Below are 67,835 nucleotides of genomic sequence, written 5' to 3'. Positions count from 1 at the left end.
TAGTTTTCCCAAATGCCGAAACCTCTTCTCCCATAAAGCCACACTTGACGTCATGGTTGTTACTCAAGGTCAAGTGTTGTGGTAAAACATGTGTGACCTGGTAAAGCCCATTACGAATAAAATCAACGAATATTTCGTACAATATTTTCGAAAAATCAAGTTTACACCTGAAAAGTAAATTTCCTAAAATAATAGCCGAATTTCGACGCTAGATGTGGCCAGGTAGCATATTTTTAACGCGATACAAAATGCTCGTTTTTTATGTGAATTTCCGGGGACGATATCCGAACATAGGCTTCGGGTAGCTTCGGAAGCACGACGTAGAGCTCGTGAATACGAATTCCGAAGCTGCCCGAAGCCAGTCGCATTTTGTGTCGCATTAAATCTATGTTGCCAAACCACATCTGGCGTTACAAGTTTGGCAAATGCTACAACGAGCACTAACTGATTTTGTAAGAGCCAACTTAATTTTACTAAATATTATAAGAAATAATCGTTGATTGAAAGTATTTATGTTTCTTTAAAACAAAGTACTTAAGTGATATTTATTATGACTCTTGATTTCTTTTTTCATATGTTAGTTAAATGATGCGTCGAACCTCACAATGTGCTCAGACTTAATCACTAGCATACACGTGTAAAATAACAATTAACCCCATAGAATTGTTATTCAAATAAAGAAGAACTCAAAAGAGAATTTAAATTTGATTAAATGGCAATCTCTATACTCAGTTGTTTAGTATGCACGCTACCAATAGAATAACAACTTTCCGTGGCACGATGAATTAAAGTTAGTACAAATATCAACAACATTCCTACTTGTTCACACGATTTAAAAATGAGCATCATTAACCACATATAATTGTACTGCAAATATACGCGCATTATTTTACCTTTATCATAAATAACAACATTAAGACTAAATTAAACATTTTTGCACTAGTTCCATTATTTGTGTAATGTACATCATATCACTTCATAATGTCTAGAAGGTAAACAGCTTAGAATGAATACCACAGTATATGTTAAGAGAGCACTGTGTAGGAATTAATTATTTTGAATGCTAGGATAAGAGGTTTACACAATGACGTTTGTGAAGTTAGCCTATTTAGCCTATTTAGCCTATTTAGTACATAGGTTGAAACCAACATTCTATTTAGCCTATTTAGCCAATTTAACAGCCTCTTCAGTCTGTTAAGCCTATTTTAGCCTATTAAGTATATTTAGTAAATAGGTTGAAACAGTCATCCTATTTTGTCTATTAGCCAATTTGACAGCCTCTTCAGCCTGTTTAGCCTATTTAAGCCTATTTAGCCTATTTAGTTAATAGGTTGAAACATACATCCTATTAAGCCTTTTTAGCCAATTTAACAGCCTCTACAGCCTTTTTAGCCTATAAAGTAAAAAGGTATACGTCCTATTAAGCCTATTTAGCCTATTTAACAGCATTGTCATTCTATTTAGCCTATTTAGTACAAGCGTTGAAACATACATCCTATTTAGCCTATTTAGCATATTAAACAGCCTATTTAGAAAGTTTAGTACATAGGTTGAAACATACATTGAATTTAGCTTATTTGGCCTATTTAACAGCCTTTTCAGCCTATTTAGCACATGCCTATTTAGCCTATTAAGTCAATTTTACAGCCTCTTCAGCCTTTTTAGCCTATTTTAGACTATTTAGCCTATTTAGTAAAAAGGTTCAAACATACACCCTATTTAGTCTATTTAGCCTATTTAGTGCATTACTTGAAACATACATCCTATTTAGCATAATTAGCCCATTTAACATCCTATTCAGCCCTTTTTAGCCTATTCAGTAATAAGGTTGAAACATACATCCTATTTAGCCTATTTAGCCTATTTAAAAGCATTTTCAGCCTATTTAGCCTATTTAGTACATTAGTTGAAACAAACATCCTATTTAGCCTACTTAGCATATTTAACAGCCTATTTAGAAAGTTTAGTATAAAGGTTGAAGCATACATTGTATTAAGCCTATTTAGACTATTCAACAGCCTTTTCAGCCTATTTAGCACATGCCTATTTAGCCTATGTAACATCCTTTTCAGCCTATTTAGCCTTTTAAGCCAATTTAGCAGCCTCTTCAGCCTTTTTAGCCTATTTAGTAAATAGGTTGAAATATACGTTCTATTAAGCCTATTAAGCCTATTTAACAGCATTGTCATTCTATTTAGCCTATTTAGTACATACGTTGAAACATACATCCTATTTAGCCGATTTAGCATATTAAACAGCCTTTTTAGAAAGTTTAGTACAAAGGTTGAAACATACATTGTATTTAGCCTACTTAGCCTATTTAACAGCCTTTTCAGCCTATTTAGCATATTTAAAACATAGGTTGAAACAATCATATTTAGCCTATTTTGCCAATTTCACAGCCTCTTCAGCCTTTTTAGTCAATTTTAGACTATTTAGCCTATTTAGTAAATAGGTTGAAACATACATCCTATGTAGCCTATTTAGCCTATTTAATAGTATTTTTAGCCTATTTAGTGCATTACTTGAAACATACATCCTATTTAGCATAATTAGCCAATTTAACAGCCTCTTCAGCCCTTTTTAGCCTATTTAGTAAAAAGGTTGAAACATACATCCTATTAGCCTTTTTAGCATATTCAAAAGCATTTTCAGCCTATATAGCCTATTTAGTACATAAGTTGAAACAAACATCCTATTTAGCCAACTTAGCATATTTAACAGCCTATTTAGAAAGTTTAGTACAAAGGTTGATACTAACATTGTTATTAAGCCTATTTAGCCTATTTAACAGCCTTTTCAGCCTATTTAGCATATTTAGAACATAGGTTGAAACAAACATCCTATTTAGCCGATGAAGCCTTTTTACAGCCTCTTCAGCCGTTTTAGCCTATTTTAGACTATTAAGCCTATTTAGTAAAAAGGTTGAAACATACATCATGTTTAGCCTATTAAGCCTATTTAACAGCATTTTCAGCCTATTTAGCCTATTAAGTACATGAGTTGGAACATAAATCCTATTTAGCATATTGAGCCAATTTAACTGTCTCTTCAGCGTTTTTAGCCTATTTAGCCTTATATAGCCTATTTAGTAAATAGGTTGAAACATACATCCTATTAAGCCTATTTAGCCAATTTAACAGCATTGTAAGCATGTTTAGCCTATTTAGTACATAAGTTGAAACATACATGCTTTTAGCCTATTTAGCATATTTTACAGCCTTTTCAGCCTATTTAGCCTTTTTAGAAAGTTTAGTACCTAGGTTGAAACATACATCCTCTTTAGCCTATTTAGTCTATTTAACTGCATTTTCAACCTATTCAGCCTATTTAGCCAATTTACTACATAGTTAACAGCATTTACAACCTATTTAGCCTATTAAGCCTGTTTAGTACATAGGTTGAAACATACATCCTATTTCGCCTATTTAGCCTATTTAACAGCCTTTTCAGCCTATTTAGAAAGTTAAAAACACAGGTTGAAACATACATCATATTTAGCCTGTTTAGCCTATTTAACAGCCTTTTTAGCCTATTTAGCCATTTAGTACATAGATTGAAACATACATCCTATTTAGCATATGTAAAAAGATTAGTACATGGGTTGAAACAAACATCATAGTAAGCCTATTTAAAAACCTTTTCAGGCTATTTAGCCCATTTAGCAAGTTTTATACATTTCTATTTAGCCTATTTATAAGCCTTTTCAGCCTACATGTATTCAACATGTAGCAAGTTTAGTACATTTCTATTTAGCCTATTCAATAGCCTTTTCAGCCTATTTAGCATGATCAGTAAGTGGGTGGAAATATACATGCTATTGAGCCAGTAAGCCTATTAAGCATCCATTTGATCCCCTTTTTGCCTATTTAATAAAAATATTTAATAGGCAGAAATATACGTGCTATTTAGCCATTTTAGCAAGTATATCAAATGAAACCTGAAACAAACATCTCGTTTAGCATATTTAGTACCATATTCAATCTTTTTAGCCTACTTAGCAAGTTTATTAAATAGGATGAAACATTTTCCAGCGAGTGAGTATGCACCTTAAGGGCCCTTTTCGGACAAACAAGGATTATCCACCGAAAGTGATATAGTGCACGCTGACCAGCCGTCGACTGCCTGTCGGGCTGACCTAGTTTCGGCCTGGACTTTTAATTATGATCGGCCACGTGCATGTAGCCTATTAAGTCATCATCTCGTATGCGTCATTTCCCAGTGAGTGGGTATGCCCCTTTAAGGGCCCCTTTCGGACGAACAAGAGTTATCCCCCAGAAGAGACCTAGTGCACGCTGACCAGCCGTCGACTGCCTGTCGGGCTGAACTAGTTACGGCCGGGACTTTTATTAGGATCGGCCCCGTGCATGCAGCCTTTTTAGCCTTCATCTCGTATGCGTCATTTCCCAGTGAGCGGGTATGCCCCTTTAAGGGCTCCTTTCGGACGAACAAGAGTTATTCCCCGGAAGAGACCTAGTGCACACTGACCAGCCGTCGACTGCCAGTCGGGATGACCTAGTTTCGGCCGGGACTTTTAATTACGGTCGGAGCCAGGTGCAACCTATTTAGCGTATTACGCGACATTTTTGCCTGTGAGTGGGTATGCCCCTTTAAGGGCCCCTTTCGGACGAACAAGAGTTATCTCCCGGAAAAGACCTATTGCACGCTGACCAGCCGTCGACTGCCTATTTGGCTGACCTAGTCTCGGCCGGGAGTTTTAATTAGAATCGGAGCCAAGCTCAGCCTATTAAGCCTATTACGCGCCATTTTTGCCTCTGAGTGGGTATGCCCCTTTAAGGGCCCCTTTTGGACGAACAAGAGTTATCCCCCGGAAGAGACCTAGTGCACGCTGACCATCCGTCGACTGCCTATCGGGCTGAACTAGTTTCGGCCGGGAGTTTTAATTACGGTCGGCCCCGTGCATGCAGCCAATTAGGCCTGTTTCTCGTATGCGTCATTTCCCAGTGAGCGGGTATGCCCCTTTAAGGGCCCCTTTCGGTAGAACAAGAGTTATCCCCCGGAAGAGACCTAGTGCACGCTGAGTTTCGGCCGGGAGTTTTAATTAGGATCGGAGCCAGGTGCATCCTATTTAGCCTATTACGCGCCATTTTTACCTGTGAGTGGGTTTGACCCTTTAAGGGCCCCTTTCGGACGAACAAGAGTTATACCCCGTAAGAGACCTAGTGCACGCTGACCAGCCGTCGACTGACTATCGGGCTGAACTAGTTTCGGCCGGGAGTTTTAATTACGGTCGGCCCCGTGCATGCAGCCTATTTAGCCTATTTCTCGTATGCTTCATTTCCAAGTGAGCGGGTATGCCCCTTTAAGGGCCCCTTTCGGACGAACAAGAGTTATTCCCCGGAAGAGAGCTAGTGCACGCTGACTAGCCGTCGACTGCCTATTGGGCTGAACTAGTTTCGGCCGGGAGTTTTAATTACTGTCGGCTGCGTGCATGCATCCTATTTAGCCTATTTCTCGTATGCGTCATTTTCCAGTGAACGGGTTTGCCCCTTCAGGGCCCCTTTCGGACGAACAATTGCTATCCCCCGGAAGAGAACTAGTGCACGCTGACCAGCCGTCGTCTGCCAGTCGGGCTGACCTAGTTTCGGCTGGGAGATTTAATAAGAATCGGAGCCAGGTGCAACCTATTTAGCCTATTACGCGCCATTTTTGCCTGTGAGTGGGTATGCCCCTTTATGGGCCGCTTTCGGACGAACAAGATTAATCCCCCGGGAGACCTAGTGCACCCTGACCAGCCGTCGACTGCCTATCGGGCTGAACTATTTTCGGACGGGAGTTTTAATTACGGTCGGCCCCGTGCATGCAGCCTATAAGCCTATATCTCGTATGCGTCATTTCCCAGTGAGCGGGTATGCCCCTTTAAAGTCCCCTTTCGGACGAACAAGAGTTATCCCTCTATAAGAAAAGTGTTAAGACTGAGGTTGAAAACTACAGACCGGTTTCGATCTTAAGTATCATTTCAAAGATCCTTGAAAGAGTAATTTATGACCAAGTTGAAGGTTACTTGAATGACAAAAAGCTTCTGTATAGCTATCAATCAGGATTTAGGCGTGGCTATTCTACAGACACCTGCCTTACCCATATATCTGATTATATTCGTTTTAAGATGGATAAAGGTAAGATGGTTGGTATGATATTGTTAGACCTACAGAAGGCCTTCGATACCGTCAATCATAGTATTTTAATCATGAAACTTGAGGCTATTGGTCTCCATAGTGACGCAGTCAGGTGGTTTACCTCCTATCTCTCCGATCGCCATCAGGTTGTTGACGTATCAGGTACTATGTCCTTCGAGGCCTCCATCTCATGTGGTGTTCCTCAGGGCTCCATTTTAGGTCCCCTTTTATTTTTAATTTATGTGAATGATATGGCCGCTGTGGTAAGAAATAAAATTTTACTTTATGCTGATGATACTGGCATCCTGGTAGCTGGTAAACACATTTCAGAAATTGAATCCATTCTTTCTAGCGATCTCGTTCTTATAAGTGAGTGGTTAGTGGACAATAAACTTTCCCTACATCTTGGTAAAACAGAATCTATATTGTTTTGCTCAAAGCCCAAACTAAGGTCAAATTCTCAGTTAAATGTCTCTTGCAATGATGTGTCAATTACTCCATCAAGTTCTGTTAAGTACCTAGGTGCTGTATTGGACCAGTTCCTGTCTGGTAAAACAATTGCTAGATCAATTATTACAAAGGCAAACTCAAGGTTAAAGTTCCTATACAGAAATAGTAAGTTCTTAACATTGCACACCAGAAAACTCCTTGTCATGTCTCTTATACAGTGCCACTTTGACTATGCCTGCTCTTTTTGGTACCCTGGTCTTATTCAGTCACTTAAAAATAGGCTTCAAACTACACAAAACAAGATGATTAGGTTTGTTCTGAATATGGATAACAGATCACATGTTGGTCAAGAACAGTTTTCACATTTAGGTTGGCTGCCTGTTTCAAAAAGAGTAGAACAGATCATACTTTGTCATGTACATAAGATTAAAAATGGCCTTGCACCAGAGTATATGGGTGAGAATTTTAAGCCAGTGTCTGGCGTACATAATCGTTGTACTAGGTCTAATATGGTAGCTCAGCCAGAATCTGATCATTTTGCTGAAAATTTTACATTTGAAGACTCTGGTCGTTTTTCCAAACCAAGAGTAGGAAGTTTTGGTTCTAAAACATTTACATATAATGGTATCTGTTTATGGAACAATCTTCCTCAAAACATCAGGGATGTACCTAAACCTAACAATTTCAAGGGTGCCATCAAGAAACAGTTTTTAGAGTCTTTATAGCTTTTTATAGTATAATTTTTATTATGAATTTTATGTTCTGTTAAAATACTGTGATACATTTTTAAGTCTTATGATCAATAAGATGCAAGGATCTCATAATTATTCTTTAACTTATAGTATGCTACAAAGTGTGTTTATTAACTACCTATGCAGTGTGTAACTTTATTATGCAACTTCTGTGATAATAATGAACATGTGATTATATTTATTCATTCTTAATCAGTAATATACTTTATTAAACAGTACATATTTGATACATATACATTATTAAAATCTAATACATGACTGTTTCATGGTTACTGCCACCAATAACAAGGACCACAATGGAAATAAGTGAAAATCATTTTTCTCTTTTTTGTGTTATCCTTGGTATTGTGTGTGCATTCCATGGTTTGCTATGTATATTGCTGTAATAATATATTTTATATTGTCTGCATTATGTAGTAACTATGTAATGTTCATATGTTTACCAAATAAAATCAATCAATCAATCCCCCAGAAGAGATCTAGTGAACGCTGACCAGCCGTCGAGCTGAAAAGGCTGTGAAGTAGGCTCAATAGGCTAAATAGGATGTATGGTTCAACCTATGAACTAAATAGACTAAATAGGCTGAAAAGGCTGTTAAATAGGCTAAATAGGATGTATGTTTCAACCTATGTAAGGCTTAATAGGCTGAAAAGGCTGTTAAATAGGCTAAATAGGACGTTTGTTTTAACCTTTGTAAGGCTAAATAGGCTGAAAAGGCTGTAAAATATGCTAAATAGGACGTTTGTTTTAAACTTTGTAAGGCTAAATAGGCTGAAAAGGCTGTAAAATATGCTAAATAGGATGTATGTTTCAACCTATGTTCTAAATAGGCTGAATAGGCTGAAAATGCTGTTAAATAGGCTAGATATGATGTATATATTAACCTATGTACTAAATAGGCTGAACAGGCTGTTAAATAGGCTAAATAGGCTATCCTATGTACTGAATAGGCTGAAAATGCTGTTAAATGGGCTAAAATAGGATGTATGTTTCAACCTATGTACTAAATAGGCTAAATAGGCTGAAAATTCTGTTTAATATGCTAAATAGGCTAAATAGGGAGTATGTTTCAACCTATTTACTAAATTGGTTAAATAGGCTAAAATAGGCTAAAAAGGCTGAACGGGCTGTTAAATTGGCTAAATAGGCTTAATGGGGTGTATGTTTCAGCTAATATACTAAATAGGATAAATAGGCTTAAATAGGCTAAAAAGGCTGAAGAGACTGTTAAATTGGCTAAATAGGCTAAATAGAATGGTTTTTACAACCTATGTACAAAATAGGCTGAATAGGCTAAATAGGCTAACTTCACACACGTTGTTGTTATTCCTATTTACGTGACAGAGAATAATGTGTATATTTGTGTATGAAGACGATGTACTTATGTATAAGTTTGAATAAACTGTCTGTCTGTCTGCTATGCATACACGACAATTTTAACAGGTTTAACAAACAGGTAAGTTTGTGTGATACTAAGTTATAATGTGTTGAAATCAAAGACCAGGCCATCGGATTATAAATAATAAAATGACATATAAGCCTTTACTCAATTTCGTAATTCGGTGTCTTTATTATCGGTTCAACGCTTATAAGGTTAATCACATGATGATCACATGTGCTAGGGTATGTCGGGTAAACTGTCACAAGCATGGGTTGTAAGTCTGACATCTGTCTTCTGTGGGTCATATATAAGCAAAATGTAACCACGCTGTGGACGCTTTGCGACCAAACTCTTTTTAAAGCCAGACTGTCATTTCTGAAAATGGACCGAAGAGAGAGACTGCAAACTGAATTTGAAAGCCCGACTTATCACTGAAATGTCTTTGGGCCAGAACAGTGGAGCTTTTTTACAAAATTATTTAACATGTTCAACATGTGTTTTGTATTTTCTGACGTTATATTGATGTCGACATTTTAATAGTTACGGTCGCCAAACGACAATCAATATATTGCAAATAAGTTAACCCGTGCAATTGTAGTTTAGATATAACCTGCTAATACGTTATTATTATTGTATAAAACTGCAGTAACTGTTGTTTGTTGGCAACTAGTAAACCACCCGTCTAAATAAAATTCCATACACGTTTTAACCGAATGTGTTGTTCCAAAAATTTACTCTTTTGTGACTATTGCGACGCTCAGTCTGTTCAAAACTGTCCTTATTTCCACAGTGCACATGTGCAGAAGACTATCTATTTATGATTTACTGCTAAACGTCGCACGATTGTTAAGCACCAAAACGGTAAAGGACTTGAACTTTCCTTTCACACAAACCCTTTGTTTGTCTTATAAATTTCTGTACATGGCATTAAACGTTCTATGATTGCCACTCCTCTCGACCACGACTTTTACAAGTTGGTCACCGAACCCAACGCACTGCTTGATAGCACATTGATAGTCGCACAAGAAATCGGTTACGTGTTAAACCTTATTTTGCGGCTAATATAGAAATAAAATGTCAATATACTTATTACACAGTAATTCTACTGAATCTCTGGGGCAGGATTCAACTACTTATGCGTAGACAAAGAACCTACAAAAAGTATAAATATTATTTTAACCGTGTTTTTTATCTTTATGGCTTTAATGTCAATATAGCCTGATAGTCAAAATCGCTATTAGTCAGCTCATTCAAGTGCAAAACGTTAGTATACAACAACACAATTAATCGGGCATGTTCCTTATCATTCACTTTGATCAAAAGTACCTAGCGGTCACAATCTTTGCGATTGAAGTGTAATGACCGACATACATTTTCATTCGAAATAGCCCATTAATAGTTGACTTATACACAAGTAGTCTTTAACAAGAAATATCTTTAAAAAGATATTCGGCGTGTAGTTTCTGTGCCACTTTTCGTAATAAACGTTCTGTTACAGTAAAACGTTTGTGGGTTATATCATTACGTTTCAGTAGATTTATTAAAAACTTAACATGCTCTTAAATTACACCCTGCTTCTTTAATGACACATGTGTACCTAAACATCATACCTAACTTTATATTTCGTTGTTTCCTTTACTAAGTTATGATGTTATATGTACGGACGTGATTTCACATATACTTTTCTCTATGATTATTTTTTTCTTTCTCGAATTCAATAAGCTTAGGCATGTTTGTTCGTTAAGTACGTCAATAATTTCACGATGATTCTCGAAAGAAGGTATGAGCACATAACCGGATCCGTGTCGTAAGAGCACTTGAATACGTGAGTTCGCCCATGGACGCATGGTAAGGTTAATTAAATTTCCGCGATATGACTTAATATGTGCTGAAAATAGAAAACAATATCCAACAAACGTAATGAATTATCAAACATAGTATGTGCACTGATGTGGCTCTGTAATTTCTGTTTGAAAAGTTATTAAATGTGCAAAATGAATACTTACGCATAAGAGCGAGATTCATTGTCCTCTAGTTATTCTTTGCTGTTTATATACCATGCTCGCTATAACGTGTACAAATGGCAGGCTCAAAATAAGTCGTTTTCTTTAAACTCACGATCGCGTTAAACGTTAATTATACACGTGTTTATTCGCAATTTATTCAAAGAATCACGACAAATGTCAAATACAATACAGAAAATACATAGTTATTAAATTAATCTATTAATACATAATGGATTGAGTATTACTGATTTAAAATTAACGTTTTTAAACTATTATTTAATAATTTCCCCAGAATATGCTGTCCTATTTATAGCTGACGATGTTCTAATTAAACTAAAACAAAATTATGTTGTGGTTCAGGTTACGGGCCAAAAAATATAAGGATAGGTAGGTAGGAAAAACATTTTATTTTATTTTTATTTTTTATTTTGTTGAACTGCTTTTTTCCAATACATACATACGCAATCTAGCACACAAACCATTTAACTGCTGATAAGGATGAATGGTCAATTCATGGCTTCAACTTGGCTGTAGCCTTGCATTGACTTTTTATCCATATCAAAAAGAAACTTCAGAAAACTTTTAATATAGAGAAAAACACTGTAAATGTTGATGGATAATAACCCGAAAATACTTTGAAAAACATTGCTTAATTACTAAGGCTAACACCTTTTTGATAGTCATACCCAAACTGAAGGCTTTAAAAGCTCTGAACTCAGGAGCATGGTCGCACTTTTTATGTAAAACATTAAATAACATTGACGAAGAAGATGATTTCTACATTGTGTCGCAGAAGCTCTATGCATTAAAGACGTTAAGCGCCTCCCCGATGAGTCTGAATGAGTGAGCTAGGGCTGGCCCCAAATTTCTCTGAGCCAACTTGTTTTCGTCTTTCGGTGCGCAAAAACTGGTTTTGAAATAATTATATATATATATATATATATATATATATATATATATATATATATATATATATATATATATATATATATATATATATATATATATATATATATATACTATCAACTTGCTTATATTTCTTTTTAACACCAAGGGCATATTACATATCATAATATAACATACAGTTTTTAATATAGAAATAATTAGTATGGTACTTGTCAAAGTACAAACATAAGTTATTTTTATAGATGTACATTTGATAGTGGTGTCTATGGTCCCAAATTTGAAATCATGAGAATTAGGCAGGGGGTCTTGGAACCGCAGCCGTAGGAACCCAACAGGAATTAAGGGCATTGCATCCCATCTAAAGCCCATACTAATTGTGTTTTTTTATAGTCTTTCCAATTATATTTTCAGGGGAATACAATTCAAAATATTATAAACCACACCGTCGTTTCACCGCATGTGTATTCGTCATTCTATTTCTTTAATAAAGAACTTCGAAAATAAATTATAATGGACGAAAAACATAATGTATCCAAAAACGACAGTCCGAAAAATTGTACGCGTTTTGCACATACAATAGAATGTGCATATTGTTTTTGACAGCAGAAAATGAAAACCAGAAACCTTGCAAATATCGAATTGGATTGGGAAATTGCTTTACATTAGCACGTTTTGTGGGTAAAAACAACTTTATTATCACCTTTTAATTTCAAACGTTAATCGGTAGAAAGGTGTGACATCATCGAGATAGAACTAATTATTTAATTATCATCCTTTAATCGATGGATTGATAGTCAGGAGAAAGGTGTTAAGTGATAAGCTTAAAAATAACTTGTTTATTGTTACGCTTCTTTTCATTTGTTTATCTTTAAATACGACGTTTGCCATCGGCCGCTATATTATTGGCGGACGACAGTATCAACTGTGTATTTCGAGTATACAGTGTCTGCGCATGAATGACCCAATATTATTTGTGAGCAAACTCAATGCTGATTAGCCAGCTACCACGTGCACTTCAATAACAGTAAGGTCAAGCGATGTCTAATGCTCTGATGCAGACTGGTTTTCGTTTTTGTTGAAATTGCGAACACTTTCATTGATAAAAAGAGAAAATATTGTAAACCAGTCTCTATTTAAATGGCGGATGTTTTTAGTGAAATTTTACGAGATATTAGCATTTTCGCAAATCAGATTTTTCTTGAGCCGAATTCTCAATACTTTTGCAATTGGCTGAAATGGCGAACGACAGCGCGAGCCTCACCGGACGAGGCTAACGGTGCGCTCGTAAAACGCACTCCGTTAAAAAAATCGGCGTGGCTAAAAACCGTTCCTCCGGAGTCTTGTAGGATATAGTTTTAATTTTACCGCGATTTTTTTCTTTTGGCTTTTAATTTTGAATAAAATGTTGTAGGGTCGCAGCAAAATAATAGGCTCGGTCGGGTTACCGTAACCGCAACATTATTTTGAATATTGATCTTACACTGCCGAGAAACCCTAGCTACACCTCTACAAAGAGCTGTTGGGAATCGTGAATGCGTTCAATGTACTCTGTATATTTCGAAGTGATGTGTGCTCAATGTTTAATGGGGCTTTCTTTCAAATTAACCAATGTTTAATTTGATTAAATTTATTTGGACCTACTGGCGGGAAATTTCTTTTAAATTTTATTGGCTTTCTGTAAAGGTCCTGAAAGGTCAAATGTGACGTAAACAGCTTCGCCGAAAAAAAAAGCTTTTAACAAGTTCTTTGTTTTATATCATACACGAATGCACGTTCAAAGTACAAATCAATATGAATTTTAAACGTTCTTTAGCGCCAACTCAGATATACGTTGACTTTTTTATCTTTGTAAGCATAAATGGAGTTTGTGTGAATACTGTATAAAATTATGAGAGATTGTTAATCAATGGGATTTTCCTCTTCGATGTTGTTTTTTTTAACCATTGTAGACAATTAAAGGTAAACTACACGGGTGTTTGCAGTTTTCGTGGCCGGTCGATTGGCCTACGTTAAAAAGTCGAACTTAATGTCCTGTGGCTGTAAGTAATAGTCAATACGTTCAAAGGGCGACCAACTGAAGTGCCTTCAGCGCTTTGATTGAATATATGTTAATGGTTATTTCTGAAAACGATTTTAACCATTTTACGCCGATATTTTGAATTGTTTAGTATTTGTTTTATATCAGTATAATTACACAAATTTAACCAGAAACATTCGCTACACAGGCTGTTCATCGGCTTCATTCGATTCACACTCGCAGTTGGCTCGCTAAGAACAAAAATAGTCCGAACAATGTAAATGAAGTGACCATTATATGTAACACCCAACTCACACAGCCATCTATTCTTTCAATTATGTTTTCATCTGTGTATGATTTCATCTGCGTTCATTGACTTCAAAATACATATAGTTTCGAAACAGGGTTATATATAAGGGCATTGCGCGTGATCAGTATAGTTATTTAGATATACCGTTAAAAATAACGCGTCTTTTTTACAACTTTATTTTGAGTGTGATGAAATACATGTATGATATCAAATCATGTAACGCAAGCGTGTAATTTAGTAAGCCAATCATGATTTCAACCATTTTTATGACATAAAATATTTGAAAAATTGTGCTATAGGTATTCTTCCAAGTACAAGTATACAGAATATTCGTCTACCCAGTGCTCCTGTTTTAATAAGTATATACAATACGATGATTAACAAATGTTCTTATAATATATATTTAACATACATAAATCCCCATTTTCTCAGAACAGGGCTCAATTAAATTGGAATTAATGAATTATTCACATTTATCCATGTACATGGTCTTTTTTTAAAGTCATTAATATCGAGTTTACAAGCATATATACATAATTTAATTTGTAAATTTAAACAGAACTCGTGAAATTGCTTGATTATAATATAAACAAAAATACAATTAAAAGTATACGTGTGTACCAAAAACAGTAGCATTGTTGACCATTTAAATCAAACGTTTTCATATTTATAAAAATATAAATAAATAATAAAGCAAACGGTATATATAATTTTTACGCGTTATTGTAACTGAGATTGCAACGTTTTAAATAGCACGCTGCACCAATATCGTTGCATTTTTAAATAATATAATCCACAATGGGAAACATAAATAAGCATAAAAAATAAATACACAAATCACTCGCACACAGCATATTGGCGTTATACAAATGCAAATGTTACTTTTGATAAAAACACGCCTTGCCATTGCTGGGCTTCAGCATGGTAGACACATTTTTCTCCTCGCCAGCTCCATCCGAGAAATATTCCACGCACCGTAGAATCTTATACAACGTTTTTCAGTTCATTGCCTGCATGTAAATTGTTTTTGCTTTCTCTATGTGGAAGGTCACTTATATAACGCATCTCAGTTTATCCCATTGCCTGCATGTAAATTGTTTTTGCTTTCACCATGTGGAAGGTCAGTTTTCTCCTCGTCCTCGTCATCAGAGAAGTCCTCTCCGCCTCTTTGCATCTTGTAGTAACGTTTCACGACACTTTTCCAGTCAATAGCATCCTCGAGCCTCTGAGGACCGTGGGAAGTTTGATGTCGGCCTGGAGTTGTAAAGGTCATTGGAAGATCATATCGGTGTTCAGTGCAAATATGGGCATAGAACAAATTATGCAGCTGGAATAATAATACAAAATATAAACAGTGTTGAAAAATAAACGCGTAATTATGATGCTTTATAACATACACGTAACTATTTACGTTCTCTTGTGTGAGTTTTAATTGTAGCTGAGAGTCAATCTTAGTCACACTGCATCAAAGACATTGATAAAACAAGTCCACGATTGAGTTCTGCATAGTGCTACGCAGTTTCAGGATGTCGCTAGTTGTTTCAAGCCTAAAAGTCGGTCGAAGCTGACTGCTGGTTTGTAACTTAGCTTAGTATTTGGTTGATTAATTCAGTCGCGTTCTGAGAAAACTGGGCATAATGCATGTGCGTAAAGTGTCGTCCCAGATTAGCCTGTGCAGTCCGCACAGGCTAATCAGGGACGACACTTTCCGCCTTAATTATATTTTTAATATGAAGAGACTTCATTTTAAAGAAAATGTCATAAAAGCGGAAAGTGTCGTCCCTGATTAGCCTTTGCGGACTGCACAGGCTTATCTGGGATGTCACTTTACGCACATGCATTCAGCCCAGTTTTCCCAGAACGCGATTCAATTGATTTCCAAAAGCAGAGGTTCAATTCATACTCATCAGCACTGAAATCAACACGGTTAATTTGAAAATTACTAACTGAGATACTTCGACAAGTATTTCTAAAATATAGGAGCATCTCTCTGTAAACATAGGTTTAATGCATATGCGTAAAGTGACATCCCAGTTTTAACTATGCAGTCCGATAAGGCTAATCAGGGACGACACTGTTTGTTTTTGTTTAAATAAAGTCTTCTCTTAGCGAAAATCCAGGTTAAAGGTGTCGCCTCTGATTAGGCTGTGCGGACTGAACAGAGTAATCTGGGACGACACTTTAGGCACATGCATGTAACAGCCTTTCAAAGAAGAGAGGCTCATAACGTACCGCCTCGACGGCGTATGCTGCGCAGCCAGACTGAGGAGGAGTTGGCGAGGATGTCGACAGACTTGGTGTCCGAGGCGGCGTCCAGGTCATCGTCCTCTTGCATGTATGCCTGCACCTGGGTGCTACACAGCTTGCCTGAAAAAAAAGTTGATAATTTTACCGCGCTCTGGGAAATACCGGGCTTAATATATGAGTCGCGTTCTGAGAAAACTGGGAATGAAGCATGTGCGTAAAGTGTCGTCCCAGGTTAGCCTGTGCAGTCCGGGGACTACACTTTCCGCCAAAATTGGATTTTAGCTAAGAAGAGACTTTATTTAAACGAAAAATGTCATAAAAGCGTAAAGTGTCGTCCCTGATTAGCCTGTGAGGACTGCACAGGCTAATCTGGGACGACACTTAACGCAAATGCATTATGCCCAGTTTTCTCAGAACACGACTCATATTGCGTTAAGTTTTGTTTCAGATAAACTTGTGCACAGGCCTATCAGGGATGACGCTTTCTGCTTGTATAGTTCTTTTCGTTAATGGAAGTCTCTTTTAAGCATAAATAATGTTTCAGCGGAAAGTGGCGTCACTGATAAGCCGGTGCGGACTGCAAAGGCTAATCTTGGACGACACTTTACGCACATAAATTAAACCCCGTTTTTTAGAACGAGGCTAAAATGTGAATGATATAATTACAATTTGGGCGTCACACAGCTTGTCTTCGGTGTGACAATGACATATACACATAAATAAACGCAACGCAGCGTTAGAAAAGAAACTCTTGTTAACGGCCTCTACTGATAACGTCTAAAATCGTTATCTTTGATAGTAAAGACAGGATTTTTTAAGGTATGTAAAGTGTCATGTTCTATTTGCAAATACATTGAATTCATGATAGCATTGTTATTAATAAAAGTCGCACAACCCGTTTTAGCATAGTAAAACACATGTATCGTAAAATGTAATCATGTCATTTGAGAACATGGTATTGAATAAAAATATTTAAAAAATAACATATACAAATTACATTACTCACCTCTGTGCTTGAATATCACTCGAATATACGTAAACAGCTTCGTGAAAAGATTCAACGGAGCAGGGGTAGCTGACGTCTTGTTCATATTCCGAATTAGTTTCGCCCGTCCAAATTTCCATTCGATGTCAGACTGCTGTTGGATGCGCTGGTATGTATCGGACATCATAGCGATCAGCAAGTTGATTAGAACGATCAGCGTCACCATCATGTAGATTCCGAAGACTATTTTTACGATTGTCACAACCCAGATCGGACTCCTGTAGAGCGTCGGAAGGCTCTCCGGATCCACTAACCCAAACAGCGAAAACAGAAGTAGCTCGAATACATCTAATGGGCTAATCGTCGGCGTTGACACCCCGGCTCCTAGACCGTCCCCTAACACAGGATCGGGAGCCGGCGGTGCGAACACCGGCTGGTATATTGCGGTAAGGTGCAGGGTGAAGCCTACCATGAAAATAAGCAAGACGACCAAGAATCGCGTAAGGTCTTTGAGAAGGTCTCTGATAATTATTGCCCATGGTCCAAATAGGTGATGAAATGTGAGAAAGTCGAGCATTTGTACAAAGCACAAGAATAAGGCTATTGCAAAGAACAAATTGCGAATAAATATCATGACTAATCTGTCATCGCCTTGAAATGCAAAGCCAAGGATGTGGCAGACGATTGCTATGGCACATATTGCTAGAATTACAACTTTCAGATATCCCAGTCCAGCTCTATCGCCAGGGTTTGTGAGTTCCGACACTAATAGGCCAGACAACCACGCCAGGAGCAACCATTCGTACCAGTGCGGAATGAGAGACGCTGACATCCATATAGGCACCAACGGGTACACGGTGGTCACGCAAAACAGGATCATCAGGTACAGGTGCGACACCAGATACGACATGAACTTTATTATAGGCACTTTGTTGAAGCGATGTTTCAGTGGCAGCGATAACACAAGCCATATGATGGGTATGAAAAAACAGGCGCAGAACAACACGATGAATTTCCAGGCCGCCCATTTCAAATTCCCCATCCAGATGTCGGACAAGTATTTCTGGACGGCCGGATGCGCGACTACCTGTTTCTGCTCATATTCTATCAAAACGTCCAGAAATTGCGAGCCATTGCAATCAATGGCTTTCAACAGCACGGACGGGCTGTTCGTGCTGGCAGCCGTGGATAGCAAATCGGTCGCCATGTTTTCACAGAAATCTCCTGCAGTGGCCAGATCCTTTGACCGCTCCTTTTCTTTGACAGACAGTATCCGGAAGTTGTTGGATAGTTTTGCAGCCGTGTCCACGGGCGCCGCCGAGCGTACTATGAACTCCTCGATGCACTTGTTGCCGTTTTGTTTGCCACATGACATTAGGTCGTAGACAAACTGAAAACAGGTAAAGAGTTTTAAAGTGGAGCTTTACGATTTGAATGTCTACATTTTAAAAATACTTTGTAATTAAAATCTAAATTGTGTACATCGAATATCGAGATTTCCAAAAATGACACGCATCTTTTCTACACCAATAAAATTGTCAAATGGATCTCCTATATCTTTAGTTGAATCAAAATCTAGTTTTATATCTGTTTTGCATTTAGTTTGATATTCACCAAAGTTTGATCTCTTTTTGCAAAATAAAAACAAATCGTGTAGCTCTTTAACGAAAAGAGAAAGGTCTTTTTGTCTAAAGAAATAAAAAAATGTACGTAATGTATTAATGAAACAATTTCTATATCACGCAATATTGAAATTGACAGCATATTGTGAGTATTTCGGAGTTCACGAGGTCCTTACGCGTCCTTACGAGACAGAATTATGTGAAGATCCGGTACCCAAGCACTCCTATCTAATTAACGTCACATTCACGCATATTATTTTATGAATTATTAAATACAGCTGTAATATCCGTTTTTTAAACTGATTCATTCATTTGTTCTGACAAATCTCAAACATTCCGATATGGTGATCACCACCCAAACTTGCGTGTGCAAGGAGTTGTCATTGTAATCGGGTCGCCTAGATCATGAGCGCGCGTTCCAAAGACTGCACTATTCAATGGTATTCAATGTACAACATTTAAGGAACAATAACGTATGCGTTAGTCCAATAAATATGGTGTGAATACGGTCCCAGACTGGTTACCTTCTTGTCGTCCATCAGCTTTTGCGTGCTGTGGTCCTTTTGCATGAGATAGCTGAGAACGTCAAAGTGGTTGAACTGGGCGGCAAAGCAGATGGGGATCCTGCCGTCCTTCGCCTCGCCCTTGGTGGACGCCCCACTTTCCACGAGGTACTTGACCACGCCCAGGTGGCCAGCCTTGGCGGCAAAATGCAGACTCGCCCAGCCGTTCTGAGGAAAGAGTGTGCGCTCGCATAAATAATCGTATACACAGATTGTCAACGTGATTGATAATAAATCACAATGATATTATTTTTAACTCCGTTAAAAGAATTCAAATAGGTGTAATCTCAACGATTTTAATTATTGAAAAAATAATCGTTGCATACACATTTTAAATGTTTACTGTAATTATTTCGCCATTAGTTTTGTGTTATTATGTTTATATGATATGCCTATTTAAATAAATCGCCCAATATATGCATTACGAAATAACATCGGGAGTCATTTTACTAAAAAATATATACTTATTTTAACCTTTTTTCGCCAACTTATATAAAAACAAATCTTAAGTCAATACTATCAGATGACGGATGACTGGTGTAAGTCATAGTGCATCATCACCACCTTATCGGCTGCATTGATGTCCGCCCCCTGTCCGACCAGTAGGGTGACCATGTCCAGATGTCCGCTGGCTGCGGCAAGCATGATGGCGGTGCGACCCCGCTTGTCCTTAACGTGCATCATGGCGGTTGACTTGCTGAGGAGCAGACTGACCACGTGCACGTGACCGCTCTGGGCCGCAAGGTGGAGGGACGTGGAACCCTATATATACATTCGGACACAGGTCTTTGAGCGATTCTATTCAAATGTGTAGAACCAAGTTTATACGCATTATGTTTTTATAAATGATATATTATAAGCAAATTACAAGTTATATCCTTTTACAATAACATGACACATACGTCATGCTTAATTGTGAGTGGCTTCTGCATATTTTATATATTAATCACTTGGTAATTCTTAAATATTCTAAGAATATAATACTTGCATTGCCGTTGATCAGCATCATGAATGATCAGTTAACATGCTTTAAGTGATTTGCGAGATTTGTTTTTATTGTAAAAAATACTGTCTCATATGTATTCTTTTGTTGCTTTAGCAAATATGACGAAACTTCACTGTTGATGTATAATTTGGACGGGATGCTTACCTGCTGGTACGTCACTGCCTCTGCCTGTACTCCCGGACAGTTCAGTAACAATCTCACGAGACCCTCGTGTCCGAATTTTGATGCAAGATGCAGGGGTGCCAAACCATGCTGAATTATACACAAATTAAAGTTGCGACTTCTTGAGGTTATCGATATTAATTGAGTGTCAATCGTTGCAGAATAGATTGTCTTCGGAAGAATATATATACATGTTAAAATACTATACACTTATGTCAAAAGAAATATGTGTTGTGTATTTTTTATATATTAATGTTTGATATTTTTATATATATGTTCGTAAAGGTCATGTATGTTTCCATTATCTTCGTATACATGTGGTTAAATTCTGACGATGCATGACACTAAAAAGACATTGTTTTGTAAAAAGTTAAAAAGAATACCAATATAATCAATACACTTATCCTTGTTTCACTTTATCCGACCATAATTTCTCAAAAGTAAGTGCAAAAATGGCTACTTAAAATTATTTACCATGTATTTTGATAAAGTGATCTGTATATCGTTCAGTGCATACATATTATATAAATATACAAAAATCATATACAGCTTTTTTTTTACCGTAATACCATTTTTGAATTGACGTCTACTATACTTTAATAAGAACTTAATTATTAAATCAACTATTTCCGCCGGCAATATGTTTATTTATTTATTTTGACCTAACTATTTTCATGCGTTGTATTATGTATACCTGGGTGTAAAAAACATATATTATCTTCTGTATGAACACACACAATTTTTTTTGTCTACGTCAAATAACTCCGCCGATATCGAAATCACCCACACCTCTCACCTCGCTATGCAGGTCCTTAATGTTTGTGTTTCCAGATCCCGGGGGCTCGGAGCGGATGGTGGCCGGAACTGTGATCAGCATCTCCCGAATGAAGTCTGACTGACCGTAACTGGCCGCCACGTGGAGAGCCGTCAGACCAGTCTGGACATATACACATTTCAAAAAGGTTATTCACGATATATCCATTTTGCAAAAAAGCAATATGAAAAACCAACTGGAATATATTATTGAAGGAACTTATAAAGTAGAATAATTGAGTATATGTTTTAAAAGATTAAATACACTTTGTTCATGTGTTCCATTCGAATACATACTTTTAAGATACTTGTAATTGTCCTTATGTTTTAGTAAAGATTTCTTTCGACTTACAAATAGCGTAGCGTTTCTAAGAAATATGACATCCATCAAAATAACTATTCAACATGAAAATATAATGTTCATTTATTTATAACAGTATTTAACTTTCACCGCCCATAATCTTTTAATCGCATGTATCTTAAAAATTAGACAAATAATTGTCGATATTTAGATCGTGTATACCCACTTAACGTTTCGAATTTAAAGCGGCTGTCGAGCAAAGAAACGACAATACAAAACACATATTTGAAATATCGAGACATTTATAGAGGATATGCAGCCATGCCAAAATCACACCATGGAAAACGCGATCTCTGAATCACCTAGTTGACAATATATAATCATTCGGTATCTTAATAACATTGACCTTGTGTTCCGTTGGTCATCCCATTAAATACAATTAAACACCAATGTATTTCTCCTACACTTACCCATATTGCATCTACAAATGAATTTAAAGACAATAAAAACTGATGGCAAACCTTCCTGCTTGAAGTGCGGAAAGACAACTTCCCGTTTAAGGCCTCCAGTATTTGCACGTGACCCATTTTTGCTGCCAAATGAAGCGCCGTCATACCATCCTTACAGAATAAAATAAATATGGTATAGGACTAAATTAGTTTTAATCTGTTGATGATGTTTTTTTATGTTTTACAATGACTGTGAATAGCTTGGAATACATTTGCTAAATAATAAGTGAAAGTAGAAATAATACGCTTTATAAATTATAAGAAACCGTTTTAACGCAAAGAAAATATTTCCAATTGAAGAACAGTTACATCAATTGTGTATAAGAGGTGGACATATTAACTCATTTCGAATTAACCTTTCGAATTTACTAGCCGTTCGCGACATATTGTCGATGTCGTATGCATCGGTAGACACATGAGTAAAAATGAATATTAAGAAACATGGAAAACTCTTCAAATCAATACCCCTTAATCGGAAAATTCCGATATTTTATGATTATATAACACAACTAATAAAATTTCATAATGCTTTAATGTATTTCAGATATATATTGATCCACGTCTGCGCTTTTTCTTCACCTCAATTGTTAACTTGTGAAAAATTTTAAACTGAAAACCACGTGACATGACAGGCTCTATGCTGTCGTCCCTTTACGACTATATGCCTATGCCATATCATTGTCACTTTAAGAATGTTGATGCTAAAGTGATGCCTATTTAATTATATGGATCGGAAATATGGGGGCTAAAATATTTTGAAGTTGTAGAAAGAGTTCACACATATGCATGTAAAAGATTTATGTCAGCACCAATGTACTCTATTAATAATGTTATTTTTAGTGATTGTGGCAGATATTCAGTACATATTCATTCATCTATGAGAGTTATAAAATATTGGTTACGAATACTGGATACACCTCACTCCCGTCATATTAAGAAGTGCTATGAAATGTTGAAAAGCTTTGATGGCATAGGACATGTAAACTGGTCACCTCATTACGCAATCACTTGCAATCCAAAGGGTTTGGATGTGTGGGGGAACAAAAAGCGGTTGTTAATAGAATATTGTTCCTGCATAATTATGCTCAACGATTGAAAGATAGTTGTGTGGATACAGCAGTGGATAGAAAAGTGTTATAGTTCCCCAAAACTTAAAACATACAATGGATTTAAAATTAACTTTGATTTTGAGGTATATTTAAATTTTTAACAATTCGTAAATGTCGAAATTCATATGTATGCTTCCGAATTTCTTCCCATAAGCTCATGATTGAAAAGGGTCGCTGTTTGAATATTGACAGGATCCAAAGGTTCTGTCCTTTTTGCAAAAGTGATATTGAAAATGAATTTCATTTTCTATTAATAAGCAAGACATACTTAGACCTTCGAGAAAGGTATATACCCATTAAGTACTATACACCCGCTACGATAAATAAATTTAATACAATCATGAGCTCCCGGGAAGAAAAGGTGATCAGGGGTATTGCTTTGTTCGTATATCATGCTTTTGAAAGAAGAAATGCGTTACTGAATAGCAGTAAATTATAGATAGCTGTACCATTACATATGTATGCTTGCTTATACATTGTCGGTGTTTTGAAATTTGGCTATACGATGTTATTTGTACTTGCAAGGGCCGGAGGACACATAGCAATAAACATTGAATCTTGAAAGATCCTTATGCATCGGTAAAATCCAAAGATGTTCGAAAACGGCGTAACAAATTTTAACAAGTCAATAATTGTGGATTATATATATCTGATGAACCATAAGATATGCCTACACATGTGGCAGCGGATTATTTCCGTTTGCTCATAAACGGGCGAATTTCCGATGTTCGAGTTATTTTTGGTAGATAAGGCCATGTTTTTTAATAGTCCAACATACATCATACGTTTTTCATTACGAATATAAATAAATATTAAAATATTATAAAGTTAATGATATAATACGGAATGACCATATTTATTTAAAAACAGGTGTTATTGATCATGTACCCCATTTTCGTCTTTTGGATTTGCTCCGGCTTCAATGAGCGTCTCCACAACTTCTTTATATCCGCCCTCTGCGGCAAGATGGAGGGCGGTGGATTCGTTCGTCTGCAGCGTGTAAGGTAATAGAGAATAGTTCGGGCGGTTAGGGCAAAATGTATAAACGGGCAAGTCAACTTGTGAATAAAGCACTAATTGAGCCTTGTTCTGAGAAAACTGGGCTTAATGCATAGGCTTAAAGTGTATTCCCAGATAAGCCTGTGTAATCCGCACAGGCTAATCAGGGACGACACTTTCCGACTAAACTTGATTTTCGGTAAGGAGGGACTTCCTTGTAACTAAAAATACCATAAAAGCGGAAAGTGTCGTCCCTGATTAGCCTGTGCGAACTGCACAGGCTAATCTGGGACGACACTTTACGCACATACATTATACCCAGTTTTCTCAGAACGCGACTCAGTTAATGAAATAAGTACCATAGTCGAGCTTCAAATGTATTTGAGAGAAAACTTGTTGGAGCAAAAACATTGTGGTATTTAAATTTATGGAAAAACGTGCAACAACAAAATGATAAACAAATATTCTATGAGTAGGTTATGAAAAATTCTTTAGAAAATGAATGCAAATTCAAAAATCAGATATACTGGTCGTACGTTTTCAATCTGCTGTTATCAAACTATACTAGTATTTAACAATATGATTTAAGTTGATATGAGTATCAACTTACCAGTTAAATTGTTCACTTGCAATAAAGAACTTGTCAATTCTAACACTGTTGTTGGCAAAAAGCTAATTCATGTCTTACCCTATTTCTTGCAGAAGTCACGACGGCCTTGTTAAACTTCATGAGTTCCTTAAGCACCCCGACGCTGCCTTTAGCGGCTGCAATGTGGGCAATCGTCATACCGTTCTGAGGGGAGGGAAACATCGTCACAAGGTAGCATGTATTGCAATGTTAATGTTTTTGTATTGTATGGATACAAAAACTTTCGCAAACAAATACATGTAATTAATGTTTGGACATTAATTAATGTAGTAACATTACCACTCACAATCAACGAAAATTTCGTACAATATTTTGTAAAATAAACTTAACCAATTAAAAATCAGTGTTCCTTATGGTAATTGCCGAAATTTCAACGCCAGATGTTGTCTGGTAAAATAGATATTTGAAGATACAAAATGCTCGTTGTGTTTTTCCATTTTATTTTCCCGCAACGATATTTATTCATACGACACATAAACACTTACATGGTAATTGTGTGTAGTATGAATATATATATATTCGCGGGAAATTAAAATGGAATTAATTGTGTCACAAATAAATAAAAACGAGCATTTTGTATCTATAAAAATCTATGTAATCATACCACAACTAGCGTTGAAATTGTGGCTATTGCTATAAGGAACACTGATTGTTTAGGTGCTAACTTTATTTTTCGAAATACCTTACGGAATTTTCGTTGATTTTGAGCGTTATAGAGACTTTAAATATTGATGAGGTTACTGCAATAACAAAGCGAACAATAGACAACATGTCGAGAGTGCGCTACAAACATCATTTGTTGTCTGAATGTGACATTAATGAAAATGAGCTATTTTGATATTGAGACGCTTATACATTTGTTACTAGATAAGTTCAAATAAAACTTATGAATTATCTGAAAACATGACTATTATATGAATGATAATCAGGAAAGACATTTTTGTTAGCACGTACAAGTCTTCCATTTAGGGCAAATGCACAGCATGAAGATATTGTATGCAAAGTATGAGTAATGGAATCGAAGATAAGAATTCAATTACTCAAAGTAAAGTGACAAATGTATTAATCAACTACATTTTGTCATGCGATATTTTCGTTTTATGGTTAAAATCGATACATATTGTATGGTGTGTTGATGGATTGAAAACAAAGCAAATATTGAAGGTTTAAAACTATACCGAATACAGAGGATAATCTAACATTGTTATTAAAACAAAAACGCGTATATCCCAGTTCACATAATGATATATACATAAATATGTGTACTACAAATGCCCCCTCTACGAACGATGGGAAGAGAGAGAAAACTATGACAAAAAGACAGCAGGCGAATGCTATGCTACGGTACACCTCTAAGGGCAGATCACTGCAAATAAAGTCATTCGTGTCTAGCTATGTGTTTGCACTACATCAAAGGTCGGGTCATCGTGCATGGTAGGGGGTCGGGCGTTTTGGTATTTTACAGGGATCGTGATACTTAACAATCTCAACAGGTTATACCTCATCCTACACAAATAAGCCATAAATAATAAACAATTATATTTTTCATGAATATACCATTTCTTGCGTAAAACAGCACTAACAAATCGGAATTAAATAACTATTTTTTTTTTGTTAAAAATGAAACATACGCATCATATCAATGCAAATTTACCATAAACGACTAGATTCTATGCGATCTTGCTTCTTTTTGTACTTTCAAAATGCAACATAGTGAGCATATGATATTGGTTTGGGCAAAGACATAAAATACAGGCGTCTTTGGTTTGTGTGTACTTGTATATTTTTTAATTCTTGTATGTAGTTTTTTTTATGAAACACACTCGAGTGTACATTATATTTTGCTAACCGGCGTTTTGAAAAGCTGAATAGTTTATATACAAACGGTATACATATACGGATTCGAAATAAGCAAAACTCATTAGATTATCTCGTAAACAAATAACATAATGAGCTATAGGTTTAAGTACACGTCTCTAACGAATTTCGTTACGGAAATATACAAAACATTAAGAAGAAATCATTTGATGTTGGCAAATATATTTACAAGAACGAATATCATTTATTTCAAACACATTCGGGTTATAAAGAAGTGTTATTAAATATGTTCCTTCTGCATTTAGCAGTTTAGTTATAAGAGGTCCATTGTGTCATTCAAAATATTTGTATGATCTTATCATTATTAAGTACAGTAATGATAACAAAAAACATCATATATAGTGTTATTTACACACTATTTGGTATAAACTTATGTAATCAACATATAATATTATTTATGTATTCGTCGGTATACAGCCTTTATAAACCATGCATGGATATTGCATTTGATATAACATATAAACATATTACTTGGTTAATAAGGGTTTTTAAATGTTATATTGTTATATACTGCAATATACTTGGCCATATTACTTGCATGTTTAATTGCTAAATGTTAAAGAGTCGCCAAAAAAGCTTTATACATTCCCCAAGTTTTATGTCACGTGTTTACCGTATTGGCCATGGTGACCAACTCCGGACGGTGTTTCAGGAATAGCTTGACAACGTCTGAATGGTCGTTTTCGGCCGCCAGGTGGAGCGGAGTTTGCACGTGCTGCAGGAATTGATGATTCATTTACTGTCGTAAGGCATGACACACAAGTAAGGAACAAATACAAACACAAATTAAAACTGCACGTTCTTGTTGGTGTCCATTAAATAAACTTTATCCTTGCCCATACAAAACATAATGTAAGCCGAGCGGTATCGATGATGTTGCATTTTATTTATTCAGAACTCAAACGCATTAAAAAGAAGTCAGGATGGTTTCTGTAACTATTTATTTATTAGGGCAGAAGCTTAACGTTTGCCATATAAACAGTACTATGAGTGGTTAATTAAACAACAAGTATGATATTAACTATTTGAACAGCAGTTCAGATTAAATAAAGCGATGAAATCAGTCGTCACTCTTTATAGTTATTCTAAATAGTATTTAATGCAGATGCAAAATGTCAGTTAGAACTAGTCAGAACTATGACGTACAGATGTAGATTAAACGTAGGTAAGTGAGTCGTATATGTTAGTGTTTACCTTTGTTGGCTTTTGACATCTTAAATGGGTTGTTAAGTAATGAGCGACTATTCTGGGTCAAGTCACTACTGACTAGTGAGTTACGACTGACTTCATCATCAACCACAGCTCTATTTATAAGCAGTTGCTGAGGCTGGGCGTTGCTGGCGACCAATCAGAGCCAGACTTTCATGAAAGTATTTAACTATGTAAAACGGTTTAAGCAACATTAACAACATTTGCATTAACAGCATTGCAAGTCTAACAAGAAAGCATTACATCAATAAAAAGCTCAGAAAATATTATGCATAACTATACAATGCTTTCATTACATTTCTCAATCATAATAATAATATTTCATCTAACACATAGCGAAAGCAATGCGAAAGCATTGCGCGAAAATACTTGAAATAGTTCCCCACCAGCATTAATATCTGACAGGACTACTAACTGTATAAGTAACATTGTAACAATAAAACAGTTAACAGGTCATAATACTACACATAAACATTGGGAAAACACATTTCTTCGATAAGATATAACTTATTCGCGTAGAATTAACTTGCTATGTCATAACCTTCGACATTGCAAATGGCGGACATTTTGGAACATTTAACCCGCGTTCGATTCAATGCTGGCGATTCAAATTACAAGTAATGGATATTCAATAATGGAGAAAGCATTAACTGGATTTAACAAACATTTGATAATGGTTGTTAAACCAGATAACAACAAGGAAAATTTGGATTATTAAAGTTAAACAGGTAAGGCATTCTTAAGTGTACATATTTCGGACGTGTATAGTATTCGGATACAGGGTATTACAATAATGTATGATAATAAACGTCGACATAAGATATATCTTCCGCCAAGCTACGAAAGCATTTATTTCTGTCTTATTGGATTCCAAATAATTTTTGTTTTTATTCGGAAATTTATAAAATAAACAACGGTTCACCGTATAGTCACTTTAAAAACACACACCCAAATCATTTAAAATAAATCATTCACAGACAACGTATACCTCATCGACTGCATTTGCATCTGCCTTGAGTTTAAGCAGCGTGCTACAGACATCGAGTTGTCCATGCTGAGCCGCCATATGCAACGGCGTCTTCTGTGTCTGAGTTTCAAAAACGGCAATAACAAATGGGCCGTGCTCTGTGATAAGGGGGTTTAATGCATGTGCATAAAGTGTCATTCCATATTAGCTTGTGCAGTCCGCACAGGCTAATAAAGGACGACACTTTCCGTTTTTATGATATTTTCTGTTTAAAGAACGTCTCTTGTTAGCAAAAAACTAGTTTAGGCGGAAAGTGTCGTCTTTGACTGTCTGCGGACTGCACATGCTTATCTAGAACGACACTTTACGCACATACATTTAACCCCCTTTTCACAGAGCACGGCTAAAATAAATGTGATATACGCACATATGGAATCAAAATTTGATTTTCAAGCTTGTAAATAATGCAAATGTGTCATAAGAACTCGTTCTATTTTAGTAGCTCAACTGACGTACGAAATAAAATCAGTTAAATACTTTCTTACTTTATGGACCGTACTTTATTTTCCATTGCAACCAATAACGAAGCGATCGACTTCATATTGCGTCGCAGAATAACTCACCAAAGACAAAGCATCTATTGTTGCCTTGTGTGTCTCGATGAGCAAAGTGACTAGGGTGTTGTAGCCGTTTTGGGCGGCCAGGTGGAGGGGTGTGATGCCCGACTTGGACTTGGCATTCACGTACGCCTTGCGCCAGAGTAGTATGTCCGCCACTTTGTCGTGACCGCTCTCCGCCGCTAGGTGGAGCGCCGCCTTTCCATGCGCCTTGACATTACGAGCACACGTTATTTTAATAAAGATACATAATTGTAATTTTTATTTGTGCATGATCAACGTTACGAAGATTCTCATCTTCAATAACTTGCCAGGCGTGACAACTCTACAACCATTCACACTTTACTCATCTTCCAAAACTTCAATCTTAAACACACTCTCTTTAAATTGCGTATTAAAAATACAAAGATATTTTAACAATATAAACATATAAGAGATATTTCAGATAAGTCAGATAAAAAGCAGAATTAATCTCCATTTCATATTTATTTGCAACATATCTTTCTCTTTACTTCTATAATACCACTATTCCATTTTTTTTTACAAAGCGACATGCTATATTAGAAAGTTTTTCCTTTAAATTATCATTCGAGAAAAAACCCCAGCAAGAATTGTGTTCGTTCATATTACCTCGTCAAACACATCGACTCGCGCATGATGATTCAGCAGGATTTTGACGACCTCTAGATGACCTTGCTCGCTGGCGACCAACAGGGGAGACCACCCGTTCTGAAAAAGGTGAAACGTGTATTTATGAAAATTGTTTTAAATTTTGAAGAATTAGAACCTAAGGTAAGAGTATGTAAGGGTATTGAGTTACCAGTGTAAGTACGCTCTTTGAAATTGAAGCAAAACAATATGTGCTGCGCTCTGAGAAATCGGGGTTAAATTCCCATTCGTAAAGTGTCGTCACGGGCCTCCTTTCAAAAAAAATACCATAAAATAGAAAACGTTGCCCCTGATAAGCCCGTACGTAGTGCACAGGCTAATCTGGGACAACACTTTTCGTACACAGATTAAACCCCGTCCTCCCAGAGCGAGGCTCGTATGTAAACACACTACGATACCTTAGCCTGCCTGTTGACAGCGTTTTGGATGTTCTTGGAGCCGATGTGTTTGACCATCTCCAACATGACGTCATCGTTCCCAGAGCGTGCCGCGTAGTGTAGTGCCGTCTCGTACGTCTTAACGTGTAAATGACAAGAAGTGTATTCATTCAGTTCTACTTCAAACGGCATGTGCAGTCATTGTATGTGTAAGAAGATTTACTGTTTTTACTACAACCTTACCACCCACTACAGCCGACAGTACATAGGCTCCTCATTTCGTAACGCTCTCTTGTATTATTTCCCACATACACAGTATAAAACACCAATTTAATAAAATCACAATTAAACTTATATTGTTGCTGCGTGTGTTCTTGATGTTATAACGCAAGTCCAGGAAGAGTGAGAATTAATATTTCCATCAGCGCATGTTTGAATGAATAGTAAATATAGAATTCAAAATCACGCGTTGACTTAACAGGCTAATCTGGGATCGCACTTTACGCACATGCATTAAATCCTGTTTTCCCAAAATGCTACTCATACCATTTTGGTGTGTATGTTGACATCTCCGTTGTACTCGAGGAGCAGTCTCATGATGTCCGTGTCCTCAAACTCGTCATGGGCCAACGCCTTCTGCAGCCCTGCCGCGTAGTGCACCGGCGTCTCCCCTTCCTGACAATACACTCAACCATTACAACTATTTAGACAAGGAAAAACTGGTTTTGTGTCTTCAATTTATTCTCGTTCTGTCAAAACTGGCTTTCGTGCATGTGCGCAAAATGTCGCGCCAGATAAGCCTGTGCAGTCCACACAGGCGCATCCGGGATGACAATTTCCGCTCTTATGGAAGTCTCTTCTTGACGAAAATCCAGTTCAGGCGGAAAGTATCGCTTAAGTGGACTGCCAATGCTAATCTGGGACGACACTTTACGCACACGCGTTAATCCGAGTTATGCCAGAACTAGGTTCAATTGATTTTTTTAAAATATAAAATTATCTATAGGCTCTACGGTTTCGATGCAATTATTCTAGTTTGATTCATTTGCGTTTGGATTAGACATGTGCTTTTGTAGTGTGTTTACTTCTTTGGAAATCGAGGAGTCGCCTAAAAATACGCACTCGTAGTGATGCTACAATTCATCGTCTACTTTCATCTTTTTACGTTTGTATGATAGGCCACTTTAAATTTTGCGACAACTAACGACACTTAACGACTTCCAATACTTGTTTTTGTTGTTGCATGTTTAATTACGTCATCTATACAAACATAGACTCGGAAAGGTCTACGAAGTAAATATAATATCATAAATATTTTTCGATGAGGTGAGATAAACAATTTTCGTTACAGTCCGGAATCACCGCATACTCAAAGAAATATTTCCGCCACTGTACATAAAACTTAACCAAGGCTGTGCCATTTTTTCGTTCCAATAAAGAAAGAATACATTGATTGTGAAATACAAACATATTGCTAAGAAACAAATATATATAACTTCCAAGGCAAAGAATTTTGAAACACTTACGTAGTTTGGTTGGTTGACCAGCATGAACGCGTCTATTTTGGACTTCCGGTTGCTCACGTGCTGAAGGATCTCCCTGGCGACCTCCAGGTGGCAGTGACGGACTGCCATGTGCAGGGGAGTCTCACCAGCCTGGAAAAAAGAAATATTTGAGCCGCACCCTGGGAAAGGTTTCGTCCTAGATTTAACTGTGCAGTCCGCAAAGGCTAAGCTGGGACGAAACTTTCCGCATGTATGGACTTTTTAGTCTAAGCGGAAAGTGTCGTCTAATATGGGACGACACTTTACGCACATGCCCAAAACCCCTTTTTCACAGAGCGAGGCCTTAATATTTGAAATGCCTTTGTAACTTTATAATGCTAACGTGAAGAATGTTTTTCCTGGTGACCCGTAGATGGTAGGAACGTACCAGTAGGCAGGGGCGTTTCTCCCGCTTAGGGGCGGAAATACGTTGGGCTCAAATCATTCATATCTAAATTTATGTGCACTGGTATTCAGCGACTGCTCTCGAATAATGCATGTTAGCGATATTACAACGGTACGTTATATGATTGCACCTGAGAGAATGCGGTCGGATCCGCTCCGTCCTCCAGTAGGTCCGCGAGTACGTGCAGCTGACCGCTCCTTGCCGCCACGTGCAGGGCGGTCTCGCCATTCTACAAAATACATAGAGGATATGTGTTCGATTTGGTGGAATATCGATTGTAATTCACGAGTGATCATAGAAAATGATATTTGCGCCACTCGTGAAAAAATATTTTTTCTATGATCATGAGCATCAAACAAACACACATAGCCTGGATGGAAAATCGTTCAGAAGATATACATTATAAATTTAGTTTTTCGTAAATGATCTTCATTACAATTCTACATTAATGTGACTAACCCACGACGCACGACCAAGTTATCAGCGAATGACACGGTGCTTTGTGTTAAGATGCACTTTTAAAAGTGATAGCAACAATAAGGTTGATTAGTTTGACAAAGCATGTGTTCAGACAAAGGTTATTCATACTCGTATAATGGATACAATACATATAATGACATGGATATTACAAAACTATGTTTAGTCTTCAAAATACAGAGTACCGGTAAAAGCTGTCATGATGATAAAAATTATTATTTTGTGATTTATTTGCAAATATTGTACATTGGTCCTCTATCTTACACACTGCAAAATATATGAATTTACCATAAAAACTAATTTCTGTAAACATCAATTTGATGGTCGCTCTCGTAAAACGGGGTTTAATGATTGCTTGCAAAGTGTTGTCCAAGATTAGCCTGTGTAGTCCGCACAGGCTTATCAGTGACGAGACTTTCCGCAAAAACGGGATCTTCCCTTTGAAAAACATACAATGAAAGCGGAATATGAAGTCCCTGATCAGCCCACGCGGACCGGTATGGCTAATCTGGGACGAAACTATACCCACATACATAAACCCATTTATGCCTAGCGTCTAGAAAAAGGCCTTGGCAAACAGCGTAGACCCAGATGAGACGCCGCATGATGCGACGTCTCATCTGGGTCTGCGCTGTTTGCTTAAACGAGTTTCTGTAAAAAATAATCTAAATATAGAAATAAATATACTAGACATCCCTAATTTTGGAAATAAATTGATCCAGTTTAGAAGGATGGGAGAGTTCACTAGGCATAAATGGGTTAAACCCCGTTTTTACAGATCGAGGCTCATTTCTATACTTTCCTGACGCGTTACCTGTTTAGTAGCGTTCACATCAGCGCCACTCTTAAGCAGCATCTCAGCACACTTCTCGCCTTCCTTGGTCCGGGCTGCGATATGCAGCGGGGTCTCTAGGGCCTAGACACGTACGTGGTAAAGCAAGCGGCACATCCGTGAATTGTGTACATGTTTTAAGGCATCGCATTTGTTATGGTCTAGTATGATGTGAAAGCACGTGGTATGTGTGCGTTTGGAAAAAGGTTTGTAAGCAATTTTGGTGCATTAGTGTTTGCGTAAACGCAAGCAGTTTGTAAGCGTACAAAGAGAGCGTGCGTTATATTAAAGATAGGAAAAAGTGTAAGTGGTAAACTGCTTTATAAATACAATGTATATGGTATTTTCAAAGACTGTTAGATATGTTTACTTTTAATATTTTCATTATTATTTTATTGTGTAATACTCTAGAAATATGAGAAACGATCCAATTCATGTCTCATGTCATCGTGAATTGAAATAGTTTTCTCAAAACATGACTGTTACTCTTGGAAATAAACAATCAATCACATTCTTCATGAAGCGAGCTATATATTGAAATAATTGTCATTACCTTTCCACCCTTTGCTTCGACCTGCGCTCCGTATCCCAGCAACAGCTGCACGCTTTGTGGTTTGCAGAATTCAGTCGCTAGGTGGAGTGCAGTGTAGCCTTCCTGCAAGGCGCGATGTCATGAAGTATTGAACGGCTCACAAATCATAATGAGCTGACAGCTTATTTTTCACCAGATTACGCATAGCAGAAAATAAGATGTGTTTAATTAAATGAAAACAATGAAAAAATGTAATTGTTACTTGTTTATTACAAAAGTGCATTCGAAACAACATGTCATATGAAAAAAGTACCCAAACATACATGAATCTTACTTATAGTTTTCGGACCAATATCTCAACAAGTTTGGTATACCTATCTTTAATTAACCCATTCATGCCTATTGGACTCTCCCGTCAGTCTAAATTGGATCAATTTATTTCCAAAATTAGGGATGTCTAGTATATTTATGCCCCCCTTCGAAGAAGAGGGGGTATATTGCTTTGCTTATGTCGGTCTGTCGGTCGGTCGGTCTGTCTGTCGGTCTGTCGGTCCGTCCACCAGGTGGATGTCAGACGATAACCCAAGAACGCTTGGGCCTAGGATCATGAAACTTCATAGGTACATTGATCATGACTCGCAGATGACCTCTATTGATTTTGAATTCACTAGGTCAAAGGTCAAGGTCACGGTGACCAGAAATAGTAAAATGGTTTTTGAACGATAACTCAAGAACGCATACGCCTAGGATCATGAGACTTCATGGGTAGATTGATCATGACTTGCAGATGACCCCTATTGATTTTGAGGTCACTAGGTCAAAGGTCAAGGTCACGGTGACCAGAAATAGTAAAATGGTTTTTGAATGATAACTCAAGAACGCATACGCCTATGATCATGAAACTTCACGGGTAGATTGATCATGACTTGCAGATAACCCCTATTGATTTTGAGGTCACTAGGTCAAAGGTCAAGGTCACGGTGACCCGAAATAGTAAAATGGTTTCCGGATGATAACTCAAGAACGCATACGCCTAGGATCATGAAACTTCATGGGTAGATTGATCATGACTCGCAGATGACCCCTATTGATTTTGAGGTCACTAGGTCAAGGTCAAGGTCACGGTGACCCGAAATAGTAAAATGGTTTTCAGATGATAACTCAAGAACGCATAGGCCTAGGATCATGAAACTTCATAGGTAGATTGATCATGACTTGCAAATGACCCCTATTGATTTTGAGGTCACAAGGTCAAAGGTCAAGGTCACGGTGACCCGAAATAGTAAAATGATTTTCGGATGATAACTCAAGAATGCTTTTGCCTAGGATCATGACACTTCATAGGTACATTGATCGTGACCCGCAGATGACCCCTATTGATTTTCAGGTAACTAGGTCAAAGGTCAAGGTCACAGTGACAAAAATCGTATTCACACAATGGCTGCCACTACAACGGACAGCCCATATGGGGGGCATGCATGTTTTACAAACAGCCCTTGTTATTTCTATATTTAGAATATTTCTTACGGAAAGTCCTTTAAGCAAACAGCGCAGACCCTGATGAGAGGCCGTATCATGCGGCGTCTCATCTGGGTCTACGCTGTTTTCCTAGGCCTTTTTTCTAGACGCTAGGCATAAATGGATTAAATGTAATGCACAGCCAACAAAACGATACTAAAGCGTTCCGATTTTTCTAAAAAATTGTTCGGGCCAAATTTTCATGTATAAGTTTTTAAACAAAAACACTTTAAACCTAAATACAAGAACGCTATATTATGAAAAAGTATTGATTGTATGAGAAACACTATAACTAAATTATCAACACACAGAAAATATGCAAAGGGTCGAGAGATTTAATGAGTGAGCTAGAACCATTAAACAAAAGACTGAATAGTTATTTTTTATATCTGAATGAAGATCAAGGTGAAAAGTACCCTAGTCCTTGAGTCCACTGGAGTGCCCTTCATGAGTAGCGCCTTGACGACGGAAGTGTGACCCTTCATGGCCGCCGCGTGGAGGCATAGCGCCCCAGACTGCATCGTGTCAAAGTGTACAGAATCAGTCGTGGGAAAGGGATATTGGTAACTTGAGGATTATATCGTACGGTGTCTTTTTAAAATACATACTCATACATGCAATGACATCAGTATGCTACAAGATTTGTTCATCTTGAGCAAATAGAAACATTTAACATATTTCCGCCGTTAAAAAATCTAATTAATGACTTATTTTTTTTTAAATTTTATTCATTTCTAAAATAGTCATAAAACAGACATGCTTTCGTTCCACCAATGCACACAAACGATGACTTCTTGTGTAAAGAAAGCTCATTGACTATGTGTATTTTGTAAATGTTGCGCCAACGCAAACCGTTTCCATCAGTGACCATAAAGGCGTTAAAGACATTGCTTGATAAAATTTATCCATCGTATTGTTGCATCGTAAAACTATCATAGCGTATGTACTACTTCATTCAATGCCTTAGATTTTGTTACTTTGAATATTGCACACATTTCCAAAAATACCACAAACTCAACAATGATTATGTTCAACTTTTATGCGAATAATTCATATGCACCGGGTAAATCCGATCCAATTCAGTTATCACCGTGTATGCAAAGCACGAAAACTGTTTATCATTACAGAAATTACTTGAGATTTGAAAGAAAAGTTACTACGAAGGAAGGCGCGCGTAATTATTTAGAAAATAAATGTTCGAAAGCTTTCATATTATCTGTTGAATAATGCAATGTTGCATTGTATAAATTGAACAAAAGCAGGCTTAAATAATTAATAACCACAAAAACGTAAACGAATACTATTCAACACGTTGTTCATGCCATATAGCACGAGATTATTGTTTCGAAAGCACGGTTGGCCAAACAAATTGATATTCAAACAACCGAGAAACACAGCGTTGTCAGAAAGCTTCGCTGACAGACATTTATAAATTAAAAGTTGTCATATTTAATATACATTTGTACAGCTGACGTTTATTAAATAAAAAAATCGATGGGTATGTGCGTCAACGTTTTACCAAAGAATTGTTATACAAGAAAACACATAATACACAACAAGCATTTTTATAAAAAGAGTCGTGGTCAGTTTAAAATTAATCTTGGGTCAAACTTTATGAACAACCACTAAGTGATATGAATTAACAATATTAAACCTCTATGCCTTGCGGTTTCAGTGAAGAAACGGTTTCATTTGTTTTTCTCTATCTTTCTGTATATAAAGCCACGTGATTTCCAGAGTGAAACTCGTTCGACCCTGGGTGCATGATTCGATACAACTTTATATAAGGAAATTATATGATGTTATTTATCAAATGATACCACTATGAGCCTTGTGGTTTCAAAAACGGCTATAAACCATTCGCCACATGCATGGCCAGTTTTGCACTTAAAGATTAAACTGAAAGGACCATTAGAAACTGTTACAAAACATAAGATAATATTAGAGAGTTTTGGTTTAAAGCAGAACATTTTAATTTTGTTCAGGTTATATAAGCCTATATAAACGTTTATAATCCGCGAGCGTGGTCGATTTTGACCACATAGGCATGATTTGAACAAACTAAATGACGATATAAAATGATTTTACCTTCCATATAGTACACATCTGGACATTCACGTTTCAGAAAACAAAATGTTTATAACTATTTTGCCAATAAAGTCTATATGTGTACTTAGACTTCAACCACTTAGATATTGCCTGTATTGGCAACAGGGGAATTACTTCAACATGCGTTTTTTTCCAGGACAACTACTTGTATCTGATGTTACACACCAAATTATAGAGCCCTGAGACGTGTGGCTTCAAAAGATATCATTGATAATTTTGTTACTTAAACACGTCTCTATAAACCACCTGACCCCGGGGCCTGGCCAGATTTGACACAATGGCCTTACGAAAGTTTTTTTAGCTATAAAGTCCTACCAATACAGCAGAGCGGGACGATTAAAACAGGTTACATAGTCGATACAATGTTAACAATCCTTGTCTTTGATCAAACGTGGCTAAAGTGGTTAGTCCTTTAAAGACAGAAATGACGGACTTGCACAAGGAATCCCACATGGAAACACGACAACAAAACCAACAGCGTACGAACCTTATTTGGCATATACAGTGGCACGCCTTTCTTGAGGAACGCCAGCGCGGTCTCGGGGTGACCAAACGTTGAGGCAATATGCATAAGAGTGTTACCGTCCTTGGTGCGAGCGGACAGCGACGACTTGAACTTGTCTAGTAACTGGTCCACAATGTGGGTGTGACCGCGCTCGGCTGCTATGTGCACAGGACTGCGATCCAGCTGCAAAGGGAAGTAACTCGACTCATTAAATGCAATGCATGACCTGGGGTACATGTTCGTTAACATTGTAGTAACATTACAATTGAGCCGCGCTCGTGGAAAACAGGGCTTAATGCATGTGCGTAAATGATCATCCCTGGCCTGTGTAATCCGCACAGGCTTATAAGGGACAACACTGCCCGCTGTTATGGAAATATATAAGGAAGTCTGTTCGAAAACCAAGTCCATGCAGAAAGTGTCGTCCCTGATTAGCCTGTCCGACGACAGTTAACGCACATTCATTAAGCCCGGTTTTCCGAGAGCGAGGCTCAAGTTTTTGAAGACTCATATATGCATACCTCCAACTCATTGGTTTTCCTATGCTACGTTATTGTTTTCATATTGATATTTTTCATTATATTTCTTCATTCACAAATGATGAACACGGTCAACAGTATAAAACTAATATTTATCAACTCTTCCAAAGATCGCTGATTTTTCCCGTTTTATGTGCGCATCTAATTTCTATGGGAGGCAACTCCATAAAATGAATGCAGCGTCTAAGAGTTATACACCTTGAGCCGTCTCGTTTGCTTGTGCTTTAAAGGACGTTCACCTGGTCAAACTGTTTGATGTATTACATATTTGGACTAACAAACCGGACTAATCAGGCTAATCGGGGACGACACTTTTCGGACGTGCATTAAGCGCGGGTTGCCCAGAGCTAGGTTCATAATTAAATACTTTCTCACAAAATGTAAGTATTAACAAGTATTAAGAATACCACAAATACCTCTGTAAATTATCATCAGTACCCCCTGTCACTTGCTAATCGTTGGTGATATTACTTACTGACACATGCAATCGGTCAAAATATTGACATACATATACCTTGTCAGACATATACGGGCTGGCCTTATTTAGGAGTAAGTACTTCAGCATCGGCTCGTCTCCCTCAAACGCTGCAATGTGCAACGCCGTTTGGCCTTCGTGCTTCATATGGAATGATAAAATATTAAGAAATCAGTTGAGATTCGATATTGGAAAACGTGGTTGAATAAATGTGCGTACAGTGTTGTTCCATATGAGCCGGTGCAGTTCGCACAGGCTTACCGTGGACGACACTTTCCCGTAGAATGGATTTTCGTTTGGAAAAAAACTTCCTTTAAACGAAAAATTCCATTATAGCAGGTTGTGTCGTCCCTGATTAGCCTGTGTTGACTGCATACCTACATGCATTAAGCACCATTTTTCCATAGCGAGGCTCATAAGTATTTTTCTAAGATGGATAACACTTCATGATATTTCTCCCTTCGCTGTCCTAAGTGCATTTTCTCCCGTGTGTTTAGGTAAAGAGTGAAGGGATACAGGTAACATTTAATGTAATGCCATTCCGTTAAAAAACAGCGTGTTATTGTAACTCTATCATTTTTATTTTGATAATTTTAATTTGTCGTTTTTTTTTCAAAAGAAAAACTACAACATATGTTTTGGAATGTATGGGAGTATTTGTTAACCGAATTTGCAGTCACTTATGAAAGATCCATCACTGAATACTTAAAGGGCAATACTAAAAATGAAGTTGTAAAATTTGTTAAGCGATAATTTATAGATGTAGATAATTTATATAATGCATACAGTAGCGTTTGCATTTTTCAAACTATGTCATTAATGGAGAAACAACGCAAAGCGTTTATGCTTGCCTAGAACAGACACATCCAGTAAATATATGTGTTGTACCTAAACATTTATTCTTTATCAAGAATATTTAACAGAATTCCTTAAAGGTTTTTAGGAATGAGCATAATGAATTGATTTATAGCCAACTTGACACGACCTTTAGATAACATGAAAGTCAATTAGTGTCTTCCGCCATTAAATTACTTTCCTCATGACGAAGTATTAGGAAATGGGAATATAATTGATTGGCATTATCTGTTCGAAATAAATCATAGACAAATGTCGATTATTAATCTAAGCGTAAAGAAATATCTGAATATTTTATTTGCTCTTCAAATCTTCGAATGATTGTCAGTGTCATAGGAATGTCTGTATCAATTCCTATATTTGTGCTTTGTGTATAGTAGAACAACAATAAAACAATAGATCACGATTAATAATTACTCAGTTCGTTGCAATAAAACCAGGTGTAACTATATGTAACTATATGTTTATGGCGTAGTCCAGCGGATTCAGAAGCGAGTAGGTAAAACCAGCTTCAAATAAAACCGTAAAAACAGCAAATGACAACTTATTTTATGATATCATTTAAAGTTATTTTAAATTATTTAAAATAGAACGGCTAGGAATAAAACACAATTTAATACGAGGTAATCAGCCGTCGTGAACTCAATGTATTTTCTAATGTATACTAAATTATGACTTCAAACAGTTTTATTATTAAATATTAATGGGCAGCTTAATCGAGGGAATGTTCATTTAAAGCATACAGCAATAAATAACAATCATAAATCAGAGAGAGCGTAGAAAGTATGTTCGCGAGACAATCACGTGAGTGAACAATTGATACAATTAATTTCGAGTCGTTTCCATTGATGGAGGTTTTGGAAATTTTCTCTTCTGGCTTCGGAAAATAGTTTAATTATGTGAACCCAGTGATATTTTTTTTAGTACATTAAACACTATTTTTGATTGCAAGAAATACTTTATAATTAAGGATTAACTATAATATGTTTTAATTAACTCGGAATTTCGGAAGGAAAAATTAATTGAGCTAAATTGGATCAAAATTGATGACAATTTCCACTTTAATAAGAATATGTTTAAAATTGAATTAAGTTTGATATATTGTCATTATTTCTTAATTTCATTCGTTTTCAAACAAACAACAGAAATGACAACAACAAAATAACATCTTCAACATCACCAAAACCTCAAAGAGTACAATACGAGATGATACCCTTTTTACCAAAGTTCTAGCGTACATCTGCAGACTACATACGTTTTGCATGTCGACAATTGCCCCAGATTCCACGAGTAATCTTGCGAGCTCCATATCACGCCTCCGGCACGCAATGTGAAGAGCTCCGTCACCATTGTCCTGAAGAAAAAAATGATATCACATTTCAAATTAAATTTGTATTTGAAGAGGCATTTGTTAACATTTAAATAGTTTAAAGCCAGATATAGGTTATAGGGACTTATCCACATGTTGCAAACATGAAAATTTCAGAATTCGTGTCACATTTCAAAAAAAAAAAAAAGAATACTGTAAAAAGTAGGGAGCGCTAAACCCCAAATGGCGTGGACTGATACGTTGTCGTTTATAAATTCCTAGATTTGAAAATGATAAATATATCAAGCGAACAAAATGCAAAACGATGGAATAATTTGAAATGTTTACGTTGTTTTTGTTTAAGTTTGTAATTATTTGTGGGTCATTTTAATCGGGCATTTAATACATCTCTATAACAGTCCACACGGAAGAGTGCTTTTAATCCAAAGGACAGCAGTTCGAGCAAAGTTAAAAAATACTTCTTTTTCTTTCTTTAAGCTGTTCTTGTATCAATATACGGTTTGAGCTCTACCGTTTCGTGGTTTAAATATAGCAAGTAATGACATTTTTCGACACACTTTTTTTAATGCTGCTCGACCAGCAAAATTCCTGCCCGAGCAGCATTTTTTTCTGCTGCAGCAGACAAATCCAGCTCGACCAGCATTTACTTTTAGAATAAGCCCTTGAACCCGTCAGCCAATCCAATTTGAGCTTACAAACAGACGAAATAAGCTACCTCTACGGAAACGAAATAGACCTGACAATAATATGAGAAACACTGCAACAAACTCATAATCTGTGTTTTAATCAATTATTATTAATTCTCATACTTTTTCGTAGTTGTTCATAAAATAATAATTAAGCTTTAAAATCTATAAGCCACGTAGGAACATGCAAAATTGGTTGATCAATTGCTCCAACGTTACATGATTTATGCCTATGTGTAATCTGAATCTGATTGGCTGATACCGTAATCTAAAAATAAATGCTGGTCGACCAGGATTTTACTGCCGCATCAGTAAAAATGCTGCTCGAGCAGCATTTTTTTCTGTTGCAGCTGAAGTTAAAGTTTCGACCCCTTTGGTGAGCCATAGAAAGGAACGTTCTTAAACAAAATATGTATTCACTTTCACCAAGACTTATTATTATCTTATTCATTTCAGAATTATAAAAACAGGAATAACACAAATTTTGTTTAAGGTTTCAGTGACGATCAAACAGAAAAATTGAAATTTGTTTTCATTTAACACTTAGTGTATTAGAAACATATCGACAGTACCCCGGTATTTCAATATCTTTATCAAAGTCATAATCTTAAAGAAAATAAACGGATTTGCGGCACGCTAAGCCTTTAACCAATAATAGCGCAGACGGGTCTGGAGCTACCATTTCCGCTTAAAAGCTCGACAAGGCCTCATTGGACGACATTACGACGCGTCATCAGAAACTATGGATGCAGAGGCATATGTGGAGCTACACTGTTGGGAGATGACCTGACGTCCATGTACGCACGGCGCGGTTTTAAATATTGAGTCAAACCTTTCTCTGTGCACTCAGCTGTGCCTCCACAGTGGAAGTCAGCAGTTCCCGACACACCGACACGTTGCCCACTTCCGCAGCCAGGAACAGTGGTATAGCGCCACTCTGGAAAATTGTTTACCCATGGATTACGGGATATGAATCATAATCATCGAAACGAAAACACTTTCATTTCCATGCATTTTGTATTATATGAAAGGTTTACTATAAACATGTCATATACTAAAAGACAAACACGTACTTCATTCAAATAAAGATAATGTAATACAAAACGAACTGTAAACGATACACATTCATAAACCATTAACCATAACAACATTTTTAATTCTTAGTCTTAGCCTTATCCTCAGTCTTAGCTTCAGTTTAAGTCTCAGGTTTAGTGTAAGCATCAGTTTGAGTATTAGTCTCAGGTTTAGTGTAAGCATCAGTTAACGAGTATCTTAGTCTCAGGTTTAGTGTAAGCATCAGTTTGAGTATTAGTCTCAGGTTTAGTGTAAGCATCAGTTAACGAGTATCTTAGTCTCAGTTTAGGTTTTAATCTCAGTTTTAGTGTAAGTCTCATTTTAAGAGATTGTCTTAATTAAGCTCAGTTTTAGTTTGAGTCTCAGTTTGAGTGTTAGTCTTAGTCTTAGTTAAAATTTTAGCCTAAGTTGTAGGTTTAGTATCAGTACTTGTGTTCCAGTTAAAGTTTAAGCCTCCGTTATAGTTTTAGTCTCAGTTTTATTGTTAGTGTCAGTGTAAGTGTTAGTATCAGTTAAAGTAACATTTCTACTTAAAATCAACGAAAAGTTCTTGCAATATTTCGTAAAATAAACTTAACCAATAACAAATCAGTGTTCCTTATGGCAATTGCCGAAGTTTCAACGCCAGATGGTCTGGTAAATAGATGTTTGTAGATACAAAATGCTCTTTGTTATTCCTTTTTAAATTCCCGAAGCGATATCTATTCATACGACACATGAACACTAACATGGTGTTCGTGTGTCGTAAGAATAGATATAGTCGCGGGAAATTAAAACGGAATTAATTGTGTCCACAAAAAAATAAAAACGAGCATTTTGTATCTACAAAAATCTATGTAATCATACCACATCTAGCGTTGAAACTGTGGCTTTTGCTATAAAGAAAACTGATTGTTTAGGTGTTAACTTTATTTTACGAAATACTCTACGAAATTTTCGTTGATTTTGAGCGTTATACTTTTAAAGAGACTTTAAAGAGTTTGTCTAATTCTCAGTCAAAGTTTTAGTCTCAGTTTAAGTATTAGTCTTAGTCTCAGTTCAAGTTTTAGTCTAAGTTTATTGTATTAGTCCTAGTGTCAGTTAAAGTTTTAGCCTCAGTTTTAGGTTAAGTATCAGTATTAGTGTTTTACTTTTTTTTCTCAGATCTAGTGTTTGTCTTAGTCTTTGTTTTGTCTTTGTCACGGTAGGCAATGACAACTAGGTCTTTATAATCATATTGCGAATAAGTCCATCTGTTTATTCGTATTAGATAAAATGTTCAACATTTTAATGCTGCAGTAACCGTTAACCTTGTCCATCACGAGTCTTTGATCCTTTATCTGCGCGCGCAAAAGCTGTTGCACCACCGTCATCGCCCCATTGTTGCGCGCGCATGCTACATGGAGCGGAAGTTCGTCTTTCGACTGAAACGATACAAATAGAGCATGTTTTATCACTCTGTTAATAAATAAGTCGTGATTATTCGAAATGTAGTCATTGATAGCAAAAATTCCATTTTAAAGACATAAAGTAAATCATCGTTTGAAAATTTTCATCATTAATAGCTTAAATGTTTGTCTTAATTAAATTATGTGGAAATCGCTTTTTCAATATATGTAAACCAAATCTGTAAGTTATAAGAAAAACCAAATGTTCAACAACTTTTAATTTGAATGGAATATATTAATGAATAACAAAATGATTTTTGTAATTGTAAAATCGAGCCTCATCCAGAAATTGTATTTTATTATGGCATGAAAACTGTCAAACTTGTCAATACTATTGCAAATCTATAGCTTTTTATGTCAAGTCAATATCTTGAATAGCTTGTGACAGGCGACATTGAATGATCGCAAAAGGCAACTTGCCATACATCGAATCCGAATGAATTTTTATTGTTTAAGATATTGGGTTTAATCTTCACATTGCATCGTGCATTGAAATCGGCATAACTTTCCGTTTTGAACATAACCATATTTAATGGGAGTTTTCTGCTTCGGAGACTGTGTGGATTTTCAATCACAGATTTATACATAGTAACCGATTCTTGCGTACAAAACGTGCATAAATGATTGTAAGATTCTATCGATAATTACGCCTCCAGTTAATGTGATGTCCGCCTTCCGGTTAAGAAGCGTACGAACGACGTCATCCTTGGCGTAGGCCGCAGCATAGTGGATAGCCGTCCGTCCGTCCTGGTGAAGAAAGAGACATATTTAATCAATCAAGCATATAGCAAATTGATGCGTGCTACATGAAGTATAGAACATACATACGGAATATTACGCTAGTCAATTGTTCCAAGAGTTTGTATCACTCGAGTGGCTTGTGTGATGACGTATCACACGAGAGGCGGAGCCTCGAGTGTGATGCGAAATAGCACAAGCCACGAGAGTGATACAAACTCTTTGAACAATCGACTAGCGTAATATTCCTTTTATTATATATACAACAACTAACGGAAACAGTACATTATTGTATTTTTCACTTTAACAAAACTGGCAAAACAATGACTAAAACGGTACGCCATAGTTAATTTAAGACGCGTATGAATACAGTTTATGTAAATTAACGTGTAAACATTCGAACCGGGAAAACACAGGTTTCCGACACGCGTACCTTTATTAATGCCATCGTTAATCCAATGTTTATAACAATTAAGTTGACAACTGTAATCCGATGTTTATAACAAAAACGTTGTAACAATATGCACTTCCACTTCTAGCCTCCATGTCTTTATCGAAACTTAGTTTAAACCACACTATTTTATTGTATTCCTATCGAAATATACATTTATGCATGATAAACACACACTCCAAAATACGTTTTGAATTCGTTCGATGTTTTTAACAAATAGTTTACTGTTAAAACAAAACACGGCCGACGTGTCCTTAAATTCCATAGAGTTTAGATAAAACTATTGTGTTTCGTCACAGAAATGACGTCACACGATGTACTACGTAATATATTTCGTAATATAAAATATTTATATTTTCGGTGCACGTAATGTGACGTTATTAAATGGGTCGAAGTAGTCCGGCTAGTATGGTAATGCGGAATTGGAAACAGCGAGTGGCGTAATACGGGATTTTTTATTTCAACGATTGATACAGCCTGTATTTTGTTAAAAGCATTAAACAGGTATATAATAAAACAGATGAAAGCCTATTCTTACAAAGACATACAAGCTGATGCATATTAAGATAGGCGGGGCCTTTATTGTTTTAAAACTTTATGTTTAAAGCGTAGTTCGATTCCTGCTCCAAGAGCGTTGTAATGATCTTTCACATACACATCACGTACGGATTCTACAAATACATTTGTGTCTACATAGTCTCAATAGGACTGTCGATGTTCTGTATATATCTTGCTTTTGCATACTTTGTATTAGAAAAATTGTGATAATATTTTTTTCTTACTAATGCAAGAGCTCAAAACGATTGTCCAACCACTTATACCAAATTGTTAACGCTATGTCAATTGTTCGTTACTATCTAGTGAGCCATGCACAAAGAAAGAAACATATTTACTTAATTACTCAATTCTACAAACAACAACCATTTACGTTATTGTGCCAATACTAGACATACGTATATTTTTATTTTAAATAGGCAAATATATACAAACTTACTCGGTAAATATTGTTGAATGTTCATGTAAATCTGAAATCTATATGATGACAATAAGGCTAAACATTAGTGGAACATACAACTTTAAGTATTGTAAACCCCGCCCCACTCACAATAATAAGTAAAATACAAACTAAATTAGAATTTGTAAAAGTGGAACGCGTTAAGCATTTGTTAGCGCATAACTGATGCTAAGATGTAAAACCGTTGAAGTAAGTACAAGGTAGTTTTAACATTATACTCAATTATTTCAACAAATGATTTAAGAAATGGCATGATTTAAAATGCATATCACTCAGAACTTAGTTATTTTAAAATAGACTTTGATGCCCTCACATTATTCGTTTGTCGCAAAACTCCATGAATGTCGAACAATGAAATAAACCAATACATTTAGATGCGCAAGATCACAAACGGGACCGTAACATGTACATTAAAACTGAACCAATATAAGCAATAACGGTAACTCACATGCTGGCAATATGATTGTATAAAGTATCAATACTTAAGTAACAATGCTATTTAGGTACATACGAACGAACGGACGAACATTTGAAAATGAACATTTTCCCGTCTGAATCTGAGGGCATACATATGGCAAGGTATGACTTAATCCTGCAAAATTTATTTTTTTACTTCGAGTGATATTTTTTACATAACGTTTACAATGCTAGGCTTACGTTTGCCCTGTCGTTCACGTTGACACCTAGGTCCAGGAGCCGTTCAACGATGACGAGCTTGTTCTCCTTGGCGGCGATCATCAACGGGGTCAGACCGTTTTCCTGTAAACCAAAACAAACATTAAGCCTTTGGTTAAACACATTCACCTCACATTCATTGTGATGCAAAATGTATGGAAGCGTATATGGTACACCCTGATGCTGTGATGATGTTAATATTCTATGACGGCATGATATGAAAAAGGTGTCATGGCGTAAAAAATAACTCATCGTGTCGACTAAAACTATGATGGCAAGTCATTTTCACAAGAGCATGACGCAAACAATTATATTGATTTGTCGACTTAGATAATGTCGACCAAATATCTTTTCGGGAAAAGCCGGAAACATTTACGTCTAGACTTAAACTTAATGTCGTTTTGGCGAGTAAAATTAAGAGGGAAAAAGCTTCAAAACTATGGCGACTTACCATGTTATTTCACTGTTAGTCGATATAAACTAATCCGGCATGACCATATTATTGGGGTGTACCGTATTCTATGACGAAATGATACGAAAAAGGTGTAATGGCGTAAAAAATAACACATCGTGTCGACTAAAACTATGATGGCAAGTCATTTTCACAAGAGCATGACGCCAAAAAATATGTTGATTTGTCGACTTAGATCATGTCGACCAAATATTTTTTCAGGAGAAGCCGGAAACATTTACGTCGAGATTTTAACTTAATTTCGTTATGGAAACTAAAATTAAGTGGGAAAAATCTACAAAACTATATCAACATACTATGTTATTACAAAGTAAGTCGATGTAAATTGATCCGGCATGACCATATTATTGGGGTGTACCATATACGCTTCCGTAAACATGTCGCTTTTCTTTCCGTCAAAAAACAGAAAAATGTTTATCGAACATAATCTTTAAAAGCTCTCTACGGGTTTGTTTATGTATACATCCAGTATATTAAATATTGCTCTCAGAGCTCAGCTTCGTTTGATTATCGGTTAAAATAATCACAACTGAGGATGTTACAACGCATTTTATTAACAAAAGAATCGTTGCCAACATATATGTTTGATAATAAAACAACACACATGCAACGTTTCACGATGATACTTTAACCCATTTATGCCTAGCGTCTAGAAAAAATGCCTTGGCAAACAGCGTAGACCCAGATGAGACGCCACATGATGCGGCGTCTCATCTGGGTCTACGCTGTTTGCTTAAAGGAATTTCTGTAAGAAATATTTTAAATATAGAAAGTAATATACTAGACATCCCTAATTTTGGAAATAAATTGATCTAATTTAGAAAGATGGGAGAGTCCACTAGACATAAATGGGTTAACTCGACATGATTTATCATTAACACATAATTCATATATACAAACAGTGATTACTCTTAGCCGGAGAAAAACAACATATTGTTTAGCACTCAGTAGTTTGTTTTCAAGTACAGTATTCCACTGCAAAACTCAAGTAAAGCTGTCATGTTTATATGAAAACGTTGAAGACTTACTTTTTTAGTCATGTTAAATATTATTGTTGTAATTCTTTTAGGGTCTTGTTCATAGCTTGAACAAAAATTCTTCATAACAGATGGTATGTATTGTTTTAAAACTAACGAAATGCAAACTTACGCAAATTTACTAAACAGAGTGTTGATGAGTAACAGAATTGATCAATATAACAATCCAGCGGATGGTTTTATTCAAGCATGTATCCAGAATTACCGGGTGCATTAAAATTAATGCTAACTAATTCAACAGGTTTTATCGGATTGCTATCAATCGGCAATATTTAATTGAACAAATAACAAGTTTAAGTAAATATCGATAAACTTCAATGATTATTTTCACCGTTTTAATTACTCAGAACGTTAACTTTCGTCATGCACCACGTGCTGTAATAAGGCAATGTTGTCATTAACATTGTATCTCTTGTACATGTTTTCAAATGGGGATCTTTACGAGTGTTTAGCCATAAATACATTTGCAATTAACATGTTATTTACACCAAACACTTATTTGCGGTTTGATCGTTCATCTTAATGGCAGATTTTCAGATGATTTTGCATGTTGTGAAGTAATTATTTAAGTGAGTCTTGTTACTAACATGTCTGCTAAACGAGGACTTAGTTTTATTGTATTTTGGTTTACACATTAACACATGTTTAGATGAAGAGTATCACACTTTAACATTACACTGCTCAAATTCTTAAATCCTAACAAAAACAATGAATTATTAAAAAACATTATGCATTATACCGCTGTTATAATGTTATGTTAGAAAAATGTATGCAAACTACCGGGTAAAACGCAAAATAAAGTCTCTTAACAGATCAATTTTGCTAGCAACTGGTGACTAACTGAAAAACTTTAAATCTTGTGCCTTCCATTAATTGCTTCTTAAAATTTAACCTATTTATGCCTTGTCGACTCTCCCATCCTTCTAAATTGATTCAATTTATTTCCAAAATTGGGATGTCTAGTATATTTATTTCTATATTTAGAATATTTATTACAGAAATTCCTTTAAGCAAACAGCGAAGACCCTGATGAGACGCCGCATCATGCGGCGTCTCATCTGGGTCTACGCTGTTTGCCAAGGCCTCTTTTCTAGACGCTAATCATAAATGGGTTCAGAATAAAATTAACAGCCTTGTCGTAATTTTTAAAAACAAAAGCATTTTACTCTTATTTAAGGTTGTTTTATTGCACCCACTTTTTCCAAAATAGTTTACTTTATTATTGTGTAGTGTTTTGCACCGGTACGAAAACGCATATGGTGTATTATTGTAAATGACTTATCATCACAGTGTATTCAAAGTGGCAACTTCTTGTGTTTCGTGAGAACACTTTTGTGTGTGCTGTGATGCTGCTGTTACAACGCGACAGGCACGCCGTTAAGGACTTTGTGTTAGCTCGAAAGACTACCAATTCATAATGTATCATACATATATGAGTCGTGTTCTGAGAAAGCACCGTTGCCAAACAACAACCGTTTTTCATTCGAACAGTTTCTGTACTTTTTCATTGGAAGTGTGATTTCTCCGATAATGGCACTTTGGAAAGCTGTTGATTATTTTATGCGTTTGAGACAATATAATTTTACGGATGTGGAGAATAGGTCCTCAGATATGGGTAAAGAGAGAAAATCATTACTACTTTATTAAATTATGACACTGTTGATGTGAGTTAATAAAACGACATGCATTATATGTTATAACATTCATTTTCCAGCATAATTATACGGTAACGTTATACATAAGCATATCATTATCAAACTGAATATCATACCAATGAATTGAAACTTACAAACCCCTTTTTATCAACGAGTTTACAGCGATTGTTAAGAATACTAATAATACCATAATATAAACAATAAATGCGTATGTGCTATTGAATATCATGTTTTCATTTGTGTAGGGTATAGTGATATGTGTTTGATACACACAAGGTGTATAACTAAAGGCATACACAATTCAGTTGATGCTGTTATGTATGAAAATAAACAGAAAACTAACATCCAAATCAAATGCTCTGTTTTAAAATGCATTGTAATGTCTTTCTGTATGAATTACAATATAACAATCTCAGTTTTTAGGATTACAGATGTATAGTATCTTTAATTCCCCATAATTCAAAATGTGTGATATCATTGAAACCGCAATACGTGTCTATTCTTGTTATGCAATATTCATTGAGGGGCACTGAATAATACACGCTGTTGATATCCAGTCGCCTATAATAATCTTATTCATACGGTAAATTTATGTTCCACTTCGGCTAGTTATCGTTTGTTTCTGAATACAAAAGCTTCATTCATTGATTTTAAAAAGGAACATAGGTACAGATAATAGTCTGGAACAAGCGTACATCCCATTTTTCTCAGTAATAGTTTTCCAATATAACATGCCCATTTAACCCATTTATGCCTAGCGTCTAGAAAAAAGGCCTTGGCCAACAGCGTAGACCCAGATGAGACACCGCATGACGCGGCGTCTCATCTGGGTCTACGCTGTTTGCTAAAAGGAATTTCTGTAATAAAATATTCTAAATATAGAAATAAATATACTGGACATCCCTTATTTTGGAAATAAATTGATCCAATTTAGAAGGATGGGAGAGTCCACTAGGCATAAATGGGTTAATAAGTACATATTTGACCAGTTCAACAATATCTGGGCGTCTTTTTTTCTTACGATAATATCAAGCAAGTTATTTTCATTCTAACTTAAAAATATCAACGGATTAGCTTTGTCTTTTCGAACGCAACAACTGATAATATCAAGCAAGGTATTTTCATTCTAACTTAAAAATATCAACGGATTAGCTTTGTCTTTTCGAACGCAACAATTGTAAGTGTAAACCTGTCAAGCGTATTTGGGATTTCAAAGGCCTGCCCTGTATAATTAAACAATAGAAACATAATATTACTTGTCAATGGTTTGTATGCTTCCAGCTTTCATGTTTTTAGGACAAAGGTAAAATATAAGAATGTCTTTTATTTTATGCTTTCCGGTGGTTTATAGAGAAATATCTGTGAATTAAAACTGATAATTTCACTGTTTCAAACAATGAAATTTATCAGTGAAAATTATCGATAATTTTCACTGTTTTTTGACGAAATGACGTCATTTTCCCAACGAATTTCTTTAGTTAAACTCTTTAACAATGTATATAAACTGTGAAATTAAGCATAAAATAAAAAGAAAATTTGTTGGTTTCGGTGGATTATCGATTTTAATTCACTCGTGATCATATTAAATATATATTTTCACTCGTGGCTGCGCCACTCGTGAAAATATTATTTTCTATGATCACTCGTGAATTAAAATCGATAATCCACCGAATCCAACAAATATCCTCTATATAATTAGTTTATTACTTCAGGTGCAATCTCTTGACCGATTTAGATCTGTTTATGCCGAATACTTCATTGGTCCGGCTATTAGGAATCCTCGGTTATATTCTTATATATCCGTGTGATCGTGTAGGATTTAGAGTTTATTTTTATCATCCTTAAGTTGACGTTAATGTTAAATATTTAAGTTGCAGTTAAATATATGAATGAAGATAAGTTTGCACAATCTACCACCTTAAACACGGAGAAGAATTAAAAAGGTTGACCAATCCGCATCAGGAGACCTATCAACCTTGGATGAGGGGTAAATGGATAAAGTTCTGTAATATTTATTTTATTTACATATCACTCCTTTGCCAGCAAACGAATTCTATCATTATAATGCCATCGTTTACGAATTCTATCATTATAATGCCATCGTTTACGAATTCTATCATTATAATCCCATCGTTTACGAATTCTATAATTATAATCCCATCGTTTACGAATTCTGTCATTATAATCCCATCGTTTACGAATTCTATCATTATAATCCCATCGTTTACGAATTCTATCATTATATTCCCATCGTTTACGAATTCTATCATTATAATCCCATCGTTTACGAATTCTATCATTATAATCCCATCGTTTACGAATTCTATCATTATAATCCCATCGTTAACGAATTCTATCATTATAATCCCATCGTTTACGAATTCTATCATTATAATCCCATCGTTTACGCATTCTATCATTATAATCCCATCGTTTACGAATTATATCATTATAATCCCATCGTTTTTCTACAAGCAAAAGAAAACGTTCGTATTATATCAACATTTTCTATAATGGGATACAAAACATCAAATCAATTATAAATCATTTTTCGCTTGAGTATGTAATTCTAAAATATATCAAATGACATACAGACGTATTCAGTGAATGGTATCTTATGTGAGACACAACAATAAACACTTAAAATATGCAGCATGTGAACAACCCGAATCTATACGAACCAGACAATACAATGCAATAATAAATTTCAAATAGTACATATTCCATTATTGTTCATTTCAATAAACTATGGTTTAAAAATACCCGGTGAATATATATACGCTCTGCCGGTAAATATAGCCGGTTACATAATTGAACACCCGCAATGTTCAACAAAACAATCACAACAATAGGCGTATAGCTGAAATGTAGTTTATTCAATATTCATGGAAACATTTACCGTAAACACCGGTCCATTCATAATATAAAAACACGACCTAATGATAATAATCATAATGAATGTATTATAAAGTATTTGAAATTCAGTTAACAAACAAATCCATCTTATCCTGATTGTGTGTAATTTTCTGGCTGATTAAATGGTCATATTATTTAACAAGATTTTTTTTAGGAAACATTTTATTTTCGCTATTGTATAAATTTGCTGGAAATACTACGAAATTAAATTTTTAAATACAATTTAAATGTTGTTCAAAATAACGGAATATTTTTTGTATGAGCAGATCCCAGACGGAATAAATATAAAAATGACCCCTTAATCGAGGATTCAAACTGTATACCATTTTTGTACATCACTAACCAAGGAACACTAAAAATTGGCCAATATTTCCCGAAAATATAATTTAATAATTTGAAAACTTTAAACCGAAAATTGCGTCGACATTGGTCTTTTTTTTAGCTCTGATTTCAATCTGAATGTTAGCCAATAACACAGAGTCGAGTTTAACCCAAAGAAATATTCCTGTTTTCACTAAAATCTCTTTAAATATTACGGCAATACCGAATACCCATATTGTAATCGTTACTAGAATGTCATGTTTGAACAGTAAAGCAGAACGATCTAAATGAATTGAGTAAGTTCTTTCAATTTTCTGAAAAATGACAACCGTTAAACAATTTTGATTCAATGTTCCGGACGATTTCCGTATTTCACATTCATACAAACACTTACAACCCAACCGTTACATGCAAAGTTTAATATACAGACACTATAGTTAAGACCAAGTGTTCGTTAAATGAATATATTCAATTACAAGCAGTTGTTTTTATATAAATTCAACATCTGATAAAAACTTGTTTTAAATAATGATAATAATGTATAAGCAATACATGGGTTATATATAGCATCGCTCTGTGAAAAGGGGATTTAACGCATGTGCGTAAAGTGTCTTCCCATATTAGCCTGTGCAGTCCTCACAGGCTAATCAGGGACGATACTTTCCGCTTTAATAATATTTTTCGTTTAAAGAAAGTCTCTTCTTAGCAAAAACCTAGTTTAAGCGGAAAGTGTCGTCCCTGATTAGCCTGTGCGGACTGCTCAGGCTAAAATGGGACGACACTTTACGCACATGCATTAAACCCCATTTTCACAGTGCACGGCTCATATATATTATTTGACAGATCCTGCATAACCTTTAAACAGACACTAAAATTAAAATACCTCAATATCTTTGTATTCCACTCCATTGTCATCTAGAAACGCGTAATTCTCAAACATGGCGTATTACAGAAATAAACACCAACAACACGGTAACAAACTTGTATAACTGTTATTTTTCAACAAATTGTTTTTTTGCAAATTTTAAGTTCTGAACAAGCTATAAGATATGACGTCGACAAAATATGAAATCATATGTTAGGCATTTTCGGTTTGCCTGGTAATTAAATATTAAATCAATAGCTCTAAACGACATCATCGATTTAAAATCATAAGCTATTAAAGTGGCTGAGCATTGCAAACACGGTCATGAAGTTTAAACAAATTTAAAAACCGATTGAGTGCTTTGGTTCAATTAACTATTTTATAAAACTTCATAATAAATGCCCACTGTGGGAACAATTAATGTGTCTTTATTATCAATATTTATTGTTTACTATAGAACAGTTAATTCGTTGCAGTAGAATGTAATTTGGTGCAACACGATGTGTGTAAGGTATCCGGCGTACAATAACATTTCCCGACCCATTGAACGTGCAATTGTGTCGGCCAGACTTAGCATTATGTAATGAAATGAGTCGCGTTCTGAGAAAACGGGGCTTAATGTATGTGCGTAAAGTGTCATCCCAGATTAGCCTGTGCAGACCGCACAGGCTAATCAGGGACGACACTTTCCGCTTTAATGGTATTTTTCGTTTAAAGGAAGTCTCTTCTACACGAAAATACGGATAAGGCGGAAAGTGTCGTCCCTGATTAGCCTGTGCGGACTGCACAGGCTAATCTGGGATGACACTTTACGCACATGCATTATGCCCAGTTTTCTCAGAACGCGGCTCAAATAGTATATGTTGTTCTTTTGAAAATAGTTTTTCGTTTTGTTTAGAGTCTTTCTCACGTGTAATGAGATATGTTTTAACTGTTCTTTAAACGTATTTTTAATCAGATGTGTATAAAAACAAAAGAAAACTGGGCATAATACATGTGCGTAAAGTATCGTCCCAGATTAGCCTGTGCAGTCCGCACAGGCTAATCAGGGACGACACTTTCCGCATAAATTGGATTTTTGCTAAGAAGAGACTTCATTTAAAAGCGGAAAGTATCGTCCCAGATAAGCCTGTGTGGACTGCACAGGCAAATCTGGGACGACACTTTACGCACATGCATTATGCCCAGTTTTCTCAGAACACGACTCATATGATTATTTTCGTACATAATTGTATGTATTTATATCTTACAATAAACAACGAGTTGAAGTTGATACATATTCTGTATCCTTTTATGGTGCATATGAAAGGTACAGTCATGTTGCTCCTGTTGTCATCCGATCATAACGTGGGGGTGAATAAATAAATAAATACTCTGAATTGAATTCTTATACTACAAGCCAAACTGTTTCACGAGTAAATCTGGGCCAAGTGTGCTATTTGGACGCAATGAATTAACCATTAAGTTAATAATTTATGTCAATTAATATGCAAGAAATTCGGTACTAAATTTGTTCAAATAAATTCCAACAAACATAGATATCAGAAAAGTCTATGAACACGTAGGTAATCACAATTTTATTTATGTAATCTGGGATTTGATGCATAACATTTTTTCACATTTATATTCCAACAGTCAGTGTATTTTCATTGTAATTATTAATATTTCTATTAACTTCAAATATTTCGCTTGATTTTAAATGTTAAATTTGTGATATAAATCGCTTGATTTTATTATGAATGTTTAACTTTTTTTTTTTAAATTAAATAATGCAAACATAACATAATGACACTGTTTATTTACCAGGTAAGGTGTCATATGTTGTGTTATGTCCAACATACTGCTTAAAAAATAACAAAACGTTTATAAAACAAACAAACACTTCACGTTTAAGCGTCGATAACAACAAAACATATATTTAAAAGAAACCCATGCGAAAGTCTTCGGACATTTCCGGTAACATTTTATGACGTCCGGTATCAATTCTGAAAATTGCGCCTCTCCTGCCCGAACCAAAAATTGATATGTACTTTTTTTATTTTGTTGGATATGAAAGTGAAACTTTTAATCTGTCAACAGTAGATATGCGGTGTTTGTTTATTTTACTTTGAACGATAGTTTTACGATAAAATAGAAGGGTCCATTCCCTATCATTCAAGCCAACTTGCTACCTGTGCTGGTGAGGTAACACACTCTTAATGCTTTACTCAGAACCAGTCAGAGCATGCATGGAGTTTCGTGTAAGCGTAACAAAACAGTTTTCATTGGTTAAAATGGTTTCCGCTGGTGTAAAGCCTTGGTATGATCGTAAAGCAAACGCGAGAATCATGCGATCTTCCCATTTTCATTGACCTTGCCAACATATAATGCGAAATGAAAGTATCTCAATCGGCTGTAGAATTTACCGAGAACTATATTTTTTAATATTGCCATTTAAAAACACTTGTAATGAATGATTTTTTTTATTGCATTTTGAATTGTTAAACAATAAACGTCAATATGATAGAAATAAACTCAATAAAAGGTATTTTTGCTAGTAAGCGTAAAAAACTAGGTACTGTGAAATATAGTGAGGTCCGGCAAAGCTCCAAATTGACACGACTCATGTCCTGTAGGATGTGGTTGTATTTCGCATACGTTTCTGAAAGATAACTCTCATTTTACTTCGAATGACCATCGCTCAGTGTCATATCAAATACGAACACTGAAGATCGATTAAATATACGAGTTAACAATTGTAAAAAAAGATTTCGTATGATGAGTATCCATTGTGTACATATAATTTAATTATAGTATCTTTAAAAATAGGACGTTTTACTACTCATCCTACAAAAGCAGAAATCCTGTCAACATTAAATGTGAATAGCCTTGAATATCAATGTTGGTTCCATACGGTATGTTGCATACCCAAAATCGTCGTGGGTTGCGACAACTGGAAAATCCCTATCTTAGCGGAGGGAAAACATTGTGAAGAACTTGAGTCTACTAATGTATCAGTTACATTTTACCCATTTGAAATAACGTCAAGATACACGTGTTTAATTACATGCGTTGTAATTCAAATATAACAAATAATGCCATAAAACTGGAACTCTCGAGATGCCAACGTTTCCACTGTACATGTTGCCGTCATTGGTGTTAAAGCGATCGAAAACGAATGGTTAATTGGCGCGTTATTGGTCAAGATGAAGGACCAAAGATCTGGCGCAAAATACAACACGTTTGTTGGCTGACACTTGCAGAACAAATACTTTCATACGACACAAACAGGTACGTTTTTAAACAAAAGCGGCTATTTGCACATGCTTAGGATTATGTATAATTTTGATTCAATGGGATATACTTATACAAATGCATTAACACATTTGAAGTAAGTAACATTTTCGCTTCACAAAACAATATCAAGTACTGCTACCTGTATTAAACATGTCTAGAAACAAATAGAAATGAATGATACTAGAATCGTTAATGTTCGGTTCATTTTCAGAACCACAGTGGGATGTTAAAATTATCCAGGGGTCGGAATACTGACATTTGGCTTGCGATAAAGCAAATAAGGCTATGTGACATGAATAAATATGGTAGGACTGGGCCGATGATAAAATAAATAGAAATATTCACAACCGTAACACGACACGGACATAAAAAATAATGCATATGAATGATCAAAAACAAAAATAGTAAGTATAATTCACTTAAAAATATCGTGTCTAACGTTAATTTAGTATGAAAGTTTCTTAGACTATTAATATTATATACACGAGGCAAAATAAAGCATTAGTATGCAAACTTTGAACTGGATGTTTTTGTTAAGATTAAGAAATATACGTGCTATTTCATAATGGATATATGGCGTTCGGATTAAATAAAAAGCGTCTATGTGTGTTACAATTATTACAATTACTTGTATATCATATAACGCTATCTTCCTCCGAAATTCGTCCAATAAATAAGACCGGAATTTTTTTTAATTCGTTGCTTAATTGCGCAATCGCTTTGTAAAAAAACACCCTAAATTTGTTTGTAAAAGATAGAGCGAATGAATCAACCATTTTACCGGTAACGGTAAATCATGTTAAATCTATGTGTCACGAAAAATACTGTGTTTTGAATGGGTAAAATGTTGTAAATGATATAAAGGCTAATTCTCTTATCAAGAACTTGATCAGAGTGTCAACAGAACAATTAATATTCCCCACAAAGAAGATAACGGACCCAAGTGGCAATTATAATATAATTGCCATAAATCACACCCATTCTACGGTACAAAAAGTGATGTGTTGTATATACAATAGCGTACAATCTTGATAAAATAACGCCATGCCCGTCAGAAAACAATGTATCAACTAGCACGTTGATATCCTGATGTCATTAATTTGATAAAATAAATGTGTCTCATTTCAAAAGATGGCGTTTTGATGCAAAAGAAGAGAAAGACTCCGACCATTGAACAAGCTGCCAATAGTTTACGTTATATGACGGTTTACAGTCTGCACCAAGTTTGAGGAGGAAACCGATATTTTACTATTAAAAATTTGAATGCTAAACTTTGAGAAAGAAATGATGGGCAGCATTGGGTACGGACATTAGCCCTCTCGGACATTAGCGCCTAGGACATAAGCCCCTAGGACATTAGCCCCTAGGACAATAGCCCCTTCAAAAAAGTGCACTCACGGACATTAGCCCCCAGGTGTTTTAAAACGGTAAATCATGTTACATCTATTTTTCACGAAATTTACTGTGTTTTGAAAGGGTAGAATGTTGTAAATGATATAAGGACTAATTCTCTTATCAGGAACTTGATCAGAGTGTCAACAGAACCATTAAAATTCCCCACAAAGAAGATAACGGACCCAAGTGGCAATTATAATATAATTGCCATAAATCACACCCACTCTACGTAACAAAAAGTGACGTTGTGTATATACAATAACGTACAATCTTGATAAAATAACGCGAAGTCCAGCAGAAAACAATGTATCAACTAGCACGTCGATATCCTGATGTCATTAGAATTAATGTGCCTCATTACCAGAGATGACATTTGATGCAAAAAAGAAAGACCCCGACCATTAAAAAAGCTGCCAATAGTTTACGTTATATGATAGTATACAGTCTGCACCAAGTTTGAGGAGGAACCCGATATTTTACTTTTAAAAGATTGAATCTGCCCTTTGAGAAAGAAAACGATGGGAAGCATACATAAATATCATATTTTGATTGATTTGCAGTGTTATTTCAAATAAATTGGGTTATATGATGTAATAGTTGTTTCCGTTTGTGTTCAAGACGTGTATGTTCACGAAACAACGTAACTCAATAAATGATACCACCAGTTGCGATGCATCCATCTGTGAAAACCTCGAGTGTTTCAATATTGTAACTACATTATTCAATCATGATAGGCAAAATCATTATTGACTTAACACTTATATGCAATAAATCAGAGTTTGCATTTAGTTGATATATAACTTAGGTGAAATGTATTGATCAATCAACCTATCAAAACATAATTCAAGCAGTAGTAATGGTGGTGTCATCATCACTGATAGTATCAGAATATATATGTAGACCTCATTTCTTGCTGCGCGACAATATAATTTGCCCCCCCCCAAGTAATTTACACGAATGAGATGTATCCCAATACCACGTATGTGTCCATATTAGATTTTGGTGAATTTGGCCGTTCCAAAATGAATTGCATCCAAGGAGAAGCTTTTGATGTCGCTGGAAATGTTAAATATTGAAATATGCCACAATGGATAGAATATCCGACTGTTAGGAATAAGAATTTCGATAGAAATGGGCAATGCTAACCATATTGTATATCAAGGTTGGCTCTAGGAAAACTATTCCGGGACGGATTCTAAAGAATAATGTATATTAAGTTCAAATTTACCATAGCGTATGTGTGTGCGGTCGAATAGCAGTTTGCTTTTTGGAGAAAACGTCTCTAAGAAGGGCATATATGTGAAAAATCCTAACGACTTACCTATTAAAGCTCAATGTTGACAGTTTTCCTGTTAATGTATGTATCTCCAGAAGTAAAACTTATAGTTTTACGCGTATTTCTACAGGAGATTCATAAGTTGGGTTACTGGGCTTGTGATGAGAGAGATGTTTGATCTGATACACTTCATTCATAACAGAACCATGGGCGTCCGTACATGGGGAAAAACCGGGGTCAGCTCCCCCCTCTTGAAAATCGGGTTAAGCGAAAAATTTAGTGGATTATGGAAAATTCAAAAGGTGTGAATGACGCTGGATAGTTTCACACCAACATCAACTCCCATTTATAAGTAAAAAATCATGGATGCAGTTATTAATAAATTTATTCAATCACAAAACACTGTGTTAACATGAATCATTCGTTTGAAATCGAGGGGAGAATTTAATCAATTAACATTTATTCAGTCCCCGAATAAAAGTGAAGGCGACAAGGGTGGATCTTAACCATGTCTTAACTAATATCAGCGTGCTCAATGATTGTTTTACCGTACACGTGGTGGCTGGCAGGTTAAGAAATATGATCATCGCCTCACGCACGGCTGGAAACAAGTCCGTTTTTTTTTAACAAGTCAGAAATTTCTGACTTATTTGGTTCGATGAATTCCTTTATGTTCATGTCGTACCATAACATTGCACCTTGATCAAAATAATCGATTCGATAAAATTCGTTGATGATTTAGACTGTATCCTTACAGTCTGATCGATCAATTTTTTATGTGGTTCGGACAGTTGATATAACAATAACTGAGGCAAATTAAATTATAAAAATCGGCTTCCTAGTGACTAGATCAGTGAGTCTATTTACGGAATATAAATTATGTGTTGACAGTATTCTTCACTGATTTTACCAATATTTGCTCATTGCACTTTACGGCACCATTGCCGTGAAATCGTCATTGTAACACCAAAATCTTCGGCTGTTTTTATTGCGGCACCGAATATATCCTCCGCGAAAATCGTTTCCGCATTTTGTCGATGAACAGTGATGTCAGATTAACGACGTGTTTTTTGACACCGATTATGTATTATTAAACAGCATGAAGTGCTTGCGCGATGGGCTCTAAAATAGAATATTTGGCTATTATGTGGATCGTTATTGCAAATGTCGCCGTTCCAGTTGCTGTCCATAGCCGATGTGCGGCCTGTCGCCCATTGGTATTCTGTTTGTTTTGCGCTAAATATTCTAACTGACGGCGTATTTCGATGTAATTGTTAGCGAAGATTCGTACGCTTCAATACTTTGCAAATAACCTTCTTTTGCTTAACAATTGTGTGTTCGGAGCAATCCGTCGATCTTCTCTTAAGGCTCTGTCTGAAATACTTTATGATTACTTTCACAGTTCCTATGGTATTAGGTACGTCCGTAACTGTATTTAGATCTAGATTATTTACATCAAGATAAATACTGTGAGCCGAACAATGTACAAACACGGCGAGAGGATAATCAGCTTTATGACGGGCTTGTACACTGTTATTTTTCATGGTGCATGCATCGTATACTCGTTCGCGTAGCTTGTTCAAGTTCAGACAAAAATTCTTGCGACGTGCTACGATTGCCTCTACACTAGTTTCTGTGTCCATTTCGTCATATACTAAACATCGAAGTTCATCAAGTGCTATAAATCCCAGGAACTCTTTTCTTGTGACGAGTTGCTCTGCATCGAGAGATCTCAGTCCGATAGACAGTTGCTCCGGTTCCTAGATATTAGCAGTCGCAAACGCTTAGATTGAGAATCCAGTTTAATTGTAAGATGCAGTAATAATATCAGCCCTCACTTACTGCTGAGAAGACTGTTTCAGGCTTGGCTGCAACACCATCGATGGTAGTGGTTCTATATTTGGCTGGAAACTGATCGTACAAGTCCCACCAACCAATACTTACATCATGATGACTAATTCAATTCGGCATGTACCAAAATTAAAGCATTCGTCATGTTTTATGTTCGAAACTGCATGATGTCGTATGTACCTTTATTGACCTCCATGGACGGAAAATACCAACTGTAAGCATCTTAATGAGATGAAAAACATCTACCAGGAAATTATTTCTAAGATGGTCCCTTCCTGAAACGGGGTCTTCCGATTCCTATCATGACTTAACTATCACATAAGTTATTGTGGGTTTAATATTAACCGGTAGATTTACTACAAATGAACATTTTAATTCTTACTCGGGATCTTTCGGACATTTTAGGATATTTGGATGTTTATTTCGCGTGCTTAATGTTATTAATGAAGTGTTATTTCTATTTCTGCGTTTAGCACTAATTTTTAAATATACATATATTCATTGCCTGGTGGTTTGATGATATTATTTAAAACCAACGATCTTGCCAAGGCAGTCCAAAGTTTATTTCTGTAAGCAAGACAACAAAATATTGTAATACATTAAAATAATATACATGTTAATTTGTGAATTTACATGCACAGTTTTTAATAGTATGAATAACAACTAGTGAATATCCAAAATGTAAATAATTACAAGAGCCATACCTGTCAGCAAGACAACAAAATACGACTTGCGCACAGCTTAAATACTGATAATAGGGATTGGGTTTGACTCCGGTCTTGATAGGTCGACTATCTCTGGAATATCCGTACAAAAGTGCTAACTAGTATTAATATATTTTTCCTTATTGTCAAGTGCTTTAGGTATATTTTTTGCTGAATTAGTGAACAACTCACTGGTATTAATAGATGTTTCCTTTTTGACAAATTCTTAGTTGCTTAAGCTTAACCTGCGATCAGTTTTACGTACTGCTCTTTCACCCTGACTGATATTCTGTGTACTAGGGATATGTGTTTTGCTGACCCGAGTACTCTTATATTTATAAATCTTTAATCTCAACCGAAATATGTTTTGTATCGTTCTTGTTAATAAGAATTTGCTTACGAAGTATTTTCTTGTTGTGGGTAAAGACAGGTGTAAGAACATGTACTTATTACTATTGTGTACTTGGTAACCATTTGCTATTCTAATTTGAGTATGGTATATGATAATTATATTTAAAAAAAAGCAATTAATGTAAATATATTAATCTCTGAAGTCAGTATCTTGTTTTAAAATGGATTACATTAACATAATGCATTTTTTCAGATGATTAGTGACGACTGATGCGAATTCTATATGACAAAGGTCAGTATAATTAAAGTAGAAAAATGTAAAATCCACTTTGTTATGCACCATTGGCTGTCCTTTTTCTCAAACATTTTGTACGCGACACCCTCTTAACCCCCCTCCCCCTGTAATAATTTCTGCGGACGCCCATTAACAGAACACCAACTATAAGCATAAAGTGGTTAAACCTTTAATCACAGACATGGAACGGTCAATGCAAACCAGTTTGAGATGAGCCTTACATCACAACTACCCCGGAATAAATAAAAAACAACAAACGCGCTTCATAAATGATCACATTGAAAACATGAATGCCACAACGGGGACGCGTGATTTAAATACTGCAGACATGATTGTAATGCACTTGTTTGGTAAATATCTTAAATTTATTAACACGATTACGTTAGAGGTTTAAAAGTGATAAATACAGATAGAAATATGGTCCATCTATAAAAGATAGTAATGCATCAAGTTGACGAAGGTTTCGGGAAATTGTTAACAAACTATGTTAGAAATATCGTAAATATATTTCATCCATATATCAGGGATTAGCTGCAATAATTACAGCCTCTGAAGACTGCAATATAGCAACATTAAATATATGTTCGCGGATATGTCTACTTCTACTTCGTAACTTCCTACAGTCAATTGCTGACTATGACAGGAAGGCGACTGTCTGGGGACAGTGAGATGTTAAAAGTCACGTGTTAAAAGAATATATATACAGTATGTACATGAAAGTGATGTTAAGTGACATACAAAATAACATAGTGACGAGTGATGTCAAAGATTTTACATTGACAAATGATAAAAGTATAAAAACAAGGTACTAAATATTTATTTCGAGACAGTTGCCAAGCCTGCAGTAAACTGTCTGAGGCTGGTGCTGCTCTTGACGTTGTATGGAAGACCATTCCAATACCTGATTGTCCTTGGGAAAAAAGAGTTTTGATGATATGTAGTTCTAGAGAAGGGTACCAGGAAATTAAGATTTCTTGTTATTGTAAGATGTTGTTGGTCTACATAGATCAGATGATTTTCAATTTCATAGAGTAGTATCAAGGATGCGTTTATTCTTCTTTGTTCTAAAGTTTGCCAATTTAGTATCTTTAACATCTGAGAAACGCTACTGGTGTAATGTTAGTCATTTAACACATAACGGACTGCTGATCTTTGCACTCTCTCTTCTTGATAAGTTAAGTTTTTTTCTGCCATGGATGCCAAATTGAAGAACAATATTCCAGTTGCGGTCTTACATATGTTTTGTATGCTGTTTCTTTTATTTGTTTATTTTGTTTTGACATTTCTCTTGATAAATTTTAGTGAGTTAGTAGCTTTGGATGTTATGTTATTAATATGTGTTTTCAAGTTGAAATCATTGATTATGGCTAGCTCAAGGTATTTTGCTTTGTCTGTTGTTTTTAGTCCTATATTGTGAAGTTTATAAGGGAAATTAATTATCTTTTTTCTTTTTAGTTATTCTTATCACTTCACACTTATCAGGATTAAATTGCATGAACCAGTTTTCTTCCCAATTTTCTAATTTGTGTAGGTCATTTTGAAGAGTGTTACAGTCATTTTCTTTATTTATGGTGAGGTAGACCACCGTATCATCTGCAAAGAGTCGCGCCCTACTTTTTAATGAATCTGGAAGGTCGTTGATGTAGGCTAGAAATAAACAGGGCCCCAGTACAGACCATTGGGGTACCCCTGACATTACCGGGGCTGAGTTTGATTTATGATCTTCAACAACTACGGGTTGTGTTCTATTTTTTAAGAAAGAAGAAATCCAGGAAGTAGTATTGATATTAACACCAAGTTTGAGAAGTTTGTATACTAGGAGGTATATGTACAAGCATACGTAATAATATGTAAAATTTATTTGAAGCACTATAAACGAATTCTAAACAATATGAGAGCGTCGCGCGAAAATTGCGCATCAATATACCGTGTGTCATAAATAGCCCCCGCTCTTCGTATGAGCGAGGTTACTGATAAACAAATTATGCTCATTCTCTATTAAAAAACGGGATTTCCCCCAAACGACGATATTGCCTTGCCCATATCGATGTTGCATTTATTTGACGCATTTGATCAAGTGGCTTTTCAATAATGTGAACACATTGGCGAACAACAAATATACTCTGCCACTGAAGCATTGAAACGTTTTTTTTCGATATTTGAGTTGTTATACCAGATAATTTGTGTTTGTTATAAAAACGTTTTGGTTTCGATTAGGCCACAACAAATTGATGATTTGTTCTACGGATTTTTGCTTCTCAAAAATAGAGCGAGCGAGCGAAATAAAATAAATTTATTTTTATTCCATTTTTTGTTAAATCACAGGCGAGCGAAAAGCGAAAAATAAAAAATACATATATTGTGTATGTAAATTGATATATTGTGCCAAATGAATGCATGATAACTGCATAATACCAGTACAAGATCATTTAGAAGTAATAATTGAGTTTAAGCCCTCATCAAATGTTCGTAAAATAAATTTAAAAAAGTCTCTACTGGCTTACTCACACCAGGTAGTGATTACTTAAATCACATGTACATGTAGTTTTCATAATCAAAGTTATATAAGAAGCTCAGTTTTCTGTCAATGATGGTTAAATAACATGACACAATAAATAATACAATATATATCAAGCATAAGCAGTGATTTTTCTTCGCGTCATATATTACAGCCTGTGCCTTTTTGATTGGGGATAACGTGCGATAAACCATGGAATTGGAAATATTTAATCATTATTATTATGATTATAGATAACAGTATGCCAATTGTTAATAAGTGCATGTTTAACTGCTTTCTAAAATGTATATTATAAAAAAGATAGGGCATTAAACTGATGTATGATAAACTCAATAAACCAATTGAGTTTATTTAAAAAAATGACATATTGTTTGGAAATTTTGGCGAGACTTTTAAAAGAAAAAAGGTTACTTTTGGGGAAACAGCTTTTTTACAATTTTCAATTTGGCCACAGCCTATAAGATTCTGTAATTTTGGGGCAAAAAACACTGATACGAAATATCTCGAATTTGTATTAGTTCTAAATATCATAGCTTATGGAATTATAGAATACTCGATGAATTACTTTTGTTATTTTAGCACTGTTAAAATTAGAAATGAGAAGTTTAAGTTTTGTAAAGTAAAACCGTCGAACAACTTATCAATTTGTTGTGGCCTTATATCAAAAACAAATTGGTACAATTGATTGTTATGTACTTTGAAGCTATACTCATTTTTGTTTGTGTTTGTTGCTTTTTTGTGCTTTGTCTAGTGCGTTTGTTATATGTCAGATTATATGACAGTTGGTTTCTTGCCATAAAAAGTAATTCATACTGCTGCTTAAGTTTTCGTTCATTGACGTTTGAATTTTCGAACCCATGGCAGAAAGAAAACTTAACGTTGTAGCATCATGAGTTTGAGATGTTTCCGCGTAATTGCGTCCTCCACGTCACGTCTTATTCACAGAAAGCAGACTGAATATGAAACGGCCTGTAGCAATACAGAATTATGATAAATGACTGTTGTGTCAATTTGTTTTGACATGCAAAACATTATATATGATAAAGCCCTTATTGTCATGAAATGTAAACAAG

The 67,835-nt window shown here is 35.7% G+C and overlaps 1 protein-coding gene across 1 annotated transcript; it reads right to left on the bottom strand.

Moving 5' to 3' along the window:
- Positions 1-14,117: 14,117 nt before the first annotated feature.
- On the bottom strand, positions 14,118-49,342 carry LOC127861785 (ankyrin-3-like). Its single transcript, XM_052400466.1, has 29 exons — positions 49,331-49,342; positions 47,813-47,914; positions 45,600-45,698; positions 44,814-44,927; positions 43,283-43,387; positions 41,690-41,788; positions 39,619-39,720; positions 38,548-38,748; positions 36,368-36,466; positions 34,455-34,556; positions 33,884-33,985; positions 32,723-32,821; positions 32,169-32,297; positions 31,189-31,317; positions 30,664-30,780; positions 30,227-30,325; positions 29,603-29,806; positions 29,001-29,099; positions 27,417-27,518; positions 24,965-25,069; positions 24,166-24,267; positions 22,181-22,279; positions 21,342-21,482; positions 20,528-20,635; positions 19,942-20,139; positions 19,339-19,545; positions 17,214-18,582; positions 16,193-16,327; positions 14,118-15,214 (listed from the first exon to the last, which is right to left on the bottom strand). Exons 1-29 carry the CDS (start codon positions 49,340-49,342, stop codon positions 15,027-15,029), a joined length of 4,767 nt encoding a protein of 1,588 aa, XP_052256426.1. The 3' UTR covers positions 14,118-15,026.
- Positions 49,343-67,835: the final 18,493 nt, after the last annotated feature.

The sequence above is a fragment of the Dreissena polymorpha genome, chromosome 16, assembly GCF_020536995.1.
Source record: "Dreissena polymorpha isolate Duluth1 chromosome 16, UMN_Dpol_1.0, whole genome shotgun sequence".
NCBI lineage: Eukaryota > Metazoa > Mollusca > Bivalvia > Myida > Dreissenidae > Dreissena > Dreissena polymorpha.
This window is presented reverse-complemented; position numbering and strand designations above follow the sequence as displayed.

Excerpts from the sequence above, each read along its gene's own strand:
- LOC127861785 (XM_052400466.1), bottom strand. Across the intron at positions 44,928-45,599 it reads ACATCACATTAACTGGAGGC|TCGAAAGACGAACTTCCGCT; the intron begins GTAATTATCGAT and ends GTATCGTTTCAG. Across the intron at positions 30,326-30,663 it reads CTGTCAACAGGCAGGCTAAG|AACGGGTGGTCTCCCCTGTT; the intron begins GTATCGTAGTGT and ends CACCTTTTTCAG.